Source organism: Solea senegalensis, linkage group LG11 (genome assembly GCF_019176455.1).
Source record: "Solea senegalensis isolate Sse05_10M linkage group LG11, IFAPA_SoseM_1, whole genome shotgun sequence".
Lineage (NCBI taxonomy): Eukaryota > Metazoa > Chordata > Actinopteri > Pleuronectiformes > Soleidae > Solea > Solea senegalensis.
Window position 1 is genome coordinate 8,894,516 of NC_058031.1, and position 72,089 is coordinate 8,966,604.

General features: G+C 39.2%; 4 protein-coding genes across 9 annotated transcripts in view; 2 read left to right on the top strand and 2 right to left on the bottom strand.

Annotated features, from left to right (window-relative positions):
- Positions 1-18,231: 18,231 nt before the first annotated feature.
- Positions 18,232-25,363, bottom strand: znf217 (zinc finger protein 217). Of its 3 annotated transcripts, none has more exons than XM_044038855.1 (5): positions 25,276-25,363; positions 21,973-23,358; positions 21,731-21,838; positions 20,003-21,367; positions 18,232-19,822 (listed from the first exon to the last, which is right to left on the bottom strand). In XM_044038855.1, exons 2-5 carry the CDS (start codon positions 23,333-23,335, stop codon positions 19,710-19,712), a joined length of 2,949 nt encoding a protein of 982 aa, XP_043894790.1. In that variant the 5' UTR covers positions 23,336-23,358; positions 25,276-25,363; the 3' UTR covers positions 18,232-19,709. The 3 variants fall into 3 exon arrangements, with proteins under 3 accessions (XP_043894790.1, XP_043894788.1, XP_043894789.1); XM_044038853.1 differs by having other exon boundaries at positions 25,127-25,363; XM_044038854.1 differs by having other exon boundaries at positions 25,113-25,363.
- Positions 25,364-29,293: 3,930 nt separating this feature from the next.
- On the bottom strand, positions 29,294-42,724 carry bcas1 (brain enriched myelin associated protein 1). Of its 4 annotated transcripts, XM_044038856.1 has the most exons (15): positions 42,453-42,724; positions 42,218-42,298; positions 41,548-41,632; positions 40,475-40,731; positions 36,355-36,522; positions 35,364-35,420; positions 35,127-35,153; positions 34,734-34,949; positions 33,796-33,849; positions 33,489-33,527; positions 33,320-33,355; positions 33,025-33,054; positions 32,385-32,507; positions 31,707-31,919; positions 29,294-31,276 (listed from the first exon to the last, which is right to left on the bottom strand). In XM_044038856.1, the coding sequence occupies exons 2-15, from the start codon at positions 42,254-42,256 to the stop codon at positions 31,202-31,204; spliced, it is 1,419 nt and encodes a 472-aa protein (XP_043894791.1). In that variant the 5' UTR covers positions 42,257-42,298; positions 42,453-42,724; the 3' UTR covers positions 29,294-31,201. The 4 variants fall into 4 exon arrangements, with proteins under 4 accessions (XP_043894791.1, XP_043894792.1, XP_043894793.1 ...); XM_044038857.1 differs by lacking the exon at positions 35,127-35,153; XM_044038858.1 differs by lacking the exon at positions 33,320-33,355.
- Positions 42,725-44,179: 1,455 nt separating this feature from the next.
- pfdn4 (prefoldin subunit 4) lies at positions 44,180-49,914 on the top strand. The gene is made up of 4 exons (XM_044038861.1): positions 44,180-44,258; positions 46,187-46,294; positions 46,721-46,861; positions 49,354-49,914. Exons 1-4 carry the CDS (start codon positions 44,232-44,234, stop codon positions 49,483-49,485), a joined length of 408 nt encoding a protein of 135 aa, XP_043894796.1. The 5' UTR covers positions 44,180-44,231; the 3' UTR covers positions 49,486-49,914.
- Positions 49,915-70,640: 20,726 nt separating this feature from the next.
- Positions 70,641-72,089, top strand: part of LOC122777586 (N-acetyltransferase 8) — a 1,696-nt gene continuing 247 nt past the window's right edge. Inside the window, exons 1-2 of the mRNA XM_044038913.1 lie at positions 70,641-70,852; positions 71,400-72,089. The exon at positions 71,400-72,089 is cut by the window's right edge and continues 247 nt beyond it. Coding sequence (XP_043894848.1) covers positions 70,834-70,852; positions 71,400-72,089 — 709 coding nt within the window. The 5' untranslated portion in view covers positions 70,641-70,833. The remainder of the gene's footprint in view (positions 70,853-71,399) is intronic.

Sequence of the window (72,089 nt, forward strand, 5' to 3'; positions counted from 1 at the left end):
AAGTGGGCTTGTGTAGTTGCACATGTGTAGGTACCAGTGGACTTCCTGTGGTTACCGTCTTCATGCAGTCTACTGCGGCAGCGTGTGAATGAGGATGACAGATGATGCACTGTGAAAATGATGAGCTGTATGAACGTGTGAGTGAACGGGCAGCTCTGAGTGGTCATCGCGACTAGAAAAGCGCTACATATATAAATACAGACCATTTACCATTTGCTTGTTGACCTCACAGACACACAGAAGCAGGAAGTGAGGTTGTTTTAAACACCTAATAGGGTTACAACATTCAGCCGGTCCGAGTTTACTCTTGGTGAAATGAACCAATCCTTTTGAATAACGTATTCCCCTCCTCGCCTGAGGCGGCGCTGCATCAAGAATTACTGAAGACAAGACAAGACAAACAATGAGCGTGAAAACTTGCTCATCTATTGGTTAATGCTTACTAGCAGTTACTAGCAGTTGTGATATATTTTCTATCCAAGCTTTTGCCTCGTTCTCACCCCCCGTCTGACCACGAGTCATTTGTCCCATGTGTGTAGTAAAATATTCTACACATGCATGCATACTGTAGTCTGCTTCCTGCATTTGCTTCACAAGCGAACCAAGGCCTATGTTTTTAGGCGGGTAGTCGCAAACGAACCGGACTTTCTTTCCAAGCAAACAAACTTGGGTCCGATTAAGAAGGGCTGGTTTGAATGCACCGTAAGAAAGTAAGAAGGCCTGAGATCGTTTTACCTGCTCAGATCAGTCACTTTACTGAGTGACTGCATAAGAGGCAGTTTGAAATAAATGAAGGGTTTTTGAAGTGTGAATCACGGCAAGCTTCTCTAGTGGAGCGCCAGAAAAAAAACATATAGGTCTGAAAATGAGCATAATAGTTCCCCTTTAAATGTTGTAATTCAGAGAAATGAGCCGCAGAAGAGTGAGAAGGTGAAAGAGGATTTGTTTTGTTTGCACAGATTTATATATGGTGCTGTTTTCTAAAACATCTCTTACTCACACTATTGGCTTGTCTTTAAACCTCCCTTTGGCGGTGCCAGACTAAGTTATGTGGATTGCCTGTGAAGATGTGATATCTTGGAAGCACTCAGACTGCCCCCAGAGAATTGGCCTGTAAACCATCATTAGCAAGCAGAGTAGTGTAAGTCTTTAAAACGTTAGATCCAGCTGACGTGCCATATAACCCCTTTTATTCCCAGTGACAAACCAAACCATCTAAAATCATGTATAATTATGGTGAGGTAAATCCAATTTACCCCTTCTAAATGTAAGGTTTTCTAAATACATGAATTATAGATTTAGAAATATAAAGCAACTGCAGTATTTCACAAAGCATATCTCTGGATTTGGATTCCACTTGTGCAGAGAGGAATCGTTTCTAAATGATTAATTACGTTATTTAGATGACTTCAGATGTGATGATTCAGCCGTGTACACTTCTGTTCTAGCAGAGCAGCTGGATTTGCTCCGTGTGTCTGATCGTTTGGACTTTAAAATGCCCTGCCTTTTGATGCAGTCATGGCAAGACAGAATTTCATATTTAGCTTTGACATCTTGACAATTGGGGGTGAGAGAGAGAGAGAGAGAGAGAGAGAGAGAGAGAGAGAGAGAGAGAGAGAGAGAGAGAGAGAGAGGCAACCTTCACAACTTTCAAGCGCACACATAAAACTTAGATCAGTTGTATTTTTAAAGGTGCAAAGGGAAGTCGCCATATTCAACCGAATCAACATTTCAAAGTCTTCATGACGCGTCTGACTTGTGTGGCAGATCACAGAGAGGTGGATTGGCAAGTCTAATTTTCATTGTTCAGAAATCTGCTGCCGGTCGATCTTGGAAACAATGCTGTCCTTTATAAGGTTCAAATATAACCTTTGTCTTAAATTCTGCAGTGGGGGGGAATTGTTAAAACGCACACAGCTGGGAACCCACATAAAATAAATATGTAAAGTCTTGCGTGCAGCACAGATGGCGATGTTATGTTCCTTAAATCTTTGTTCATTTTTTTATGTTGTATAAAAAGTGGCTTAGAAATAGAGAAAAAGAGGAGACGTTTGAGTGACTCCTTGAGCAAGCCAGATCTGTGAACCTGTCAGTTGATTAGTCCTCTTGATTACCATTTATAAGAGGCCCCAGCGCTCTATTATTTGCATTCCTATTTAGCCATGATTTTGTGGAGGGCACACCGTGATTAAACTTGTCAAGAGGCCTGATTGACGGGGTCAAATCTTCACATTCCTTTCTGCTGAAATGCAAAAAGAAAGTAAAGCAGACACTGGATGTGTCAGCTTCCCTTTCCTCTTCTTTTCCTCTCCTGAGCTCAGCAAAGCCCCCCCTTTCTCTCCCTCCCTCCCTCCCTCGTCCTCTCTTACAATCTTGGTCAGGAATGTTTTAATTTTAGGGATAGATTCTGCCTGTCAAGCGAGGCTGGATGGCCTGTAGTTCAGACGATGAGATGTGATGGATGTAAAACAATAAAAAAAAGAGAGAGCAGGGGATGGGAGAGAACAAAGAGGAAAAGAGCTCACTTTATTGGACAGATTTAATTACACTGAATAGAGATTAAGGCAGGCAATCCACTGAGGTGTGAAATTAACCCTTGATTACTGATGAAGCTCTGAACACAGGCTGAAAACAACAGTTAAAAAAAGATTGACTACTCAGAAATGGTAATTATTTCAGATATCAGTGTAGAAAAAAAAACAAAAAAAAAAGCCGGATAGGTATTGTCGGCGTGCATAAATGGACGAGGATAGGTAACTACATTATTAACCAGGCTGAAAACGCTAAAAGAGAAAGACTTAACATGATGTGAAATCTAGCAGCTTGCTTGCATCAGAGATTACCAACCTTTCTGTTTGACTCTTTCCCTGAAGGGGAATTGGGGGCAAAAGAAAAACAATTAAAAATGCAGAAATAAGTTGATGCTCACACTAAATGATGGGGGATTTATTGCACTTTTACATTTGTGGACACATACAGTATGTGAATGAAAGGATTTGGTATAAATCACTGTGAGCTTCATGAAATAATCAGACAACTATATAATAGATGTTTGATTCTAAGTATGTAAGTCTGACTTTTTTTTGGTGCAAATCGCTGAATGAGAAATGATATTTCTTTCATGCTGCGCCATCTTTTTACAAAAGCACAAAGTAAAAAACGGTCAGATGGAGGTAAATGAAGATAAGGTAATGAGGTAACGTCTCTTGACTTATTGACTTATGAATCAAGCCCCTGTTTTTGAGCGCCGTGATGTTTATTCATCTTATCATCACCGCACATTATCAGCCACTCATCCAGGAGGGGAAAAAAAAACAAAAAACTGGAACATCCTCTCATTCAAACCCGATGTCCCCGACTCAAAGACAGCCAAATGCACTGCCCCACCAAGGCTGTTCGTGTAATTAGCAGTAATTAATGAACAGAAAGTGAAGACTCGTTTGTATTTTAAATGATCTTAAATGATCCCATTAGCACTTGTCATAGTCCTGTACACTAAACAGCGTGAGTTCAATTCGATTTTTGTCATATTAAAGTGCTTTCAAGATGCCACATTTGAAGTCGCTCTCAAGGTGGCTGCGACAAATATTTTCCAGGCCATGAGGTTTCAGGCCCGTGCACTGAAATGTCCGGTATTTCGTGGCAGCTTTTTGTCCCCGGCACACTTTGCACCGTCTCTTATTTAAAGTGTGTTGTGTATAAGTGTATTATACTGGGTGGCAGACTCTACCACCACTGCCTACCTCTTATCCCTAACTGTGCGTGCATGACAGCATGCATACAATAAAATATGTACCCTGTCTTGTACATTTCATTCCCAGTGCCGAACGGACAAGGGAGGAGGACAGAGAGGAGAAATAAAGTGCCGTAATGAATCTAAAAGGCATAATTCATTCTGATCAAACGCACTCAGGGATGAGTCATGCTCCGGTGAACCCTTCTGACCACCGATGGGTCTGCAGCAGAGAAGAGGATGAGGCGGGATTGACGAGCACTCATAAATTCTAATTATTCCCAATGTATGCAATGCTGCAAATGGCCATCCTCACAGTGGTGGCCAATGGCGGCTTTCTCCAACAAAAACCCCCCCGTCCACCCTCCCCTTCTCAAAATGTCCCCTCAGACTTTGCTTTTTATAAAGAGCTCTGGCTGTAAACCTGGGACAGGAGCTATAGAGCAGAAGGAATAGCAGCGGCGGGTCGTGTAGTTTCTGCAGAAGAGAGACAAACACACCAGCTCCAGCTCTGCTGCTGGGAAAAGAAAGGTACAATGATCAATTAATCCAGGCAGTAATTGGATGAGTGTGTATGTAATGTGGTAATGCTGTAATGAAAGTCATCCATTGTGCACATTCTCTCCCTGGCCGGTGAACCATCCCCCTCATCATCCTCTGGATCTCAGGTGCTTAGCCATGCAAATCTGTCTGACAGCCCAGTACATCTCTGTCTGCCTAATTGGACAGTATAGAGTTGTTTATGGATATTGCAGACATTTAGGACTCAGTTGGGGGCTGCTCAAAAATCATTAGCGAACGGCCCCTGTTACTGGACTGTCAACTTCACTTCACCGACGTCAAAGCACTGCCATAAAAAAAAATGTTTATCTCTGTCAACACCGGGGGAAAGGCTCTTTTTAAATGGAGCAGTAGAGTTGCTGAACATTCAAACATGTTATGAAACGAGAGTATCTGGATTCGAGCAGCTTGTTATATGACTCCCGCCACTAGTTTTTGATGTGTAAGCGATGTGGCGTTTTTTGTTAATTAGAAAAACACTCCATCTGTAGAATACTTCATTTGAAAAATACAAGGCTATACTGCAACACTCTGCTCATATTGACTGTGACTGCTTTGCCTTCCAGCAAATGTTTTTAATGTCATGAAGACTTAAAAAGGTGCTATTATCAATACATTTATATTAACCGTGGAACAAAGTGCCAAATTGCATGTAAAAGAAACTCAACTGCAATGAACGCACTGATAATTGTCATCCGTTGCTATTTCCCGTCGTTTTATGAAGTGTTTTAACATCATTAAGCTTGTTTTAGTTTTATGGTCCACAAACAATCATATCAGCTTTGTTTCAATATACAATAAACAACTGTTTTCAGAGGAAAAACCCACCACACTCTGTTTGCTCATAAAGCATTACATTTTTTTCTTCAACTTTGGTGAATTTCACAAACGCTGAGCAGCTAAAAAGCCCGATATGAGTTGGTTGAGACAAAAACGGAGCTAAAAAAAGACATTTATGGGATGCATGAGGCCAAATGAATGCTATAATGTTGCTCTGTGCACTTGGAGCTAACTGCTTATGTCCACACGTTGACGATGTAACCAGGTTATTCCTCCTTCATTTGCTAATTCAGCTGAGGCTCATTTTGGCCTGATGATGTTGCTATGGGATCTGTCCAGTAGAGTTGCCAACCATTCCGTAAGATAAGTATTTGTTCAGTATTTGAACGATAAAAGACGTGTTCTGACACAGAACTCCTATATCCATATAGAAGCCATGAAAGAATAGTTATCTTTTGTATTTATTGTTATATTACTGGCATTGTTTGTTTTAGGTACGATCTTTTGTTTTGTGATTACTTTGTATAGTGGGTTATGTTTATATTGGCAGGAATATTAAGTTAAAATAACCACCAGTTTCCTTGGCAGGGAGAGAGAGGGGGCGAGGGCGTGAGCTGGGTCGCCATATTTTTGGTTGACCACTATTATTGTTTGATCACTGTCAGTACGTTCACATGCACGGTTTAATCTAGCTAAGGTCGTAGTCTGACTAAGACAGCACAATCGGACCACTTGAAGTGTCCGAGGATACACGCGGAGGAGGAAATCTCTCTATAAGCCAGTGTTGTATCGAATCTGTTTCCTGCTGACCTTTACGTCACAGAAAAACAAGCATACGGTGAGATGGATCGTACTGTGGTTGTGTATGTTTTGTGCCTGCTGTACATGTCAATCGTGATGCAAACACTAGATCCAGCATGGCTCTTGTGGTTCTACTTCTAGGACAAAGACCGGGGAGGAAATGTTGGTGCATGAGCAGAACGCCAAGTCTGACTCCAGTCTGACTAAGCATATACATACAGGAGTAAGTGCGTTATCCAGGTATGTTAGTCCGACTGAAACCAGTTCGATTTTAGTCGGACTAACGTGTCTATGTGACATTAAGAAAACCAAATTATTGTCTTAGTCTGACTAAAATCAGACTTTTAACACACATGTAAACTCACTGAGTGATTTTTTTGGATGATGAGTTTATTCACGTAATCATTACTTGATCATCCCTTTTTGAACATACGTGAAATCCCAGTGAATTCTTTTGTTTAGCGCGTCAGACAATCAGGCCCAACCTCAGCCCCTCAGCGACTCCTTTGTTCTTTGTACAGTCCACTAATTAAATAAAATCCTCCTCCTGCTGTCAGACCGCTCTCGATCTGTCTGTCGTTCATTACTATCCAACAGAAAATGGTCACTTTTAATTGGTCGTCTGTCGTAGCAAGGGTGAGGCGGTGTAATGTGTGTGTCTGTAAAGTGCGATATGTAATATGTAATATTTATAACCGTTCCTTATTTTCATATCAGGAAGTTGACATACCTACTTTCGACTCCAGCTTCCTGTATGTGACCCGACATGAGAGGTGGTACAAAATGAATGAATGTCGCCACAGAAAACACCAGGGATTTACCTGAGTGTCGAGATGCTTCGTCAGGTCACGTGATTATGATTTATTATCATTATGATGAACGTCGCTACAAATTTGCTGCTAATCCACGTCATTTATTGTTGACCTGTATTTGTGTCTGGACAAAGGTAGTGGACTGACTGAATAACATGGCCACATGTTCCCTTGAGTGCCTGTAAAACAAATGCATTAAAAAAAATGTCCACATTTGATTTAGTTAGTTACTCTTTTCATCCCGACATGAAAATATAATAGAAAGGTCGCCTGTTCTACAGCGGGCAGTGCTGTGCCCCCTCTGAGCTCCCAGCAGCTCCAAACACAACCTGCAGGTTTGGCTTATGAATGTTCAAATTGAAGGCACTCTGATTTGCATGGCTGAACACGGTGAGGCAGGGGAACAGGTCAGAGGGACTCCAGGCTCCAGCTTTTAGAGGGATGAGGCTGTGCCAAGCCACATGGAGGTGATGTGCTCATTGTACTGCTGTGACCTCACACACGGCCGTGAACAAAAGAGGGAGCGAGAGGTCTCTGCTGGGTTTACACACCTGACGGACAGGTGGACGTAGCTGAAAACATAACAACACGCAACAGTGACCAAGATGAATCATCAAAGTTATTTATTAGCGTGCATTAGCACAAAGTTATTTCAAAGGCAGACCATCGGCCCGACGGTAAAGTCATCGAGCAGTTTTATCATCGCAGTTATCTCGGTCAGGATGCAAATGTGCTCAGCGATTGATCGGAGTGAGTGACCACAGATGAAGACTGTATGAATGCACAAAACCTGGTGACAGGACAAGGGTAAATTCAGCTCACTGTAACTCTCTTTACCTCTCTGTGTCTGTCTCCCCCGCTTTCTCTCTCCAGCTCTTTAAACCGTTCCATCTTTATAGCTGAGCCAATCAATGGCAAACCAGTGTCTATTGTCTGTTCAGTGTTCAGGCCGCTGCCCCCCTCCAGCACCCCCCATTACAGAAATGTTTCTTCCCATCAGTGCCTTTACTTATCACTTCCCGGGTGACATTGAACTTCCTATGCCCTGGCCGCCGAGACACATCTCTGAACTCACACAATTACTCTTCATCCCCACTAACAATTTAGTAATGAAGTATTGATTTCCAGATTCCACTCTTATGGATGATATTAGATTTTGTTTGATAAACTGTGCCTGGGCCTCTAATCTGCACTGTCCCTTTTCCCACTGTCTGTAAAACAAAGTGCCACTGGAGAGATAATGACCAGAGAACATCGATGAACTCATTTCATCAATTTGTAACACTTGACAATGAAAAAGGGCAGGCATTTTTCAAGCAGCAATGTCAAAGTTTATTGCTCTGGGTACAGTCTTATTGGAAGCCAGACATCTTGAGCAGCATTCAGCACTAATTTATGGGCCCCAATGTGCCAGTTACTTTTAAAGGAAATGTTTGGATACTGGGAGGATATTAGTGTTGCACCTGGGTTGTCTGATTTCCAGGACCACCGGGGATTCACGTGTCATGCTAGAAAATACAAAAACAGCAGAGGAGAGACACAGACTCTGGCTATTTGCAATGCAGGGAAACGTTGCTAAGGACATAAATCATGCCGTGATGTCACATTTGCATGGATAAAATAAACGCCTGAATTCCAATTTTCTTTCTCAAACTGTATTTTTAGGTTAGCGAATGTGCCGTAACTAACGAAAACAAACAGGTAAAGGTTAGGTGTAATCATCTCTGTTCATTTGTGCTGTGCAGTTTTTTGGTGTCACATGAAAGGAACAGTGAAACCCTTATGTGAGTGAATAAATCTGTGTTGTGCTTGTGGTCTTTAAGAACTGGTACTAAATAACAGCACTTACGCTTCAGCTGAATGAGCAAGTTTACCAGTTAAACCAGTTATTACCTTGCATCGGTAAATCAGGTTTATATCCCTTTAAAGCTGTTCTAAATTAGTCTGGACTTAGCTACTATGGAAACACTTCCTCTCAGATTGCGTAGCTGCAACGCACCTGTGTTGCAATCTGTATTAGATATCAAGTTTTGATAAGGGCTGACCTGTATGATGGTATGTTTAGCATGTTAGCATTGTCGTTTTTAGAATGTTGTGTGTCCACCAGAGGTGGGGGACTCGAGTCACGTGACTCGAGTAAAATTACTCCAAATTACAGAATTTCTACAGTTTCTCAAATATTGGGCGTCTGCATTTGCGGCCTTGTAAACCAACCTGGCAACCAAGCGACACTAAGACCACTATGTGAAATTTAATTTGACACTTCCCATCTAGTTTTGTCTAATATTTAAAATTCATTTCATCATGGTTTAAAGAAGGCCAAATGTCAGTATACTTTGCATTCTAAGCTCTGTAGTTTTAATTATTTTTATTGATGTTAATTATATATATATATATATATATATATATATATATATATATATATATATACATATATATATATATATATATATATATATATATATATATATATATATATATATATATATATATATATATATGGACGCCCACTTCCTGTTTGTGTTTCAGGTTTTTGGTTTTTTTTCGGACTTTGATTTTTAAAGGTTTTTTTTTTGCCTGACTGAGACTTTTATTTTGAAAACTGTGGAGTTAGGTTTTAGCATAATATATATATATATATATATATATATATATATATATATATATATATATATATATATATATATATATATATTATTATTGTTATTATTATTATTATTATTATTATTATTATTATTAACAATTCAATTGTATGGGACCATGAAGCAGTCCTTTCATTTTGTGAGGAATACAGTGTTTCTGTTCCCGGTAAAACCCTCTAGTAGTTCTTTTTTAACATATTTAAATGTGGAATATCTGGTAAATCATGTTCCTATTCTATATTCACACGACTTGACTTGTAACTTGCTTGATTTAAAGCAGGGACTCGACTTGACTTGCTTGATTCTTGCAAGAATGTCTTTGGACTTGCTTGAGACTTGAAGGTTAAGACTTAAGACTTACATCAGCCTTAAAGCAGCTAGCAAAGTTGGACTGTAGGTTTTTGGGGGATTGTTTTTGTTTGTTTTTACTTACCTCCCCATGGTGGGTCGGCTTTATGAAACTGATTAATCCTGGTTTGCTTTATTAGGCTCGTTCAAGAAAGCCTTTCCCCCAATAAATCCTGCTTTTTTTCTGAGACACCTTTATGAAAGTCCCCTCTGGTCGCCCATGACACCCGATTAGTCTTTGTCATTCAATAAGGGTCTCTGTAACAGTTACACTTTCAGTTTAAGTGATGTTTGGGTGCACACCCTTCCCTAAGAAACAATTGTTTCTGGATAAAGAGTTCAGAAATACAGCAGAATTATTCGTTTTTTTGTCCCTAAATATGATCAAAAACAACTTACACTTTAGTGTGTTTTAAAACTCATATGCTCGTTTTAACTGTACATCTCTGTATGCTCAATAACCAACAGTGTTTTTTTTTCCCAACCACTGCTTTCCTCCCATGCAGACGATTTATCTGAAGCAAAGTCAGATTATTTATTTCCCCTCATTCATCCTGATAGAATGAGCGACCTGAGGAACAACAGCCAATTTAGATTGAAAATCCCAGTTCAGCTCAGGCTAATCTGATTTCTCCGCTCCCCAGAAATCTACATGTATAGTGCTTATCAACTGGATTACTGGCAGGTAGGAAGAATAACCCAATTTGAGGTTACTTGTTTCTCTGTGTGTAGTATTCAGTGTCACATTGCATTAGAAGAGGAGGGCTATTGCTTTGTGGAATTGATGCGTAACTTCCTCATTCCTCCTTTCCCAGATCTAGCAGCTCATTCATTCCCATGTTTTTTTTTTTTTTTTTCCTCCTTTGCATTCCACAACCACATAGAAAAACAAAATAATCAAATGTAAATGCACTGCAATCAGATAATGGCTTTAATGGATGCATTTAAAAGAAAATACAGTATCACCCTTTTCATTTTTCTTTTTCAAAGGCAGCAGTGTTTGTCTTCTTCCCCACGACAAGGCATGTGGTGGAAGTGACAGAAGTGAGATGGGTTTACTGGAGTGGTCACAAGGCCAGGAGGCCACCGACTGTATGTGGTATGACAATTATAGGGCTGCTCCCAGACCTCCCACCCTCCCCATTTGCAGATATTATACAGGGTCGAGTATGGGTTGCGGTAACGGATGACCACCATCCACATAACCCTAATCACCACAGAGGTCAATCCTCTTTGAACAAGACCAGCACTTCTTCCAAGGTGATTATTGATAAAGGATGACACGCCAATGTAGACACGGGAGAAATTATACTCCTGGGCCAATCATTGCACTGTGTTTTTTCGACAGAGGTAGACCTTGCTTAATGTATAAATACTGTGGTGGGACACTATTCCCTTACCGACTGAGTGACTATAAAAGAAACGGAGTGGAAACCATCAGGGATGCAGGGAGCCATGTCAGCTTCCTTTAGACACAGTCATCCTAATATCCTTTAAAGGAAACAATCATCTTTCCTGATGAACCAAAATGTCCAATAGCAACCAAGGTCAAATACACCAAGGTCAACACACACACACATTTTTGAAGCCAGTAAATGCATAATGTGTTCAACTGTGCATTGTGTCTCTCATTTTGCCCTGCAGATCTAATTCACATGGATCCGGTGGATATTAATAATACCACTAATTTAATGCAGGCAGTTGTCTGTTAATGTCTTTCGCCTACAAAATAAATTAAATCAACATATTTAGCATTTATTAGATGAATATAAACAATGCATAAATGTTTTATGACACACCATAGCACAGCTGTTGCAGATATAAATTTATATATAACAACTGTAGCTTTAACTTAGCAGGAAATAGCCAACAACGTAACATTGCAATTGTAACTTGAGCTTTGTGTTCTTGAATACTTTTTAATAAATAAATAAACATAAATAAAGCGACAGTTCTAGTTGTCAGTGAGTCAGTGTTTGGTAACACAGGGAAACACAATTATAATCAAAAAGAATATAGACTGTCAGATGTCCTAAACACATGACTCACATGATAATTTGCACATAGGATCTTAATTAAATGCATTATATTATAATGTATGTTAACATGACTACAACTAATAATAGTAACACATAGTATCCCACATTCCCTTTTTACATTAGGTTTTACTTATTTATCTTGGTCTGAAAAAGGCCTTTAAGTCTATATTTCAATTCATGAAACATAAACTATATTTATCTCACTTTATTTATTATTACTCCAAATATGTTGTATTATATACTGTAAATAGACAAATGAAATATTTATGGATGAATTATTTTTTGAACTGGTCATGTATATATATATATATATATGAAATGTTATCCTAATCATTTATATGATTTTGTGTAGTAAACAATTCATAATTGCATATACACATGTAGAATTTCCATTTACGAAATGTCATTTCATTTCATGTCCCCATATGTATCAGTAATATTTATCAGATGTGCTATATTATCTATATTATCAATTCACAGTGTACTGTATTAACACCTGCTTATGTAAACATATGTATCAGGTTTACAAGTGTACAAGTGTATTATTGTATATTATTACACGTATATTATGTCGCAGCACAGAGAGTAGATTAACTGTTAATCATCTTTGACACCATGAATACTTAAAATCACTTTAGTGTTGTAAACATTTCTGAACAGTTTATATGAAGGCGCTGGTTTAATTAGGAGAAAATTACATATTTTCCTGTTGATGAAATAGTGTGAAATGTAATTTAAAATGAAGGCATCTGCAAAACATCTCATCGTTTGTAAAGAATGTACTGTACACAGCAGCGGGAGGAAAAAAATGTGTGACATTTTACACATATTTACTGCTCCGGAGCCTGTCGGTGCAAACTGTAACATTGGGAAAGTCAGGGAAAGCAGTTGCTTAGGAAGTGCCATGTCCTACCAATCACTCTCTCTTTCTAAAGGGGCTCCAATGGCACCTGAGGGGGAATCTCATGGCTGTCATCCCAGAAAGCCTGCCGCACTGATGCCTGCTTACCATCTGCTCCCCATATGAGCAAAAACAGGCAATTGTCTCAGAGAAGGCACCTCAATCACTCTGCCATTGATCTGATAGACTTTAACTTTAGCTTTGGACAACATTTTGGGAGAATTTGTAATGTGGCGAGTCTTTATTTGGTTCACGGAGATAACAGTACATGACTTTGTGTGCGCGCAGTGAAGGTGCGAGTGCATTTGAAATGTATATCACAGCCCTGCCCTGCCTCAGCACGGACTTGGCATCTGACAATGAAAAAAGCCCAACAGTGGGACCCTGTCAGTGTTACACTTCCTGTAAATAACCCCGCCATGCCTATGGTTTTATCATTCCCCGCAAATGATTCCGGGCCCCTCCAGAGTCGACGAGAAATAGCATTATTTTATGGCATGGAAAAAAAGAGGAGATAAAAAGAGGAGCCAGGGAGAGGAAAAAAGGGAGATGGGGCTAAAAAAAAGGTCCTTCAGGGAACATGGTGTAAATGAAGTTCCAGGAATGACACAGGCAAGCAATGAGGCGTGGATGGAAAATATACGCTGCACATCATCGGATAGAGATGCCAGTGGAAATGGCTTCATTGAAGTGTCAGCCCTCATCCATCAATCAATCATCCGCAAGAAACAATAACACTGCGGCGATGGGGCAGCTTTTATGAGGCTTACTCATGGGTATCAGAAACAGCACTTAAGTGTAGTTCTGACACTGGGAGAAAAACAGAGGTGAGGTGCTCAGCTTATTCCACATGCAGGTAGAGCAGACAGAGAGAGAGGGAGGGAGGGAGGGGGGCTAAGTATACAGTGCCCCTCTGGCAGGAGAGCTCTGGACAGAGGAGTATTTTATCACACACCAACAGCAGTGGATTTCATCGTCTCCTGAATACCTGATATTTTGGATTTTATCAGTGTGATTTTACATTCGTTGAAACTGAAACAAGACGTGTCTCAATTGTGGATACTGCAGTTAGTACACTTCCATACAGTGTGTGGTTCTAGCTGAAATAGTGAGTTAATTTCAATATGGCTGTGTGAGGTCTTAAATTGAACCTGACTGGTATCACTCAGTGGAGGTGATGATCACAGCGTGATGTTTTTAACACACTTCATGTGAAAATGAACATATTACTTTGCCTCCTGTTCCATGCAACATGAATATTAGTGCATATTCTTTTTTTACGTTTCCATTAAGAATAGTACCAAAATAACCGGCCCCAACCGTTCCATTTTCGGGTACCCTTCCCTCGGGGTACCAGAGTAGTGGTATGCTACGACTGGAGCTAGACCCACAACAGTCTATTCTCATACAAACCTTGACGTGTTGTTGTTGTGCTGGATGTCCTCCATTGTTGTCCATTGTGTTGTCGTCTGTTGTGTCACATTTGATGTCGGCGTTTGTTGTCGTCGCACCGGTACATCGTCTGTACTCAGTCGAAACGCAAGCCCAGGGCTTTACCGTTCCAAACCATACTGTACCATGATGGAAACACGGCTTGTAACTAGAGCTGAAACAATTCATCGATTATTAATTGATTACTAAATTAATCAACAACTATTTTGATAATCGATTCATCGGTTCAAAGCTTTTTTTCACGATTAAAACAAGATTTCCGATTGTTTAAGCTTCTTAAATGTGAGTACTTTCTTCATTTCTTTGCCCTTGATTACAAAGAAATCATTAAAAGTTAATAATTTTGGTTTGTAGACATTTGAGAACATCATCATTTCCAGGTGTGACAAACACTGATCAACATTTGTTAAAATTTTCTGATATTTCATGGACCAAACGATTAGAAAATAATCTACAGATTGATCGATTATGAAAATACGGCCATCATTTCTTTTAAAAATCCAAAAATATGTTGCTTGTTCATCTCCTTCCCCAACTGTTCAGGACGATCATTTACGAGCAGTTAACTACTAATGGTCCCATGTGTAAGAATTAGTGACATTTAACGGCAAGACTGCAGATTGTAACAAACAAAGGACTTCTCCGCTCCGTCTTTTCCAAGGATGTCATGGAAGTACATCAGCCTTTACACACAAGAAGCGCGTTCTTCATTTCCATAGCAAGCTTCTGTGAAACACACGTTCTGGCTGCTTTGTTCGTTCACACTGCTGTGGCAAAATGACAGCTCAAAATGGCAGCCGTTGTAAAGCAAGGCCTTTGCCTTAAGTACACTTAAAAGGCTTATTCTAAGACTACGCAAATGAAACCATTTTTATTTTAAAGCAAATACACACCTCTAAATACTTATAGTTTATTCCACTTGTGCCTATAAACCCTCATAAATGTTACACACCAGGCCTTTAATGGGTATTTGAGTCGGGAGATCACCGAAGATCATCTAAAGACAGTAAAATTATACATTTTTTATGTTAAAATTATACAACAGGCCTGTTGAGATATTTCTATTTGAATCAAAGCGGTGAAGAAAACAACACTGCCTCTCCCCGCAGAAAAGGTTTGTATCATACTATTCTCGCCTGTATCTGGAAATTAAGTTATATAGTTATAGAGGCCTATATATATATATATTTATTCCCCTATCACACAATATAAAAATAAGCAAAAAAATGCTAAGTGGTACAACAGTCGCATTTGCTGTGTGTGAGCCTTTTGATTTCCCCAAACTAAGTCTCTTGATGGCTTCTCGGCAACATGAAACATGACACGTCATCCATTATTCTGTACATGTGCCTTGCTATCTCAGCCTGCTCCATATGGCCCCTGTTGTCTCCAGACACCCAAATCCCTTTCCTTAGGCCAGGGGCTGTTTTTGTGGGAACCATTACATTGCTCCTCTCCCTCAGAGGAATGGGGTGACGATGATGAGCAATCACAGCCACGGCAGAGTCTCTTTCTGCCTCAAATTCTGACAGGATATTCAACAATTGACCGTTTCCACTTTGTTGGCCCAATTGCTAATTCATGCAAAGCTCCAATCTGGAGGCAACATTTGAAAATAGAAGGAGGGAGCACTTAAGAGGAAGGAGAAAATGTTAAGTTTGCTTCACAAGAAAGGAGAGCGGTAGGAGATTCGATATTCACATTGAATGGATAGCAACTGATGCATAAAATGGCATATGTTTATTGAAATGTGTTCTAAAACGGTTCCTGTGTGAATCTTTACCAACGTGCAAAACCTAATGTGATGAAATAAACCTGATAAGGAGCTTTGAAAACCTCAGGTGTTTTGTGCCTAAGCATTTTCACTCACACACTGAACACACAGGAAACTGAACATAGTTGGCAATTGTAATAGATTGTGATAAAGATCTACCCCAGAAAATGAAGGGATCACTAAACGAAGTATATTGTGATGAATCCGTATCTTAACTTTAAATGACATTATATACTGTACAACTAATTTAATCCATATATTTAATCTAAAATGATTTGAGGCCTGAAGGCCAAAGAAAGAGTGGAAGGCCCGCAGTGCTATTCATTCTGTAAAGACTAAAAGCAAAGTTGAAGCCAAACTTCTGGAAACAGATGCACACATACTCGCACACAATTTGATATTCAAAGTGTATCCTTGTCCATTAATGGGGCTTTTGACATGAAAACCCTTGGAGCCTTCTGGGCACAGGGATCTTTTGGACGCATGTCATAAGCTGTTGTCAACTTGCGTTCTCTGCCACGCATTTGCACTAAGTTTACCATAGTGTGTGTGGTGGTGGTGGTGGTGGGTGGGTGGGGGACATGAGGGTGATGCTAAGTGAAATGCTCATTTTGCGTTTGTGATTACCAAGGCCCATGGGCGATATGCACTAATGTGAGCTAATGCAATAGATTACACAGTGCTGGCCCAGGGGAGCAGACAGCAAACAGATGTGGTCTACTCAAAATGGGAGGAGGGAAGAAAGAAAGGAAGAAAGAAAGAAAAAAAATCAAACTTTAAAGCATCCAGTGTGCTGAACATTGTCCACCGCAATTTATTTTCTTACAGAATGCGCAGCCATGATCGGCCGCGTCAGTCTTCTCCTTTTACAGGAACGGAGAAAGTCGACAACAATATCCTCGTGTCTGATGCAGACGCTGTAACTACGCTTCTCTACGGGAAGTCTTTGTCTTTTCTTTTTTTCTTTTTTGAAGTTCCACGTGCTTACTGAGAAACACTCAGGGAAAAATCTACGCCTGCATTAATCGGTTCGAAGCCTTTAATTACATACCCAGTGACGTAGCGAGCAAGTGTGTCTGGCTTTCACACCTGACAGACAACACCTGTGTGACATCACCAATTAAGGTGTGGTCACAGGTGCAGTTAATAATAACAATAATGATAATGATAACAGATAATAACCTGTGCGGTTTTAATCTCTATTCTGTTCTATTCTGTATCAAACACTACTTAGATATCAAGCTTTATAATTAGATGTTTCTAACGTGTCCACGCTGTGTAGTTTTATTTAATACTACTGTAGGTCTGCAGCTCTGACTGAACACGCAGACCAGGATCCAGCCTGGCTGCAATCTAAGACTTTGTAAATACTGCCATCTAGTGGTCAACCTCAGTCACTGATGGAGACAGTGCACACTGCCTGTTCATTCCTATGCTGTAATTTACAAGTGATTAAATCCATTGGCAAAGGGAGTAATTAAGACATTTCCTCATGCAAAGTTGTTTGTTTCATTTGTGTTGTAGTAGAAGTGTGTGGGTGTTTGGTGTTCGGCTGTGTGAAGATACTGGAAACGTTTAGCTCAGGAATTATCCAATCACTGTGGAGGCCTCACATTCCACTCATGATATACTGTAGCTGGAAAAAGAGGAGGAGATTGAGTATGTAACAAAAAACACTAGTGGGTTATTTTATCAAAAACCTATGCCTAGATTTAGGTTTACAGTATTTACTCTTGAACCTGTCATTGCAGAATGACCTCGAATAAAGATAAGGAACCAGGCTGGTATTGGTTTAAACCTTAAATATTCCTTTGGGCACAGACATTTTTAGCAGAAGTAGAAGTCTAAAAAGTTGTACATTATATATACATTTTAGACATTTGTTTCTTTTTAAACACTTTATGTGTTTAAGGTAAATATGGTGTGACCCTGGGAAAAGGGAAACTAAAGGGACTACTGTCAGGCCTACAGTATAGAGTCGATATATTAAGACTTAAAATAGCCTTTGACTTGAGTTCAGCAACAGATATATGTGACACAACGGTCAACTGTAATTTAAATGATAAGTGCAGGATTACTTGTTACAGTGTCATTTGTGAACTGTTGACGTAGTTGGCATTAAGCCTTTGAGTAAATAGTCTTGCAAGGAAAGGAATGTCGCTTTGTGAACCTTTGATGTTATTAAAACTCTTAGTTTAAAGATAAAGGGTGCCGTGGGCCCTTTGACCTTTGGGTTGGTGGACGTGTCCGTTAGAAGCTGTGTTAGGTATGTAAAAAGGTATTTTGGCCGTTATGTTATTGTTATATCTAAAGTCAAGCCCAAAGGAACCTGCCTACAGCTAACCACTTTGAGTAACAAAAAAAAAAAAAGAAAAACATGCACAGAGCTTCTCTCCTCACACTTTATTATTGAAATGTGTCATACAAATCTCAAACAATATTTTCATTTTTACATACAGTAAGTACACATGTAATGTGAATACCAAACAAAAAATAACTTAACCAAAGCCTTTCAAAGTGGCAAAAATACTACATTACACAACAGATAACACAATAACCTGAGACTTTTTTTGTTCACAGTGTACAACTGAGCCAGCATAACTGGTCGTTTTGATTTTTTTTTTTTTTCCTCCAAACCATGCAGCCATACATTTAAAAAGGCCCCTTGATGATCATCCATACTGACCGCTGCCACTAAAAACAAAACTCCACTTTCAGGACTCTGCATAGTAAAAACAAGATCCTCACTAGCAATTTAATGGGCAACCCAATTAAGTACAGCACCAATTTTTTATTTTAATACGCCAATAGAAATCCATGGAATTCAGCCCTCTTTTACAGCTCGTACATTTGAGGCAGAGACAGATGGAAGACATTTGCCATTTCAAAAAGGATAAACAATACGCATATAATTTGGTCTGTGTTCATTCGTTGTGTTGACGCGACCTCAGCAGTAGCCGCTGTTGTGTTTTACATGGTCGACGGCTACGTGTCCATCTACTTGTGCTCGAAAAATGTCTCCAGTCAACAGCAAACTAGCGCTGCAGCCGATTTGACAGTGGCAGCAGCTTAACAAGAATGACAATGTCGGGAGCACAACATGAGGTAGAACACTTCAGCAAACACAGAAGGACTTGTAACTATATGGCCTGTTTGTGAACCACTGGGTCAAAGCCATCAAGTTATTCTACAGAAAATCCCCACCCTCCAGTGCTTTGGAAAAGCAAACAAATAACAGCATAGTGCTTAATTACTGCTTGGTCATTGACATTCTGTGAACAGAGCAGCAATTCTTCACACAGGTCATTCTTCTTAGGTTATACAATTTATATGTACTGAAAGCTTACAGGTAAATTGTTGTCATCCCACATACAAATTGTACTGTTATGTCATAGACACTTACAGGCATTAGTGTGGGTCAAAGTGGATTAAGCAATAATTTCAAGTGGGAAAAAAAAAAAACTCACAGTGCACCCTGGTGGAGTAATATATTGAAAGAGAGATACTCTGCAATTTCCAATCAACAAAGAAAAAAAATGTACACTGAAAGCTGAGCCCTGGAGCGTCTATGCAACATAAGTTTTATTCTATTGAAAACGCTTTAAATTAGGGGAGCATAGACACTTCCTGAGCCCAGACCACCTCTCCTCTCCAATCAGTACACTGAACAAAGTTCTCTAAAATAAGATAGCAGCACTTTGATCTAGAGAGAAGACAAAAAAATACTTTTCACATACGACTTTGAAACATTTATATCGAGTGCCAGGGTATAAAATATTCTGGTCGGACTCTGAACGTCCAAAAAAAAGGAAGTCCTTGTTTGCATTTCCAAAAATGTCCTTATTTTCTTTTACCTTACTGGCACTTTAGCTACTTTTGTCAGTAGCCCCATAGCGTTGATTAGGAAAGGGGCCTGGGGGGTCTCTTCTCTGCAGGTTGGGCAGAGTGGGTAAGTGTTGGTACAGCACAGTTCTGCCCCCTGAGGAAAAAGAATCTGCAATGTTATCTCTACAGACTGTAAAGACATGCAGATATACAGTGCCCTAGTTTTATTTACATTAAAAAATACTAGTGTGGTACAAAAGTGTTTGTAGACATTTTGACCCCACTGTATTTTACCGTAATGTAAAACATCTGAAGTAGCTAAACTATCACATACCTGCTCTTGGGTTGGACAGTGCTCCATGACTGGGGTTCATGGGTGAACTGTGATAAAGCGATGCCAGGTCGTTGGGTGTGTAGGGGCAAAGCAGGTTCATCATGCTCCACTCGGTGTCTAAACCTCCTCCTATGGCTGTCGATGTGTTCTTCACTAACGTCTCGGGAAGTGTGGATGGGCCAGACTTTTGTGATGTGGTTTTCACACCTCTGAATCTCCCGGATCCGTCCCCTAAAGGTGCTCTAAATCCAGGCTTCTCACTGATGTCGGCCTCCCTGCCTGTGGGTACCGGGTATTTCGGTCTCTTGTTGGAGGGTTCACCAAAATCCATCTGGGGGAGGTTTGGAAATCGACTCGACAGGCACAGCCTGGCAGCATCCGAGTGCCAAATGACGCCGCTTCGTGCAGGGTAACTCCTCTCACCGATCCCCACTCTGTCTGGGAGGCCCGGTCTGTCGATTACATACTTGTTACTGCCAGTGTTGGGTTTCCTCATGACGTCTGTATACCTGGAGGAGTCCTGACTGGGGTGTGAATCAGTGTTCTGCCTATAACGCGGGGTCTCCTGGACAGCTTCATGTAGGGGTGCATGGAGCGGTGACTGTTTGGGACCAGCGGTGGGTTTAGTAGGCGTACTCTCTTGAGGCTTTGCAGGTTGAGGGGGTGGGGATTTGGTTCGACGAGGGTGGCGCCTGTCAGTCACTGGAAGTGGGCCGACATCTTTGCCATTGAGCGCAGGGGGACATCCTGTGTAACGCTTTTGTTTCAGACTCTTTTTTGCACCGTCTGATTTATCTTTATGAGACAGCTTTTTGTGCATTATCAGAACCTCTGGGTGCATTGTTTTATATGCACAAAACGAACAAGCAATTGGACTTAATGTGTTTCTGGGTTCCGCACTGGCAGGGATGGAGAGGGACACTTTTACGGACAAATTTAATGGGGCCTCAGAGATTTCCTCCTTTATATCTTCCCCTTCCATCTTCATGTTAACAGGCAGAGGGCATTTTATGTGCACATCATCAGTCGGAGAGTTAGCAGACTTGGCAACTAGTTTTTCCATCTCAGCATCACTTATCTGAAGGAGTGGTTTGCCAAGTTTGCTGCCTATACTCTCACATTTGTTCTCGGGTGTTCCATCAGTGTATGATTTGACAGCAGGAACCCAGAGTTTTGATCGATTTGGGGCAGGACTTTCATTGTCGTTTCCTTGTTTTCCGTCATTGGGAGAGGGCACTGAATGCATAGGTTTGTTGGGGATCTCCACAAAGGGTTTGTTCTTGTGGCGACGATCCAGGTGATATTTTAGTGAAGTCTTCTGAGCTGCAGCATAGTCGCAGTAAGCACACTTGTATGGTTTTTCACCTGAAACAGCGAAGAATAAGCACAATAAAATGCATTATTTGCAATTCATAATTGCACTTTCAAACAAGCAAGGTCAAATTAGCATGGTCTGCTAAGTGTCGATTGATCTACAATGTAAGAAATAATTCAAATCTAAGTTCTCATCCTTGTATTGGAATGTAAAGTTTAATATCGTTATGGTATCACATGTAATAATATTGCTTTACATTATTTTAAAATCGTACTTTAAAATATCACAACAATTATAATCATAGTCTAGGACAGAAAAATCACAATTCAATATCTTATCCAAATCATTTAGCCCAGATACAGTCAACAAGGTGTCATATTTAGACATGCAAGAATTAAAAGAGTTGAATGTACCTGTGTGAGTCCTCAGATGAACTGTGAGATAATAGCTTGATCGGAATGATTTGCCACAGTAGCTGCACTGTTTTGATCTTACTTTGGATCGATCAAAACTGTCTTCCCCTTTGAAAACAGAGACACACACCGAGTTAATAGTGACATAATAAAATGAGAAAAAGAAGATGCGTCATCATCTCTCATCAGCAGAGGGAGCACTTTTGTATAAATCAATGCAGGTAAATTGTCTTTACATCTACCTGAACCAAGGTTTTCTGTCAGTGCTGCATCCTCGAAGCCCTCCTCAGAGCCTTCCTCTCCATGCTCCAGTGAGCTAACTCTTGACAACTTCCCTTCAACAGAGGAAGTTGGACTTCCCTCACCACCTCTCTCACGCTTGTGCACCCTGGAGTGAAGAACTAGCTGGTGGTAAGTCCTGAAAGTCCTTTGACATTCCTGACAAGTGGTTGGCCTTTCTTTGTCCTTATCTTTTTGCATGAGAGACCTGCGCTGTGGCTGTGGGTTTTCTACTGCAGTGTGCTGCTGGGAGCGCAGCTCTTTCCCAAGGACCTCCTTTACAGGCTTGTCTCCCCCTAGGCCATCAGACCAAATATTATTCAGCTCCTCCTTATCAGAGTTGCAGTCTTCATTGTCTGTGCTGGCTTCCTGGCCAATATCTTTAGTATTATTAGGACCAACTGCTACCTTGCCCTTTGTGGCAAGTTGCCAGGCCTGATAAGTGTTGAAGGGGTCCAACTGGGGAATCCATTTTGATGATCTCTCATGTTGCAATGTACTTCCTACAGAGCAAGGCCGAAGGTTTAGACAGCCAAGGAATGTTTCCTGGCTGGAAAAGGGTTCAGCAGTGGCCTCCATGTTCTCCTTGTCTTTTTCTTTTCCATGCTCCACTTCTCTATTGTGTACTTTGCTGTGCTCAACCAAACTGTCATGATCTGGGAAGAAAAACCCACAAACCATGCACATTTTGTAAACAGTGACTACAGACTCGGTAGCAGGCTCTTGAACAATGCCGTTGACTGTGGCCGGGGTTTCCAGGTCCTGCTGGGCCTTGCTCTTTGCCCCTGGTTTCACATGCATCTTCATATGGTTCTTAAGGAACCATGGTTCCCTGAAACGGCGTCCACAGACATTACAACAGTAAGTAAAGTAGTCTTTGTGCTTCCTCATATGAGCCTCCAGCTCACTGGCGTCTTGCGAGATCTGGCCACAGACAATGCAGCTGTGAACCTCCTCTTTTTCATTCGAGAGGCTGTTTGCCTTAGGTCGGGGTCTCTCTCCTGGGATCCTGAATTCTGCTTCCACTCGAAGCACAGTGGGTTCATAGAAAGTGGTCGGGTGCTGTGTTAATACGTGGGGTCCGAGCTCATCCTGATGACTAAAGGTCTGATCACAGAACATGCAAGAAAGCGGCGAGTTTCCTCCAGATTGCGACAGAGCCTTTTCTGAGTTAGTGGTGTGTGGAGTCATGCTCGAGCCAGGCCCAGGGATGCTTGCACTGTTACTAATCAGAATGTCTTGGGCAAGTCCATCTGGGCTCTCCACAAACGGCAGCAAAGAGTGAGTCGGCATTGTTCTCTCAAGGTGGAGCAACAATGGCAGCATACACTGTTCAGACTATTGGGAATCTGGAAGAAAAATGAGAAAAGTGCCTTTAGTCTTTGCTCAGAGTACAAATGGAATTAGGTACTTACTACCTGAATTATAGTGAAATCTGTTTAAAATATGCCACAGAAAGAATTGCCTTCCCTCATACTGAAACAGGAAATGTATCTTTTTAGCAATCAACTACACAGACAAGTCATTTCCTCTATGTGCAGGCCACTGATAATGTGTAACATATACAGGAATCAACAACCACACAACCTTGGTGTGGGATTAAAATCAATTTATATGGTCATAATACCATTCCTGTACACCTATTTTGTTGGATTAAAGGGGTGATAGTTATTACTGAATAGAATATGGCAGCAAAACAAGAATGAAATTCAATGAAGTAGGCAACTGTTGCAAAAAAAAAGACCATAACATTCTTGTTTAGCACCTTTCTGATTCCAGATAATGAAAAGTGAACTTTGGACTTCAGGTCGGATGCCATTTAATAGCATTAAACAGCTTGAGGCACCTTTAAATTGCAGAATGTTTGAGATGCCATTACATGGCACAAACATCAGCTGCATTATCTGGTGTGCGCCAGGTGTACAATGATTTACTGATGTCATGCTGTGATCAATCAGTGTGTCGTTGAAATGATCAAGTGGACAAGGAAACGGGAAATGAAAGTCCAAAATAAGTTTTTCATGACAGTAATGACATTACAGGGGAATATACATTCACTCGAACCGTGATTGCTGAGAATTAACAGGCCACAACAATGCACTAACTCTGCAATAACTACACAAATATGGCATATGAAAAAAAGTCAAAGACACAATATTAATTTGAGTGGCTCGGGACTGGAGCAACTGGACCAGCAGGTTTCAAGACTCATGGGAAAAGTGCCAACAAGAATTGGAACAACAGAGAGCCCATTTAATGGATTAACTTGTTATTATTTACATTATTGACATAGAGTCAACCACAGTGGGCATAACATATGGACCGTGTATCTCATCAGGTGGAAATCCCAACTGTGACTTCCTAGTTATTGTAGTTTGTCTTAAACAGAAACAGATGACCTCACCATTATGTTTATCGTTTGTTGTGTTGTTTACAGTAACCTACTTATGTGTATAATTCTTATAGACACAACAATTTGGTCCTTTTTTCCCCAGCATTGAAGCCCCCCCCCTCACTCACACACACATGCAAACATAAGGCATATGCTTTGTGTGAGGCAGCGTTAACCAACGTTAGCCACCTTGTTATTCAACCATGCAAGTGTGTGTTAACATTTTACAACATTTAACTCTTAACAAGTGAGCGGCTATTACATTTCTATGTGCGCATAATTAGCAGAGGTCGGGGCGGGTGGGGGTGGGGAGGGTTTGATCAAGGTGTGTATTTTCAGAGCGAATAATGCTGATCAATATCACTTAACACCAATAATGTAGCTAGCACTCGACACGTTCCCACCTCCATAAACGTTATTTTCGTGACAACACACTGTTGCACACCAGCGTTTAACCGCACTCTATATACGTGTGTGAGTAGATCTGTATGGTATACACATATAGTTTATTTGAGTGCTCGACCATTTGTTTGACGCCACTTTTAGGATCAAATTGGCCACACATAAGTTTGAATACGCTCACTTTCAATGAACTCCGCTGGAGTCGCTTCCTAACGACTCTTCGCGTAAGCAACAAATACAACACGAGAGAAACGACCGCCGCAGACTGTGCTGTTGTTCTCGACTTCGAGCAAAAGTGTAGAAACTCACCAAACAATACCTACCAACTGTGAATTTCCGGATAAATAATGATAGTGATATTAGGACCGACTGTGGCTTTGAGCAGCTTGTGCGAGCTGCCTCCTCATGTCTTTTAAAGGCGTTGTTGTTGCTGCTGTAGCTGCCGCTGTTGCTGCTGGTGAACAGCTCTCACCTATTCAATTGTTTGAACGCGAATCATATTTGTTCGACTTTTGGCGACTCCTCACTGTGCAGCTGTTGAATCCCGGCGCGCGCTCCCCCCCTCTATCAATCTATCGAAGGGGAAGATGGAGCGCGTGCACGCCAGCCCCCAAACCCACACGGCGGTCACGTGGTCGCGAGCAACAGAAAGAGGAAAAAAAAAATGCTGTAGTGTTTCCCAAACTTTTTCATCAGGATTTTTTGGTGTGTGCGAACTTAAACGTCATTTCACGATATTGTTTTAAACAAGCCAGTGTGTTTGATTAATGAATCACAATATTCATGTGTTAGCCTGCGACTCAATAAATAAATAAATACAAATAAATAACTAGAATGCCCACATGACCTACGTGTACGGGAATGGCTGTGCACGTAACGCTGACTTTAAAACACCACTTTAAATGTCCGGTGTGTCTATGTGGCTGCGTTCAAATGTACTTTAAAAAGGTGACATTTATCATTTTAAACCAGCCACGTTATTCCTCCATGTATCTATAGTCGTGTGTCATGATTGTGTTTTTCTTTCCACGTTTACTTCACTGACCTTGGGCTAGTGTGTGTTGATAATGCCTCTGACGCTTCCTTAATGTAAGTAAACTCTCTTTCTCTTACACACACACACACACACAGTGATTGTACAGTGGTGTTCAGAGTCTCGGGCAACACAACAACACACGATGTTTGGTGTATAACAATAATAACAACAATAATAATAATAATGCTTCACCTAGCGTACCTAAAACTGTGACCACCTTTTTTTCTGTTTCTTCTTCTTCTTCTTCTTCTTCTCCTCCGTCTTCTTCTTCCACGCTCTCACGTCATGCATCAGCTACCATGTGGAGATGGGGGAGGGGTGATGCCTCAAACTTTTCACAGATACATGAGGGTTTTTTTGGTTGTTGGTTTTTTGTTGTTGCAGAAGCTGTGTTTGGTTGAGTCATAAGACATTTCACGTTATTCCAATTTCCTTTGAACCCTGCTATGAAATGCCCAGTTAGAGCATGTACTTAAAAAGCCCCAAAAAAAAAAACTTTACATACATTAACTCAACTTGCCTGTCACATTTAAACTTTCTCTTCACTGACACATTCATGCATATGGTGTTTAAAGTTGTGTGAAACCTGCTATTAAAGAGGAGGTTTACACACCAATACAGCAATAACAAATGCAGAGAGGGCGTGTAGTAAGAAAAATAATAAGTAAATCTTGACCATCACCTACAGTAGCACCTTCTGGCTAATGTGTAGTTAAACAGCAGCAGCCCCTCCTCCACTCTGTAACCCCTCCAACATCAGGCAGTGACGGCAGCTTAAAGCCACACATTACACAATCAATGAAGATATTCAGTAGACTGCAGTGCATGCTGACACACACACACACACACACATATAACCTCCCTCTGAATGGCAGCAAAAGAAGAAAAACTTTATCAGTAACCACTCCCAGCCTAAGGAACAGTGAACAAAGCCTGGAAGACTTCATTTGCCAACACCATCTCTCTCACACTCACATTAGACCCAGGCTGTGGCATGAAACTCCCTCTTTGTACTGACACTCTGGCGGTGTTGTGGTTATATTAAATGTTTTCCCGATTTCTTTTCTGTTCATCCTTGTTGTTACCAAACGGGTCGTACTAAATTTGGTGTTCACTATGAGATGAAAACACAAGCTGATTTACAGGTTTGGTGAGCAGACTGCTGCAATGCATGTGAGATTATTAAGCCCAGTGTTACATACTGAAAGAGATACTGTTCCCATCACAGAGAATATTGGATATGAGGAATCTAACAAATAATTCCTGTTTTTCTTTTCAAAGAATACATGTTCACAACAGTAGTTTGTTTTGCATCTTACACACTAAATGGAAAACATTTTTTTAAATCCTTGCATTACTCTGATTCAAAATTTTTTTTTTTTTAGCATTCTTGCGTCACTCTTAGATCCAGTTACACAAACCAGTCTAGTATGTTAATCAAAGAGACCACGTGTGACACATATAGGCCTCCTGCTCATTTCCTATTGTTCTGTGACCACAAAGGGTCCATGAAAGGCTATCAATCTGGAGCAGCAGCAGTATGACGCCTCTGGATGATGACTTTGCCAAAAGTTGTCGAGCCGATCATAAAAATCCCCCCAGCGTGGTGGTTGTTCCAGTTTGTGTTCAAATATTTGAGCATTTATTTCGCTTAATGATTATATAATAGACACTGTCGCCGTCATTTGATTAGCATGCGCCATAATAACAGCAACAAGTGGCCAAAGATTTTCCCTGTAAGTGATCAAATTAACTTTGTGCTGTGGTTTGACTCTATGCAAATGCGACTTCTCTGCCAAACTCATTGTCTCATTGTTTCTCCACAAAGCAAAACATATATGTATGCATTCAGCACCAAAGCCAAAGCACTGCATTCTAATTAAAGATAGAGAGGGGGGAAAAAAATACTTGAATGAATAATTATGTATTCAGCAGACAGACACTCGGATAGGAACTGGATCAACGGATGGAGAAAGGCTGTGGTGGCTTGTTTTTGTCTTGACGTGTCAGGAGCAGCTGACTGCATTGTTCTCCTCCAGATTCACAGCCTGGCTTCTTTCACAATCCTGGTGTCGCTCCTGAAAGATAATCTCCTCTCTCACCCAGAGCCGATAATGTTTATTCAAGGCAACCAGCTGTTGTGTTGTTGATCAGCAAATACGTTTTATGCTCATTTTGAGAAAATTGAGAAAATGGAAGATGTACTTTTGTCATTCTCTCCGTGTGACCTTTTACTTGACTTTTACGCTTTGTCTTGCCTTTTTTTATCCCAATATGAGTCCAGTGATGTGCACAGACATAGGATACACACAGAAAAGAAAAATTCAGTCTATTAGTATCAAAATATTTTAAGTAAGTGGGCAGCAGTGTATGTAAAAGGCCAATATAAAACGAATGCCTTTCCTCTCATGTTCCTGGTGTTGAATAATTCCCATTTTAATGTGTCTAGTTTAAGTCCGTACTAATGTTAACTCATATATTATTTCATTGTGAAAACCAGAACAATGAAATACAAATATGTTTTGTAATAAGTTTTCTGCCACAAAAACAAGATCCAAAGTCCTCTGAAGTCCTAGTGTCATCAGCAACATTATAATGCCAGTGTTTTCTACTAAACTAAGGACTGTGTTGCAGTCCTGAAGTCTGAAATCAACCTAAAAGCTTATGCCTAACATGGATATCTGCACCTTTCACATTTTTAACCTTATAAATATATATGATTTACTGTATTTTTAGCAGTTTCATACTATGCTCAGGGACAGAACACGTACAATTATGACTCTTTCGTGTCCCGTACAAATCTTTGTGTTACTATTTAATTGCACCAGGAACCAAACAAAGTCCAAACAACATTTGCCATAAAAATACAATGGAATTTTAGAGGTCAAGGGTTTATTATCCTTTGGATGATGACAAAAACATGATGAAATGCATTAATGCAAGTGTTTTTTCTATACTTGCAACTGTTTTATTCATGAATAGCTCTATAGATGGCGTTAATCCTTCCAGTAGAAAGTAAAAAATCCCATAACAAACCACACCTAAAGGTCATCTGCATCAGAATACCTAACATGTGTAGGACCTGATGTTTCAAACCTTGATTTGAGCTGAAAAAAACCCCTGTCCTTTCCAGGCTTTAGACGACTGCTATTAATTTGCTCTGTGGTCAGAATGGAGCAGAACAGACTTGTTCCTACTGAGCAGTGCCGTGATGCACATTAGTTCTGACAGCAGGCCTCCTGTCAGGCCTCTCTGCCCATCGTTCCGCCCCCTCCCAAGCCCAGGGCGTTCACACAGTTACATGCATTGTCCTGGGATGAACTGCAGCAGCGTGGTGCTCAAGCAGGTCTTGCAGTGTTTCCAGTCGTTGCATTCATTTCTACAAGTCGTTTAATCAGAATCCACTGAATTGCCTATAATTATACGCAGAAACATTTCACCAGTCCTTGTGAGATTTAATGTCAATGGCTTTATTTCACATAACAAGTCCTTGTTTTCATAGTCTCATAGTTACAACTGTTACCTTTGAATGGAGAATGGGTGTCTTTTCATTCCGAGTTCTATGAAAATATTAATTTCAAGATGATGTACATAAGCATTTTGTCCCATTATAACTTTGTGATCAACGGTATATGTTATGTTTAGGAATGAACACAAGCTCGTCATACCAGCAATACTTGTGGGGAAAATGTCCCACTGCAGCTTAATTTAAAACAATCCTCAGGAGGAAAAAACACTGACAATGGAGCACATGCTTTAACTGCACAGGCAACGCCTCCCCTTTTCACCTTTATTGTCACAGCAATATCTGTGATCACACTTATTAAAGAGGGTGAAACAAAAAGAGTGTGTCTCATTGATAACAAAGGAGCAGTGTGAGTTATGCCCCGGGGGGTGCTGTGCCTCGTCACTTCACGGTGGGTGAATGGTGGGTCTGAGACTTTTAGCGAGTTGAGACACATCCTTCCAAATACTGCACACAGTGCCATCGATCAAAGAAATGACACCATAAAAAATTAAAAGAAGGTTTTGATGTCTAGCTTTTCCTGAAATGCACAATTCCTTAGATCACATTACACATCTTCAACCCCTAAAGTGTCTCTTGTGGTCTCTAAAAATATAAATTAGGATTTCATTTTGGATGTCTGACAGAGTTACAAATGATGCCCAACACTATAAGGTCACTTTTCTTTGAACACGTAGATGAGTAAGGTTTACAGTATTTGCTTGCGCATGACCACACCCAACACAGTGAAGTGACATGTGTTAACACCTTCCCAGCTCACAAGTATAGCGCACGAAAACAAATTGGATGTCATTGTAAAAGAATGTCATATTCAGCTAACTCGACGGGCGACATACTTTTACAGTTGTTGCAGATGTGAAGCTCACTTGGGTCTTTATTTATTTTTTCACGAGTCGACTGATGAGGGGCAGACAAACATATTTATTGTCTTCAAGATAACTGAGGTTACACAGACAGGCACACATGTGGGCAAACAAAAGCATGATATCAATTGCACACATGCCAAACACGGATGACAAACGCCACAAAACTTCATTTAAGTCACTTGACACAAAGTGCTGCTATCAAATTAAAAGCTATTGGGCTGCAAGTTATGAAGACAGTGACGTACGACCTGGACATATTTCCATAACAACGCCTCAGCTGCATTTGTTTGCGTGCTTACAACAAGTCATTCAGAGCACTATAAAGATTGTGATTTTCTGTATGGGCCCAAATGTGACGGATATGATACCAGAGGTGTGTTAGCGCTTTAATCCACACATGGGTTATGTAGATTTAATCTCTTTCTAGTACAATTTGTTAAATTAACCCACTCCTGTCATTTGAAATGTATCCCTTTGGTCACTTTTTTTCCAGTATGATTTGATATCAACACAATCCTAATCATAGCACAATCAAAGAACCTATATGAGAATATGGTTTTAAATGTTTCAGACAAGTTAATAACTAAAAGCAAAGCGTGGGTCTGTGTATTGCATAAGCCCATTGTGTTAGATTGCGAGATCAGAAAAAAAAGGCACATTAAATGTCTATAGAAAAGGTTTCACACTCATATTGCAATACTTTCCAAGACATTTATATGACCAAAAAAATAAAATATATATACATGTATCTGAACAACCTCATTCCAAACTAGTTCTCCCACCTGCTCTGACAACAGTGTTCACCTGCTTTCATCCACTAAGGTTTCCATTCACATTTAAACATCTATGCTGTAACAAAAAAAAAAACAATAACACAGTTAAAGTAATTCAAGGGAATGAAGGGGGTGATGAGAGAACGAGTGAGATAAAGTAAGAGTATCTCTCTGTACAGGGAAACTTCAGTGTTGTTTTATTTGGCCTTCTCTGCTGTAACAGTGATAGACTCTGTCTGGACTCCGGCATCTGTAGAATGGCGTTTTTGACCCTGAAATTGAAATGGAGCAAGTAGAATAAATGTCACGTGGGAAGCAGCTTCTAACTTGGAGTTTCCCATTTTCTCATTTATCATATCACTAAACTTCATTGCTTGCAATCCTGCATGAAATGTGTGTGTTTAGTGTGTTCCTATTATCTTTACCCTCAGGGCAAATCAACTTTATTAACTGTAAAGCATTCAAATCAAACTGTGCTTGTTTTCAGGAAGTGTAACATGATAAACACTGCACTGTGAGATGGGGACCTACGCCTTTAATCGCTTGGTGAGTTGCTGCTGCCATCTTGTGGGGGATGATGCAACAACATCTAATTTCATTATTCAGTATTGTTAAAAAAAATAAACCCCCAATAATGACTGTATTAATATACATAGAGCTGTGACCATTGATATCTGTGAAGAAAGTGATGCTAATGCTTACCAGGAATTTAAACAACTGATGGACTGAGTTCCTCTTCTCCTTTTTGGGAATGTTGGCTACATCCTCTCCATCCTGGGATCCCACTGAGGCCTGTTTGTTTTCTACCTCTGATGACTTGGCCACTGGTTTGGGTTCCTCCTTGATTTTAACCGCCTGTGCAGCCTCTGTTGCCACAGGCGGGGCAGCTGCGGCCTCCTTCTTAGGCTCAGCGGCCTAGAATATTGCGGTACAAAAGAGAGCATGCTGTATTACAATTCAGGAACAACAGAGAATCCTAAAAAAATGTCCTGCACGAGTCACTTCTGTCATCTCAGAGTCACATGACGTGAGTCTGAGGTGATATTTGATGAGACATTAAGGTGTTCATGGATCCTGAATCCGAAGGGTCCAGGGACTACAACATTATTAGCGATGATCACAGAGGAACTGATGTGTTTAAAGGTAAAAAAACGAGCAGGTATTAATAATTAAGGGTTAGTAACATGTCTCTTCTTAAGTTTATTTATTACTCCAGTAGTTTTCCTGAGGCGCTTCACCGCCAGGAATTTTTGTGGTCATGAGGCATAACAGTACTTCAAATTCACCCCGCGTTACTTTTTGTTTAGTAATCCGTCCTCATTCCATCCATGCTCGGAGATTTTCAAAGTCTTATAAAAAATTAATTGAGCAGGTTCTTACTTTTGGCTTGAAGAGAGAAAAGAAGGATACTGTTGGAGCTGTATTCTTTTCTTCCTGAACAGGTGGTGGTGGTTCAGGCTTTGCAGCAGCCTCCAGAGTGCCAGTTTTTGAGGGATCTACTTTCTTTTATCCAAAAAAAAGTGAAAATAAAGATCATAAGTTATTGATAGATTAAAGGCGTGACCCTTCCTGAAGCTGACAGAGTGAGAGCAGGATCTGCCACCTGCAAGTGAAAGAAGAGGTAGAACTGGAAGAAATGTCTGAGATCAGAGCAGAGAGGAGACAGCTAAATCAGATAGCATCAGATCCAGTCCCTGTAAGAATAAAGAACCCCACAACATCATGCACACAAAAAAGAAAATATAACAAATGGTGGTTTCTATCTCTAGGTTTCAGAGATTGTCTTACTTCAAAGGAATAGTTTGACATTTGGGAAATACTTGCACAGTAAGAGAAGAGCTATGGTGCCACTCTCATTATCTATCTGAGGCTATATCCAGCTGCAGGATAAATTAGCTTAGCATAAAGACAGAAAGAAGGAAGGAATTGGATCTGAGCTCTGTCCATAGAGAGAAAACCCTAAAAGCAAAAAATGGAAGAAAAACCAATAAGTACAATCCCCAAAAAGTTGTTAATTTACCTCAGCAGACTGTGGTTCTCCATCTACCATCTGCAGGGAAGGAAAAGTTATTTGTTTCCCCGATCGATTCAAATGCTGTATGAAATTAATGTGATCTTACAAATGGAAAAATAATCATACTAATAATCAAGTCATCAAAAATAGTGCAAATGTCACATTTCTACTAAAATGAAAGGGAAGATCATTCTTGGTACAATTTATTCTGTGTCACATCTGTAACAACATCATGTCAGAGGTGCCTGCTGAGTGAAGAAAATGAAATGTTAATATTCGCGGGCACTTCTCACTGATTTACCTGTGCCTCATTCTCTGCTGTCTCTGGAGGTACAACCTTGTTTTCACCCCGAGCAAATGAAAATGAATTAAAATATGCAAAGAAAAAAATAATAATAATAAACATGGTGAGGTGATATATTCAGACGAACAGAAGATTATGCCTCCTAAAGAACTCTTCTCTGATTTACCTGGACGTCTACTGCCCCTGGTTCCACCACAGGCTCCTCCTGCAGAGTAAAACTGCCTGATTAATCTGAACCAGTGCAAATTTAAATAAATTCAAATGCTGTAATTTACCAGGCAGTACGTCTGTTGTGTAACACGCACATTATGTGTTGTTAATACCTATAATAATTCAGTTCATAGCACAGACCTGCAGGTGAGAGATTAATAATCCTACAGGTACAATCACACACACACACACACACACACAAACCAGAATTCATTATGTTCCCTGAATACAGATGAGAAGAGCAAGCAGACTCTCCAGTTTACCTCTCCTGGCTCTACCTCTGCTTCTTCTGCAGCCTGTGGTGTCTCCTTGGCTGACTGCAGGACAGCAGAGGAGTTGGTTTTGTTAGTAAAAGTCAACAAGACAGAAAGATATTAATGCCCAAGAAAATTCCACTGTCAAATGAATATTGATAAAAATAAATGGTATAGACTGTTGTGTTAATTATAGAGGTGATGGTTGGGGAAGGGGGCAAAGTGGTTGGTGTAGCGGTTAGCACTCTTGCCTTTGGAACAAGGGCATTGCATGTTCTCCTCGTGTGTGCATGGGCTTTCTCCCACAGTCAATATGGGGATTAGGTAAATTGGAAGTTCTAAATTGACCGTGAGAGTGGATGATTGTTTGTCTCTATATGTGGCCCTGTAATGGACTGGCGATCTGTCCAGGTTGTACCCCGTCTATCGCCCTATGCCAGCTGAGTACAGCACCCCTGTGACCCCATGTGGAGGATAAAGCAGTAGAAAATGGATGGATGGATGGGGAAGTAGCTGTTTAAAATAAACGAGTCACCATGTGCCCCTTTGGTGATGGGAATATGAATCTTCCCATGCAGAAAAGTGGACTGTGATAGAAACAGCAGTGTTAATTTGGGACAATTTCCTGGGGGAAACATTTTGAGAGTATATGAAACCTCATTCTCAAAGATTACATTCAAAACAAGCCACGTGCGCTTTACACAATTGCTGTTCCAATTTATAAAGCACACATTGTTCAGTTTCTGCCACCTCCAGGGAAAAAAAACATGTTTAGTACCAGTATGAGCCACTGCTGCAGATTTGTCCAAGGCTTTGGCATCACTTACTGAAGCACCCAAATCACATACAGCATGGTTCACACTGTGTTATAATATGTGGACACCACACTCGCTCAAAGCCTAAAACCCTAATTCATAATAACGATTTTATCTCCATGGTTTATTTACCTTCGAGCGAAAGAATCTGCTCAGAGAATCTTTGGTTGATTTTCCTTTTGAGGGTGCGGGTTGCTTTGCAGCGGCTTTTGGTTCTTCTTTCGGAGAGGGTTTTACGGGTTTTACAGCTGGGTCTCCTTTGATTTCCATTTTTGGTGGCTCTGGAGGAGGTGGTGGTGGGATAGACATTCCTTTGGGCGCTGCAGGAGGTTCAGATATTTGTGCAACCTATTCAAGAGGGAGAGGATGGTGAAGTATGGGTTCGCTGAAGAAACTGCTCACACCATAATTTAAGTGCAAATGCATTTCATGCAGTTTAGTGGTGGATTAAAATGTATGACTTTGGTGTGAATCAAATCAGGATCTGTTATATGAATGAAAACAAATACTAGGCTTTATGCTCACAGTAGTGTCTGCTGCTGGTTGGGGCTCCTGGGATTATGTGGCAACAGAAAAAGCAAGCAGTTAGAGAGATGAAGTCAAACTGAAGAAAACAAAAACCTGCTCTGCCTCTTGTCGATAATAAACCCTAACATTATTGAAAAAGGATTGGATTTAGAAAGAGAGATAAATCCCATGAAGCATGATATTAATAAGCAACCAAATGTAATGTGTGGCATTGCTTCAGGAACATCTGTTTACCTGATCCTTTTTGGCATCTGGAGTTGCTGTTTCCTTTTTGGATGTTTTAGGAGTCACCTGTGCAGAAAAGGGAAGAACATGTCACTGCCCGGGGTCATTGAATTTATGCTACACAAAAAAGAGGAAACATTTTATGTAAGTTAATGCTACTGGCAGTAAAATGTTGACGTTGATATACTTGATGCGACTGAAACAAAACAAATATTATTTAGATAAAACACAAGTCTTTTATGAATGCAGACACAGGCCTTAATGATCAGTTTTACTGCAGCACAGTGAATGCACTCTGAGGTTTCTGACAGAGCACGTACAGTACATGCACTGTCATCGTGACTGCCATTGTGCTGCGGAGATGGCGTAGGCCTGCCCTCGCTCTTTCTTCACAAGTCTCAACTTCCATCCGCACAAGCTTCCCTTGTGAGCTCACAGTATGGGCTGAACAATAGGCCACATTCCCGCATGTTCAAAGACTTGATTAGCATGGGGCTAGGGCAATGGTAAACTCTTTAAAACGGCATGAATCCCAAAGCATGATGAAGACGATTACAATAGTTGCTTGTTGTAGGGTTTCCATAAGGCAGTGTCATCATGGCCGAGCGAGTAATGGATGCCTTCAAACTGCCCTTTTCCATGCATCTCAACTCCCAATCGAGGGAATCACAAATAAACAAATAAACATGAAACACATCTTCACTGTTTAATTTATTTTCCAATTCATCAGGCTAATTACCAAATGTCTTGTCTTCAGTGGCTTTAAACCTTTAGAAGATAATTAGAGCAAGAGATTAATTTCATTTTTGTTGTATGAGCAGCTGTTTGCCTTCAGTGATAGCGGAGGATAACAAGTTTGGATTTTTTTTTCTTCCCTTTTTCTTTGAATACAGCTATTTAACTGTTTATTTTCCCAAGCTGTCTAAATTCACAAGATAATTCATTTAAAACATCAACAGCACAAAAACACACTCTCAATTTCTAGAACAGGGTCACTTACTAGTGTTTTGAAGAAGTTCATAACTGAATTATTTTCCTCCTCTGGGTTCTCCTCAGGTTGACTGTTCCCGTTGTCAGTTTCAACGTTTTCCTCCGCTTGACCTGGTTCTGGAGTCACACTTTCTGGTTCCGTTAATGATTCTGAGTCTTGCTTTAGGTTAGCTGTTTCCTATACACCATCACAAAGAATCAGCCTTTGAGAAGTATGTTAGTGCAGCAGAGCTGATATGCAAGCAGTGAGTGTCTTAATCGCAGCATTGAGATGGGAGCACAATTCCAACCATGCCTCTGCCTACTCGGTGCATTGTCAACAATCACCCTTTTATTAATGTGTGTATCCAACCCCTCACTCATTGATATTCAACAATGTGTGAGAGTTATGCCCTGAGAAATATCAGCCATGTCCTTACGGTGAATATATTTGAACTATAGAATAGGCTTGGTTGTCTTTTATTTATTTTTTATTTTTTTTAATTAATAATTATTCCTTCACATGTTATATTCAAAATCCATTTATTCAAAAACATTTTAGAATGTTTCAATAAAAGAAAGGATTATATACGACAATACAAATAACATAGAAAGTAAATTATTTTATTGAAAAAAATTGTCACTTTTTTTACAGTATGAACTGTGTGTTAATGACATACATACAGACAAAGGTACTTTGTATATTACAGGACACTTATTGTAAGTTTTTCTACAATCCAGTTTGTGATTGCTACCACAAACCAAAACAGCTCATGCGCTCACTAATGATGAAGACCAATATTTTTCAAAACAAAACAACATTTGGAAATTGACCTTCAACATTTATTCACTGCTCTGTCTTTGGAGTCACATGGACAGTAACGGTAACACTGTATCCCAGTGGAAACATATCTAAATTAACAAGACTAAATAACGAGTTCTCAACAACTGATGTACAGGCTGACTGCAGCCTATCACATAAAGCTTCCATGGGCAGGTTTGTAACAGTAACACTATCTATGGTCTCATTCTCTACAGTCTCTTCTTCTTCACCGATCTGTGGTCCGACCTTCTCTGAAGTCACAAGGTGACATTCAGCTTCTTCTGCAATGGGGTCTTCTACAATGGTCTCAAGAATAGCCTCAACAGACTCTGCCTCAGGCTCATCTAAAGTTACAGAGTTCTCTTCAAGCGAAGCATCATCAGAATTGCCCGACTGACACATGTTCTGTTCTGTAACTGCATCATTATTTGTCTCATGGATTATCACTAGATTACAACTGTCCATTGTTGAGTCGCCCTCTACAGTCTGTTCATTTGCAGCGATCTCTGGTCCAACTTTGTCTGAGGTTGCAAGGTCACATTCAGCCTCTTCTTCAGTGAGTTCTTCAACAACAGCCTCGAGGATGACCTCAAGAGAATCTGACACCGGTCCATCGAAAGTTGAAGCAGGCTCATCTAAGGTTACAGAGTTCTCTTCAAGTGAAGCATCATCAGAATTGCCCGATTGACACATGTTCTGTTCTGTAACTGCATCATCATTTGTCTCAAGGATTATCACTAGATTACAACTGTCCATTGTTGATTCGTCCTCTACAGTCTGTTCATTTGCAGCGATCTCTGGTCCAACTTTATCTGAGGTTGCAAGGTCACATTCAGCCTCTTCTTCAGTGAGTTCTTCAACAACAGCCTCGAGGATGACCTCAAGAGAATCTGACACCGGTCCATTGAAAGTTGAAGCATCACTATCTTCTGATTCTTCATCAATTTCTGCTGTCAGTTCTTCAGCAGATTCTTCAGAAATAGCAACTCCTGTGACTTCTTCTGTGGATGTCTCTTTGGCATCAGTATCTTCTTCAAGATTTTCTGGCACTGCTTCAAATTCATTTGATAAAACCTCGACCGCTTCTTCGATCATCTCTTCAGCGACTTCATCTACAGGATCCTCTGGAAGTGTAAGGGTTACTATTTGTCCCACACAGAGTGGCACAAAAAACGTTGAAGTGAAAACCTCTTCTTCCAGAGAGCTGTCATCATCTCCCACAGGCTCCTGTGAAGTGGCACCACAGCATTCAAGTTCTTGAGAAAGGACATCAATTGTTGCCTCGAATATCACCTCATCACTTTCACTGACAGCAGGACTTGGATCTGATTCTTCGACTGTTTCTTGTCCTACATCAGAAATGGCTTCATCTTCAATCTCATTCTCGTTTGATGTGATAATATGATGAGTGGACCCAAGAGAATCATTTAAGCTTGTTGGAAGTTCATTAGAAGATACTTCTACAATCAAAATGTTCTCTTCTTCAGAGCAGACACCACACTTCTCTGAAGTCTCATCGTCATTCACAGTGCTGAGCGAGTCCTGTTCATCTATTTCTGGTGCATCATCAATTGGAACTGTGTCATCAGTGTTGAGCTCTTCATTGGCTGAATCCTCCCTAATTAAAATCTCTGTCTCAGTAAGGGTGGGATGTTCTTCTGCAGGAGTGTCCTGGTTTGTGGGTGTAGGACTTGGCTCCTTGGCTGCAACCTCAGAGATTGTTTCTATCACCAAAGTCATCAACTCTTCGTCGAGGGAAGAAACACCATTTTCTTCCTCAGACTCGGGGGAGATGACATCAGGCTCAGGTTCAGTGCTTTCAATCAATGCCACATCAGCTGACATGTCTCCACCTTCCACACAGTTGTCCTCCATAATTACTTCATCTATCCTTGGCTCTGACGTGTCTATAACAATGTAGTCACTGGATTCAGAAAAAGCAGCAAAAACAAGCTCAACACAATCTGTGACCACTTTAGGAAGGCTTGACACAATGTCCTTGGTGTTATTTTCTTCGGCGTCCATTTCCTCTGTAATGGATTTGATTTGGTTGGATTCTGGTCCCGTTGCTATTCCTGGCTCAGCCTCCACTGGACCCTCTTCCGCGGGATTGCAGTGGCTGATTTCAAAATGATCAGAAACCTCCGCCCACTTCTCTGGGATGACCACTTTGTACATAATCCCAGCTGTTTGGTTCTCTGAGGGTTCCACCTTTGCAATCTCTTCTACAGCCTCCTCTGCAATTATGACAGCAGGTGTTTCCAGTGAATCCTCCTTTCCCACTGGGTCTTCAGAATTAATATTTGCATCCTCACAGTCACTGGTTTGCGTTGAAATATCAAACTCATTTTGTCTGTCTGTCTGAGTGGATGTTTCGGCTCTTTGATGTGGACATTCTATCTCCTCTTGGTGCTCAATGATGATCCCTGTGGCAGCTTCCTCTCCACTTGCGGTCAACTCCTTTATCATGAAAATCAACATTCACATTTATGTTTAGATAAATTTGGTTTGTTGTTTCCGGGATACATAGCACAACCATGCTCTTAATCACAATGAGTGCAATGCTGAAAAGTGACCCGAAAAAATACAAACATGTCTACACTGCAATACAACATGACCCCTTCTTTAAAAAAAACTATGTCAGTGAGTTGTTGATTGAAATATATGGATTTTGATGGTTGTTGTGGGATGTGCTAAACAATATATTATTATAAGTATTGGTCATTTTGTACTACTGCATTATAATCTATTGTGTTGAATATATTTTAATTGGACATGCTTTGTTGGATAAAATAAAAATAATCCCCACTAGTATCTGTTTCCGTCAAAATGTCTTGCATTGCATAGATGTTTGTATTTTGTGGTCTCTCAGTCATGAAAGTGTTTTGTGATCTCATGTTAGATTGGTTAATGAAGCAGTTAAAAGAAAAATTCAATTAAAAGAGAAATTAAAAGGAGATTATTGAGAAAATATAAATCTGAGTGAGTTCAAGATATTTGGGGAGATGATAACATAATGAGTGTTTTTTATGTTTTTGTCAACAAATCCCATGAAAAGTCTCTGCCACCATTTGAGTACATTGATAATAGCAATGTGTTCTTATCAAAAAGGGAATGTTTAAATGTGTAAACCTTTAATTTTTAAATAATTTGCTAAAACCGCTGGGCTCTTTGACTCAGAGCAAAAGTATTTCACACAGAAAGAACTGTGGTTGGGGATTGACTACGAGTAAACGACAATGTCACCAAGTGTCTTTGATCTTTTCATGGGATTAATGAAGAAATTGAGAATACCATCTTTGAACATTGACACAGAAAGTCTACTCACCGGCTGTGCTTCAACGGCAGGACTTACATCCGTTTCATCCTCATTTGTCGTCTCTTTTTGTTGTGGTGGAGGCACGTCTTTCTTTTTGAACATTTTGCCAAAAAGGGATTTACTTTTCTTAACCTCTTCCTTCGGGATGGTGAGTTCTGGTATTTCAGAAATAAGTTGGGCCTCAGTGGGTTCACTGTCTGATTCCACTACCACAAAATCAGGCTCAGGTGTCTCAACCTCTGCGTGGACTGTCTTCTCACCATTCACTGTAAAAAAGAAGAATTGGTGATTGAAAAAATGTGTATGCCATATTTTAAAATACTGTATAGGAAACCAAACAATTCTCTTAATACACAAACTAAAACTCTAGGAACCATTTCTAGTATTCTAATTTTTTCAAATGATTTTATCTTGTCAAAATGTGACTGCTCTGTAATTTAAAAGTGATGAAATAATTAATTGTTCACCAGTTCATTTGTAAGAAACCTCAAATAAGTTCAGCACAACATTAAGGTCAAGTATTATCTATTCGTGCAATGCTCTGTCTCCGTGGAGTAAACATGGGCTTGTCAAATTTGGGTAGTAACATCTTTAACTCCGGCACCAACATGAGCCCTTAGACAAACTCAAACACCAGTGGGAATGTTACAGTATTATTGTCACTAACACTAGCCACACTATGAGCGTTCAAATAGTTGCTCCTTGTTAATGTCTTGAGACTACGCCTAGATTGGAAAACTGCAGACACAAATCCAGAAGGGAGTTACTGTGTTTGCAGAGTATTAGGAGTCCAAAGGACTAACTCAACATGAACATGCACGAATCGTCTGATTTCATCTGTCACAAACTGATTAAAGATATATATATATTTATTTATTTATTTTCCATTAAGCAAGACACTTAAACAGGATATTCTGTCCTGAAATACTGTACAATTTTTAGAAAATATTTTCATTAAGACTCTACATTTATGTTTTTATTTTGTTGGTACATTTTTTTAAGAGATGTGAAACTCTAATTTATAGATTTTGTTTGTTTGTTGTTTTTTAACTATAAAGAAAAAGAGAGAGAATATCCCTTACCATCAACCTCCAGTCCATTAAATGTCATGTTTGCTGAGACACCATTCACTGATCCATTTTCATGCTTCTCGGGAAGTTTTCCATTCTAAGAAGAAGAAGAAGAAGAAGATGATGATGATGATGATACAGAAACTTAAGAAAGCAATAGTTGGGAATCACTGACTCAGCATTTCCCACAAACAGATGAAAAATAAATGAACTCTAAACAACAAATGGTCTGCAGTTCGCCAATGTATACAAACAAAGCACAGACTGACAGCTGAACAATACACATGTCCGCAATTATTTAACCAGACAAGCCACAAATCTTAATCCTCATTACGTAAAACACCTAAAAGTCAGTTTTCAATAAAAAATCATGGCGTGAGCTCGTAGAATCAAAACTAGTAGATTCTTTGCTGCGTATAAAGGAAACTAAGAAAATGCTCTGGTCTAAAAAATTAAAAATTAAAATATCTGTACAATATTGATCACTAGCTCAGGAAACAATGGTGTATCTTTTGATCATAGTTTGTATTCCTGTTTTTTTGTATTGCACAATCCCATAGTTGTGAATAAAAACAAAATCCTGCATTTTGAATTTAAAACTCAGTGGTTAAACATTTCCATTTTCCCCATGTTTTCTTACCACAGCAAAGGTATAGATATTACAGATGTAGCGCCACTTTACCTGGATTGGCTCTTTGTTATTTGAATGCTCGTTTCCCATTTCTTTTCCAGTTCAGACCAAAAGCGTTCAGCTCAAATTCAGCTGAAACATATTATATATAACAAAGAGGAAAAATCAGAAACATAGCTTTGTTACAGCGACAAGCAAATAAATACAACATATCTTGACTGTCTTCTTTTCTGTAACTGAGTCAGATTGTTAAGGTCTTAAACTCAGTATTATGAAAATGTCTTACCGTCTCTGCAAGTCAAGCAAGTGATATCCTCCTGAAGAAAAACTGGTGTGTCTCTTTTAGAGAGTTGCTCCTTCCCAACTGTGTATGTAGGCTTTTGTTAACAGGCTATTTTATGTGTGCTTTAAAATGGGTGGGACGTTTTTAAGTAATCAATTGGATTTGGTTCAGTGGAAAGCCCATCATTTCACACCTGGTGTGCTTTGATAAAATAACCTGATTAGTTCATAATATCCTTTTCTAGAATCACCTGACATTCCCCTGACAAGATCAGAGTGATGTATACTCAATAAAGCACAGCATATAATAAGTTGTTACTTCTATGCTTTGTTGACACATGTGGCTGGAAGTAGCAGGATGTGTAATAAGGATATTAGTCTGGCATGCTTTCACACTGCCGAAACAAAAACAAATGTGTGAAATTACAACCCTACTTCCATAACCTAATTATTATAGGTACGTCTTTTTGAATATTCTTATTTAACTTTACTAATACTTCGGTTTGTTTTGAAATTCACATGTAGATGTATTTTTACTAAACCAAAAGGAAAAAAGTTACCTAAACTATTGTATTACTTTAGTAATATTGGATAAAAAACATAAAAGGGGCCTTCTGAGTGGCAAAGACCAAGAATGTGCTCTATAATCATTAATCATGGCAGACAAAGATCTCTGTGATTAAATCATTCATTCTTAAAATGCCTCTATAGTCACATTTACATGTCTTTGAGGGCCTCTCAGTGCATCAGTCCACACTATTATCAAAGATTAAGTGATCATTTGACTTGTTCCTCCTTTCATCTTCATGATTTATTACGTTTGTGAGTAAATATGCAGATTTCCAGGCTCACTGGAGCTCCACACTATTTTGCTGTAATAACCTCATGGTATAACTCCAAAAGAGTAAAAGCCTACTTATTTGCTTTACTGAATTGAACATGGCAAGGCTTGGAATCCTTGAGCACAATGTCCCAATTGTGCAGCCTATAGCTTGCATACTGAGGTGGGAGTTGGATTCCCCCTGTCTGGGTTGTGCCTGCAGCTGAGGGACCTCAAGCAACCTCTTCATGGTGCACCAACGCACAACAGCCCACTAGTTTTATTTGCAGCACGACAGTTTACAAAAAGGCCATTCTTTTTAAGACGAGTTGGAAGAAACAACATGTTAACCATATTAACCTTAATCCTCTACATGGGATTATTTTTTTCATGACAGTCCATTCTACAGATTAGGTGTAATAGCACTTACTTTAACATTGATGTGGTACACTTCACTATATTTATTGACATCTCCTGTAGTGAGTCTGAATTGGTCCAGCTTTGCAGATGTATTCTGTAAATATTTGAATTTGGGTGCAGTACAGTTTGCTGAAGAAATATTTACAGAGCAGCAGCTCCGGTTGATATAATAACATGTTTGTTCTATTCTAAGCAAGTATGCATATTTCTTTACATGGTAAATGGAAATGATTCATCAATGTGAAACCAATATGTCTGAATTGTCCCTGATGGTGGGATTGATAAATGTCTTTGAACTGTGAATTACTGGCCATGTTTTCATGTCATGGCAAAGCTAAATTATATGAACAGTAGCTGTTCATATAATTCACCTACACCGTGTTACAAAATGCAAATGCACAAAACTAACACAAATAATTTGTTGATGTTTGTTGGATTTGTTTTTTTAAATGTAACCCTCCCGATTGTCTGTCCCGCTAGATGGCGGTGTATACATATGGTCGCGTTAAGTCCTGCTCCCTTGTTGCAGTCGAAGAAACGAAGATGGCAGCCACCGTGAAGGGACCTGTTGTAAGTCAAAATACATATATTTATCTATATTAAACCATCCTTTCATTACACACATTATGAACGTTATGTCAAAAATAAATACGCGTATAACTGCATGTTGAAAAACAGCCGCAGATGCTTGTGTCAGTGATGATTAACGCACCAGTCACGCCCTCGTGTAGCTTAGCACAATGATAGCAAGTAGCTAAATGTTAGCATGCGCGGTAGCTAAGTATCCCAATGTTCATGGTCAGTGCTGTCTGCCATTTCACCATGCTTTAGTAATAATAGCATCAAAATATGAAATATTATGGAGGTGTGGGGTCTGTGGTGCAAAACAACGGTCGGTGTCAGGATAGCACTTACTTTATCGACAACTACTAGACTCAGTCATGTTCATCAATGTCTGTCTACAGCGTTATTATAACTAGTCATTATTAAGTTTAAGATATCTTTAACTATCTACATTATGCTTATTAGATAGCTTGACGTCAGTTTCAGACAGTCAGAACGAAGTTGTAGATATTTTTAACTTGAATTGTGTCTATAATAACAAACCCCATCCACAAACTGAATTACGGATAACAGTGACATCACCTATATCTGTATTGGTAATTCCAGGAAGTCAAATTTGGCGATTTAATGAGTATAAATTACACAAGCACATTTCAGGACGATTTTTCAAGTCGATCGAGATTTCCATGATTATTTCCAAGCATGACTCCTTTTCCCTCCGTTCCACTTCATTTCAGAATGTGATGTGTACATTTATCACTGCACTACATTGTTTAATAAATCACTATTTAGTTAACAACTCAGTTTTCTATGAATGGGTTTTGTTAAAAATCTGAACAACCCAACAGGACAGAGTGGTACTAAGTGATATTGTGTAATTTCACTTCCATTATAAATGTTTTGTCAGTTAGATTGTCAGTGTTGTGCATATTGGATATACATACAATACAATTAGTTGTAGCAAGGGTTCATGCTGGTGTTATATCCATTAATGAAACAGAACCAGACATGTTTCCTGCACTTTGTATTTGTAGTTTAGTATCTTTGAGGGAAGACCAAATAAAATGAACAATGTTTTATTATCCTTTCTATATTTTTCATTTACCTGCTGCTTGAAATTCCTCTGTTTAACAGACAATAACAGACTGCAGTGCAGGTAACCTTTACTCAAAAACACAAAGCTCTCTTGTGCAGCTTTATCCAGAGGAAGTAATTTAAAAAGCATATAAGATTATTAATAATCCCACTCAAGTTCTCTATTTTAGCTGCTACATCAGCAATGTGCTTTATACTGTTCATATATTTAAAAGCAACTGGAAGATGTTGGGTTTATTGCAGAAGCCATCAGACTGGTGAACAGTAACAAGTCATGTTGTTCAATGTACTTTAACCTTATATATCATCATAGATATCTTCCAAACTTTTAACCCAACATTTAGGTAATCGTAGGACCATTTATCATCTTAGATTTTGGATATCATCATGTTGTGATTAGGTGTCTGTGGTGACTTTTCCTGGTTCTAAGTGTTATGGTTAGCATTGATCATTTCTGTTGATAATTATGATATTTTATCAAATGATATATAAGATGAGATATATCCCATATCGCCCAGCCCTAGATGATTGTTTGAAATGTGTGTTTTCTATTGTTTTGCTACTTGTCCCTTTTACTTAATTGTATCTGTTTACAGCAACATGTAATTAACAACCAAACTTGATGAAAAACTATGATGCATGTAAATGATTAGGTTAATAAGCTTAAAATGTGATGCTTTGTTGAGGCCTGCATCCAATGACAAATGTTATGTTCATTCTTTACTCCAAATACATTTTTATAGTTTTACTGAAGATATTTGAAACTGGACTTTTAGTTTTATTTTGTACTTTTATCTGAGCACATATTTTATTGCTGCTAATTTCCTGTTTTTTTGCAGGCAGTTGAAGATGTGAATGTCACATTTGAAGACCAGCAGAAGATCAATAAATTTGCCAGGAACACGAATCGAATGACAGAATTCAAAACTGAAATAGAGGCAAAGAAAGTAAGTCCTGTTTGTTTTTTGTTTGTTTGTTTGTTTGTTTTTCACCTTGTATGGCATACAGTAAGTGTTTTACATCGCAGTCCTTTTTTTCTTGAGGGTTATAATGCTCATTGTTTGTTGAAGCTGTTAAATAACGGCATTGATTCACCTTAATGTGGATTCAGGGTTCTCCTAAACTTGACTGCATTAATGTCTTTTTAATATTTAATCAGCTCTCACTGATTTAAAATTAAAATACTGGAAACACCTTTCAGTGTAAAACAACATTTAATCAGTGCTGAAAATTACACCTTACCATAGAGGTGAGTTAACACTTACTGATTCTGTGAAACAATGTGTTCAGAGAAGTCATGTTTAACTTTGGTAGGAATTACTAAAATTAATTTGTTAATAGCCTTTAAATTGTCCCCTTTTGTCTCTTTTCAGAAATCGCTGCAGAACTTACAGGATGCCTCTGATGACTTAATGATGTTAGAAGACGACTCTCTGTTGATCCCATATCAAATTGGTGACGTCTTTATCAGTCACACCCAGGAAGAAACGCAGGAGATGCTGGAGACCGCAAAGGTGAGTTTCAGTGTCTTTCGTCCATTCTAAGTATTCATCATCTGTAAAAGACCTTAGACACCTTAGGCCAAAGTCATCAATATGAAAGCCGGTGGGAGAGGATTTATTTAACATATAATATTTGCTACGTTTACTAATTTAGGCAGACGTAAATGACTTTACTTTATGTTGCAGTGAATTAATTAAAAAAGACAGAAGAGAAGTTTTTAGCAAAATTAAAATAAATATTAGTTTTTTACTATTAATATAAATATGTTTTCTCTCGTCATATGTAATAGAAGAAAACTTAATTTCCTGCCAACTTAAGTTGGTTCCCCGGGTTCTGTATTTGCTAGCAATTTTTTTGATCTTGATCCTTTTAATCTGATGACTTTGAAGCATCATCACATCATCCATCCATCTGGTCATGATGCATTTAAACTGTATACAGTGGCAAAAAAAAATCCCTCTTACTCTGAGATTATTATCAGTGAAGTACAAACATTACAATAAGACTGATGTGTTTTGTATGAATATTCATGCAGTGTCTTTTCAACCAAATCGTTTTGAAATCAGTCCACTGAAGCTGAAGGACTGGATTCTACTTAAAAATCACCTTGTTCACACAAGTCTCGGCAGCCACAGAAGTTTTAGGGAAAAACAGATGGGGTTTTCTTGCTTAACTTTTTCTCCACACAATATATTATTAATAAATATTTCCTCTATTCCCCCTCTTGTGCACTTGTGTAGAGAGCTGTCATATTTGCCTAAAAGAAATTGTGATATATTTTTAAATAGGAAAAAAACCTAACTCATTCTACTCAATGTCTTATGTTTAACAAATAATAATTATGTAAATCAGCAGAACACTCGGTGCCAATTTATTTATACTGCTTTTATCACATGACTTCCTCACAGACTATTTCCCTTGGGGAAATCGTGTCATCTGTGGAATTGAAAATAGGTAATACAAAACTAGACATTTCCCTGAGCTCACATCATCTATCAATATACAGAACCATGTTATTATCCACATCTGCACCAAATTGACCTCTTCAAATATACAGACATATGCCTCATTTTAGTTTCATCCCGATATTTCATTACTTTGTGGTGACAGAAACCATATAATATAAAATATAATGCCACCACATTAAAATCACTGCAAAAGTCCTAAACCCCACATTCACTCAATGTTTATAGAATGTTTTTTTTTAAATATATATGTACATGCTTTTATGAAGCAATTTTCCATTGTTGAACTATGTCAATATAACTCTTTCTTCTCTTAGTATACAGGTATACTAAGGTTTACATGTTTTCATTATATGACATTGGAAGAAGCTCAGTCTTGAGAAATTCATTTATTTATAAGTTCTATTGCTTATTTGTATCAAGGAGACAGGAGACGTGTTGAAATAACTGTATTTTCATCTAAAACTCCATGAGAAAGCAAATAACCGTGTTTTCCAAAATTCCGTCATGCAGTTCAGATTGAAAATAAAAGAACAACATGACTCCCTCAGGCTGACTCAGGTGTCATCTGTTAGAAGATGATGTTTAGCCAGATGGCAGTTCACACAAAGGAGCACTTAAGAACATCCTCAGTGCACCTGTGGTAGTAGGTTTGGCCATTGTCAGTCGCCAGAGCTCTATAGCTGCTGAAGCACAGAGAAGGCAGGCTTTATACCAGAGGGGTTTGTAGATTTGGCCTTGTCCTCCCTTCTGCCACTTCAACGTCCTCGCGTGTACACCTTCATCATTCCGTAACAAAAGCACACTGCACAGGCCTGTGCTGCATGATGTGGGGCAGTGTTTGACACACTGTGAATAAAATATTTGATGACAACAGTGTCACTCATTATGCCTGCACCTTTTGTGTGTGTGTACATATATATATATAATGTTGAGTTAGGTTGTAGCTCGACTATGCTGTTTAAATTGCCTCCTGTCGGTGTCCCAGTATATAAACACTTGAGGGAATTACTTTATTGAATTAAGTGTGTCCACCTCTGCTTTAGTAGGTGGTGATATACATCCTTTCAGCTTGTTAGTATTAGGCATTTGTCTTTGTCATGGTCTTTTTAACCATCCATTAACGCAAAAATATTTCATTCTTTCAGTCTCCTTATCAGTCCAGAAATTCCCCCCCCTCTGATTTTTGCCATGTTTTTTCTTGTTGTATTCTTTTGTGAAATGGCTTCTTCTATTATTTTTGGGTCAAAGCCTGTGGAGCTTTGACCCAAACTGTGGAGCATTTGCAGAGTGGCCCTGCCAGATCAATTGATCATATACAGTGCATGCAATTTGACTCCCAGTCAGACTTTGATGTAGTACAATCGGATTAACATGTTGTATTATGACTAAAACAATTGGTTTTTTTCCCCAAGGTCATGTAAACATACTGAGCTGTCAAATGTCTGTGACCCTGTTGTTGCTCACCTTCTTGGACGGGGGGGGGATAAAGTTGCAGTGGCCTTCATATAATTGGAGTTTCCATGTTCTGTAACCAGGAGGCACTGGAGCAGGAGGTCAGGGGCCTTGAGGACCAAGTGTCAGCGATACAACAAGTGTTGGGTGATCTGAAGGTCCAGCTCTATGCCAAGTTTGGTAACAATATTAACCTGGAGGCAGATGAAAGCTGAGCAGTGAAACAGACATTGACAGCTGTGACAACATGGACTTTTTCATGCAGCTCTCGTATCACATCTGTAGCAGGACATTTGTCAAACAAAGCATGAGCATGAACTGCTTAGTTGTTGTTTTTTAGCTTCTTAGCTTTTGTCTGCACAGGTGAGGCATGTGTTTAGATTTGTGGCAAATTTAAATAATTTAAATAAATGTGCACCATTTGGAACATATTTTCTTTGTACCCTCATTCAATGTTCATTTTTCTTTTACTCAATTGATCAAGCTGAAGTAAAAAAAAAGAAAAGAAAAATGGCTGTGTCGCAATTCAACTTGTAGTAAATTTAACATTCTGCACATGAGCCCATTTCATTTGTGACCCAGCTGCATATTTGATTACCCCGAAGGTTTGGATTAAATTAACAGAAGTTCTCTGTTTGACACAACACTGCTCTGCATGGTGAATGGGTTATTTTAAAATGAAAGCGCTTAAGTTTCCAACCTGCTCAACCTTATTAAGGATTTTGTGGCGTTAAGACTTGAAATCAAGTCAGTGCTTATTAAATTAGCATACCCTCACACTGAAGGCTAGAGTGGGGTCCAAAAGTCTGAGACCTGAGACTTGCTCTGTGTTTTTTTATGCTTGTAAAGACATGGAAATGTTAAAGCTAATCAATATTGAGTTGAAAACTGAGAGATATCTGTGATATAGCCACATGTCTTTGATAAGTTATTCCATCGTAATCTGTGACCACAGTCTTTAATAAGACATGACAATCATGCTAATGAGGGAGCAGAATCTAAGCCGCCCTGAAAATCCTCTGAACCTTTTCATCAATGGGAAAGGTTAAATAAATCTCATACCGACAGTAGCTTTGTAAAGTCGGATCTTGTCTCTTAATAAGTAGCTACACATCGTTTGAAGTCTGTGCAGCTATGTGGTCACGAGTATATATCATGAAACAAAAAGTTAATTGAAGAGTTGGACAGTGACGTGCAAAAACAAGACATCAACATTGCTTTTGGTTGCACAGAGACCAGACACTTTGAGTCATGTAAAACTATTACTAATTGTAATTACAAAATTTCATAACCAAAATGCTAAGATTACTGGTGTTACTTTTAACATCATTTGTATTCAACTCAATTGATCAACAGGTTTTCCACCACATTTTCTGCTATCACTCAATCACAGGGGATCACATGACTCAGATAAACAGATGAGCATAGGACAAGGGAGATCAAAATCATGATAAATGTGTAATACAAAGGAAACAGTGGCCTCCTCATGACATAAGATTGATCAAGGCTTTTGATTCCTAATAAAAATAGCACTGATTATTACTTAATTGATAATTTGATGAAGAGAATATCTAATAATATTTTGATAAATAGCTAATATTTCTTGAGTCATTTATTAAGGAAAATAATGCCAGGTTTTGAATGACTGGATCAATAAATAAAAAATTGTGGTACTAAATAGCGCAAGACCTTTTGTTTTTGTATTTCAAAGTTAAACTAATACATCCTGCATTACACATATCTCAAGTCATACAATAGTCCATGAATAAATCCATGAATCAAAACACAATTCTTTGTTTTCCTCTCTCAGATACAACCATAATTAATTTTCTTTCCTGAATATCTGTCCTCCATTTTGCCACACAATTCTCCTGTATATTCTGTATGACTGTCTGTATGACTGGTGGCTCTCACAAATATCAACAGTGTGCAATCCTCATTAAATTGTGCCCTCAAGGGTGGCCTGCATGAGCTAATAAAACATCTGAAAGAAAAGAAATGGAGACCTTGAAGTTGTGGAAAACACCTCTGGAGGATCAAGATCTCAATTAACAAGTTTCTCCTCCTGGTGAGTTTCCTGCTGAACATTCATAGCTAGGATTAAGAGGAACTCCACCCACACAGACTTGTCTTTATGCGTAGCTTGTTAAACCCCAGCTCAGAGGAACACACATGGAAATGACTGGACTTATTTCCCTGATGGCCTTGTTTTCCCGCTCTCTCTCTCTTTCTCTCTCTCTCTCTCTCTTTCCCTCTCTCTCTCACACTCTGTGATCATTACTATCTGTCCTCTCACTCCCTCTGCTGCCGCGTGACACAGATGTTGATATTCACCTGCTGTGCTGTTGGGTTGAATATCCAGAGCACTGCAACAGTGTTAAAATTGGTTTCATCTCCACTGAAGCAGCCAGTGTCACCCAATCATCAGAGGAGATGCCGTCTGCAATCGATTAGTATTTCTTTTTTTTACAGGTGACAATAATGTTTTCACTTGTTTAGAAGGAACCCTAATCACAATTTAAGTGAAAACAAAGTATATTTGATGTTTATGTCTACTGCCCCCCCACCACACACACACACACACACACACACACACACTCACACTCACACACACTCACACACACTCAAGCTGACTGCAGTAACCACAAGAAACCAGAGGGTGTCTCTGTCTCCAAAAATTTTAGGCAAGCTCGTCCGGTTATTTAGATATGTAGTAGCTGCACATTGTAAATATCGAACAGGTCTGTCAAACATGGTCACATCATGGACCAAAGACAAAATAATATAAAAGTTCAGAGTAATGATTGAAATGTGCTTGGTTTGATTGGTAGCATTCCACATTTTGATCATGCCCCCCTCTCTCCGTAAGTTGCAATCTGGTATTCAGTCATCAGGTGTAAGTCTGCACCTTCCTTGGTGTGTGTGTGTATAAACTCTGTCATTTTCTTTACTGCTGACTCAGAAACATTGTGTTTGTTTGCTGTCTATGTCAGTTAACCTAAATGTCAGGAGAGTCAAACCAGATGCTTTAAGAAAAAAAAGTATCACAGCTACAGCCATTCTCAGACTGGGCTCGCTTTTATTCATTATAGTACAGGAGCAACCATAGCGCTCCATGGATGCACAGTGAAACACATGCATTCATTCGTACTGCAGCCTTTAATACTTACTACTTGTTCTACTTGTTCTGCATACTTGTATGTAGAGCACAGCATGACGTACAGGTTTGGCAAGGCAAGTTGATTTGTATAGCATGTGCTTTACAGAGGCACAAAAATACATTATAAGAAAAATCACAGAATAAAAGCAAGTCATTAACATTAAAACAGACGTTGGCATGCAGGTTTAGTTTGTCCTTATGTTTTGTCATTGTTTTGTTTATTAAATTACAGTATGCTGTGTCATATAGGACCTAGAACTGTAGTGATCTATTAATAAGGCTTGGCAATAATTAAATTACTATTTAAATTACTGAATATATATATATGTTTATCATGATATAATGATCTTCAGCAGCAAAATAACAAAAAAACATTTTTTATACAGTATATCAGTATTTTGGAATGTTTGTACCATATGCAAATATTGAGCTTCAACACATCCAATCATTTTGAATGTTTTACCTCAGACTTGCTGGACACCTCCACAACCTGCAGCGGAATGATTGCATATAGTTAAACTGATCCCTGCATGTACACACCAGCCCCAGCAATACGCTTTGACTACGGTCCCTGGTGTCACTGAGAATACAGCATCATGCTATAATTTGATTAACTCGAAGAAACTGTTCAATAACTGTCTTTTTCTGTTCTTAAAGATTTTGAGACCACAAACTCGCTTCTTCAATTTTCATTCGGGAGAAAAATCTGACTTTAATTATCTGGCATTCGTCAAGATCAGTCATTCCCAAGATTAAGAACACCGCAGCCCAATTTAAATTCTGCAAATCCTCCGTGGTCCTCCGAAACATTAAATCACAACTTTAATCACCGCACACGTTTTCCTTTTCTCACCTGAAAGCCGGCACGCCCAACCCAGCCGTTCTTATCGCACATCCATCTTCCCAGCACGTTGCCTCACCAGTTATGAAAGACGTGCCAGTGGGAATTTGAGGCGTCAACAAATCCAGTTGTTCTACTAGGTCCACAGACTGTTTATAACAACATGCAGATACAAGAAGAAATATTAAAACCTTATGGTAATTTGTGTGATGATCAATTACAAACCAACTGAAATTTCGACTGAGACAACCTCTTTGGATACAATGTCCAGCCCTTTGGAGAACCTTTACATTGGTTTATGTAACTGTCAACTGTTTAAAGATGTAACTTTCGGCTTTAGGAAACTGTGATGGACACTTTTTACTCGCGTTCAAAGTCACTTGTCAACAAAAATCATTGGTTTGCAGCCACAGTGTCACCTGAATGCCCCAGTCAACTACTGCAGATTTGAAAACCCAGTAGAGTCCTTTACTGCAGCACGGCACGTTATAACAAAATGTCAAGTAAGCTACAGTACATCACAGGGATTAAGAAAAGGAAATGAATGAGCACAAGTCAAGATTGAGTGCACTGAGAAGAACATGTGTCAGGGACTGTGAAAGGCGCAATGCATGCAGCAAAAGCACCTGTGTGAACAAGGAGGCGCCAAAAGGGAACAGAGCTTGAACTGAGGCTGGTCCAGAGGAGGATTAGTGGAAGTTTAGAGTAAGACTTTTAAGACTAATTAATTTGTTGGTAATAAACCCCCTTTCCTTTACTTCCTGTGGACATGCACACTGCGTTGCTTTATGAGCAGAGGCTGAAAGTGAACACTATAATCCTCTGTCATTCATTTCATTACTGTCTGTCAAGTTGATCAGCCAAGACGATAAAAGCTCAATTCCACTGCGGCAGCACATGAATCATTTGAGTGATGAGGACAAGTCTTTGTGTGGATGGATTCCTCTTTGCAAGCATGTGTGTGTGTGTATGTGTCTGTGGCATCAATGTAGCAATCAAGACTTTTAAGTCTTTTGGAAACAAACTTGTGTCCCAGAACATCCAGTGTTTATTTAAAGATTTGTTTATCTTCCATTTGTGAATCACTGAATTGAGAGTGAAAAACTTTCATCAAATCAGGCTAGAACACCTGAAATGTGTGGGAGTTTACCCTTGAAAATTTCCATCAGTTGCCTACTTCAGGCCTCTAACATGCTGAGAATATTACCTCAGACACACATTTCCATATCCTCCACGGAACAGAGGAACATATAAATTAAATGTATTAAAAACAACAGAACACCCCTTAGTGTTTCAATGAATATCATTACCAAAGAAGACATAATTTATGTTGGTTACATACAAAGGCCGTGAAAGAATGGACACATCCAAGCTGTAGGGAGACAGTTTGGGTTGCTCTAAAACCTTTTTGTGACACGTGCCTTAAATCGGGGATGTCAAATTTAAATGACCTGGGGGCCAATGAGTGTCTAGTCTGGTCAAGAGGGAGCCGGTCTAGAGGAAAAAAAAAGTGGGGAACTGTTCAGTAGTGGGTGGGAAATATGAACTTAAAATTATAACACAATATTTCATCATGATATTTCACAGAATGTCAAAGTAAAAGTGTTTGTTTTGATGTGGAATGTTGTATACTTTAAAAACACATGTATGATGCAAATATACATCCGTTATCAAAACAGAGAAAGAAATAAAAAAAAGAAGTAAATAATAACATGAACTACTATAATTAAAACACCAAAGAAGCTTTTATTTAAAGATGCTTTTCCACTTGGTTTGTAATACTTGATGATCTCAAGACAGCTCCCTAAAAGTGAAGTCAGACCATCTAAATTAACCCCCCTGGTGACGGGCTGCAAGAACTCCACCTATGTTGGCAGATGAGGCATTTGGACCAAACTACGTTTAAATATAAACAAATGTCCGTTATATTCAAACCGCTGTCAAATGGGTTAGGTCTATGCAATTGAGCCTATCCGCTCCACACTACTCTCTCTGTGTTCCTCAGAATGGCAGTGTTTTTGTTTTCATACTTTGTGACTGAGCAGGCAAGGCAGAAGTAACACGCAGGGTCAGGATCATTGGATGGATTTCCATGACATTTAGTTGAAAGTGTTTCCCCCCTCATGATGACTTTTAAATATGCTCATGCTCTCCCTCTGTTTCTTTGGCAGTTTTCATTTTACTTGAATTTTATTTAGCCTATGGTCTAATACCTGTAAATAACTGGAGTCAGTTGCTCGTATTTAACTTAAGTAACTGTAAACATTTTAGCTGCTTAAAACCAGCGTGTGAGCATTGCCAGTGTGAGTGTAGCCAATGTCATAGCTCAAAGTACTGCTGTGCCTGCATACAGCCTCACACTACTGCTAGCGTTATTACTAATAAGGTGGCTGGTTCATAGTTAAGTTCCATAACAAACACACATATCACAGAGCACCACAGTCATGGTGGTCCAAGTCCCCTCTTTTAATGCAGAGCAGATGACCCAGCAGCTTCAGCACGCAAATTAAAGGTTTCTATGTATCGAAACAACCTCATTCTAATTGCATTTGCAGAAGGATGAATGCTTTTCAATCACTTCAGCAGGATTTTTCCCCAAGTAGAAATTCAAGCCAATGATCCTTCGGTCACATTAGTGTTGCACAGACTCAGCTCTGCTGTCCCCCAATTAGCTTCAATTTATGATGCAACTACAGCAAAGAACAGCGTGGACATTTTCATTTAGTTGTCCTGTAGGGTGACATTTTTCTGCTGTTTGTGTATCCAGTCTAGTAGCCATACCCCTACACTTTGAAGCATGAACATAGTTTGACTAATGGTGTAAAAAAAAAAGAAAATAAAATAAAATAAGGGAAAACCATGGGTAAATTACAGCCTTTTCTGGTTTCCACCCAATTAAATTGGTGAACATGCAGCGCAAATGTAAGCGCAGACACAACCAGCATCTGTGTTGTGGCTGAACTGTAAAAGAGTTAATCAAATTATAGCATGACGCTGTATTCTCAGTGACACTAGGGACCGTAGTCAAAGCCAAAGTAGAACAGCACAAAGCCTAACAAAAATGAAGACAAGCATGGACATGGACAATTATCTCATTACTGTTAGTGTGATCATATTATTGATTTACTTTGTACAACTTGCACCCAAAAAAAGAATATGTCATTCTGAATGAATCGACATCCCCTATTGATATTAACTTTCTTATTCCTCGTACTGCAGGCAATGATTTTCATCTCCTGCTTATTCATCAAACCTTGTCCCAAAGAATGCATAAATAAATAAATAAATAACTAAAGAGTCAAGTTGTTTATAACGAGGTCATTGATCTCTAGCACTTAATAAATAATTAATATCTATTCTCATTCATTTTCTCCTGACATATAAATGAACTCGCTCACTGTTTTAATCACTTCCACAATCTTCCACGTGGCAGAAAAGACAATAACAATTAAATATATACTCCCCCCGCCCCCCGCAACCCTTTCACTCTCTCACCATTTCAAAGGAGTTCAAATTGGATCGCACAGAATTTTTACAACCTGACCATGATGACACCAAAGGAATGAAATGGCATATATTAATACAGTGGACAGCTGTTTTACAGCTATCCTTACTCTCATGCATTGTAAGGTCTCGGCCTTAACTCTATGAAGTAATTTCATTTCATGTTTATGTATATCATGTGTGGTGGCATACAAATAAAACCGAGCTGAATCTGTGCTTGTGAATTCCATTATAATCACTCATCTGTGAGGTTTATGAATTCCATTATAACAGCTGACACTGTGGTGTCTGTGGGTGTTGTTCACCTTCATCCTGCTCTTTTCTATTAACACCTCTGTAGGAGCTGCGCTCTGTTTTCACTGCAGAATTGGTTTCAATGCTTCATCTCCAACTTGCACACTTTGGTGTGTGCCAGTAAGCTAATGTCATCCTGCCAATAAATCGTCTGATCAACTCTTTCAATTAGGCCACTCACTCAGTTCAGAGGAGACAACCATTAAAAATTAAGATTGCAATGGGATACATAATATTGCAGCATTATTGCTGGTTTAATTGGACGGCGCTCAGAGGCTTAAAAACAAAAATCTGGATTGTATTGAGTCACCGCTCACGTGTCCTGCATGTGTGATATTCCATGTAGTTAATATTATCAGCAAAACAAGATCAGGCACCAAATAAACTCCTTACTTAAAGGACCAATGTGTAAAATTGAAGTTAATTTATTGTCATTTGGCAGAATAATAAGATACAACTAGTACAAATGGTAACGTTTTTTATGTTGCTACCATAAATACAGATGAGTTCATTCATTTACGAAGCATGCAAATCACCAAGATGGGCGCCAAATTTCGAAATGGCCGACTTCCTGTTGCGTTAACTTTTTTGTTCGTTTCGGGCCGTTACAAGTTCCCACCAAGTTTCGTGAAATCTGGTGCAACTTAATCTCGGCTTGCTCGATCCACTTTTCGCACAGCTTCTGGAAAATGAATGGCACCCGTGCAGCTATTCAAACTTTAAGATTTCCAACCTGACTGTGCACTAAATCCATGGAAATCAAGCAATATATCACAGAACCTGACAGACTGAATATACTGTATCTGATCCTTACGATACCCCCGCATGCTTTTCATGAGAAACAGCCCAAGTGAACGTTATTCCAGACGTGCAGGATTATGACATCGTCGACTTTTTGATCATTTCCCCCACAATCCACTCCAGAGAAAGCTTACGCACCACATTAAAAGCATATAAAATAAACACTGCATTTAAGTTATTTAGCGTTGGAGTCTGTAACGATGCTGAAGTTAGCAACCAGATTCACAGCTTCCTGATCGACAGTTAACTTACATCAATCTTGAGAGAATAAAGGATTTATAGTCATAGTGCGTCTTTACATTTTATTCCAACACACATTCACACCAGAAGCACACACTTTCGTTATGAGTTACATTTCCCATAAGTCTCCTCTTAACTCCTTCTCCACTTTCTCATTTTTGTTTTGAATTGTTGTGATCATATGTGGCAGTTTGGTGGTGCAAGGATTAATACTGTTGTTTCACATAAGAAATCAAACCCTGTTTTGGTCGAATCCTTTTTGCTTTTCTGTGGGTTCTCCGTCTTCCTCCTACAATCCAGAAACAAGCAGCCTGGGTCGAGGTTAATCATAGACTTGAATGTGAGTGGAAATGATTGTATCTGCATCCCACTCGTTGGCTCCATTCCTTTCTGGGTTAGAGATCTGTTACGATATCGCAATGGCAAGTCGCTTTGATTGTAAATGTTGAGGCCTTACTTGCATTATTTAAATAAAGTAACAGCTTCAAGGGAAAAACTGTGCTACTTTTGAAAAAAGCAAAAAAAAAAAAAAGAAGCACAGACTTTCTTGCAGATGCAAACCACAGTAGAGATATAAAAACACATAACAATCACTGACACTTTTGTGAATTAATTAGTTGGCGAAGTTGCTTACCGAGGAAAATTAAAGCATGTGTAACTGATGCTGCCTTACAATGAACAACATGAGAGGCCTTATTGCGTGGGCTGAAGGGCTCTCAGGTGGGGTCATAAAGTAAGGAAGTACATTATTAAATATGATCTTGAATTCATTAAATGAAATGAGAGCACTGTGATGACTGACTTGCTTTGTAGGAACTCATCACAAAGACAGACCTCCAAAGAATTTTGAGAAGAGGTCAGTACTGATGAGAACAGGCGTTGTAGTTTATGATCCAACTGACTCGTTTTTCCTGTATCAGTTTTTGTCATTAATAAAGATGATTGCATCTTCCTTCTAGTTTGAGTAAACTACAAAGCAAATGCAGTTGGATTCTTCTATGGCAGTTTGTGCTTTCGGCAATCTCAGAATCAACGGATGAGTTTATGTACAATTGTAGTTTTTAGGCAAGAGGTCTTACAGAATAATTTACAGTAACAAGAAAGAAAGTGTCAAATATTACAAAAAAAATTCTCAATATGATAAATAACAACATGGGTAGCAGTTAATGTGCTGATAGGAGAGTGTGAGAGTGTTGAAGCAAACAGAAGCATATGAGTTTTTTTCTCATGGATATTTTGTGCCATACTATTTAAGTCATCAATAATGAGCCCTATGTGTTATACTATGTGTGTATATGTAGATTGAATAAGCATAATTAATGCACCGGCTTAATTAACATCTTCTAAAATATGACACTCCTGGTGCAGGAGTGTTTAGGGATTTAGTGATAGGTTTTAATTGTTGTTTAACCACAAGTTCGGTTTTTGATGTGAGGTTCATATTGTGCTTTGTATTATATGTATTTAGACATTCCTAAAATTGATTCAGACCGCTGTAATCAGGTTAACGTTACGTATCTATTGTGCCTGGTGCTTTACAACATTCATACAACAGCTGGGTCTCATTCAGAGATCTGGGTTAGAGCACTTGCTCTCTACAGAAGCGCTAAAAAGGGTTAGAAATGATGCAGGGAATCCCACTCTCCTTTTATGTTACATATATATTCATCTTGCTGTTGTGTGTTTTGAAACTGGAACGTATATGATGCTTTTTTTTTAGACGCCTATGAAGCAAAGTGCGTTGGTGTAAACCTGTTTGAAGGGCAGTTTGGACCGTGCGTGAAAAGCATGGTGATACATGTTTAAGTCATATTTGAAGATGCGCTTAGATGTTGGGTGAAAAATGTAATTGAAATTAAAAAAATAATAATAATTTGCAAATGGAGACCAAACAAGTCTCCACCATCTAAACCTGCTCCATCACAGCAGAGGAGTGACACATATTTGTATCTGATATACCAAAATATCTCAAAAAAAATGTTCTTAATCAGTTCTCATTGCTGGAGTGAGGCTAAACTGCCGTTTTATCAGTCTGAGTATTTTTAAGTGTGATGGTTTCTCTTTGAAGTCTGTGAAGGATTTATTTTTTTTACCCTCTAAAATTTGAGGAAAAGAAGATGGGTGATTATGATGATTGGTGTGAGGTACTACTTCATGTTTTAGAGGCCTTTTTTTTTTTAATCCACCCCGTGTTTACCCTGCAAATATGCAAAGAAGGAATACTTGACATATTAACTTACATTATTGCTCGTCCAGCTGCTGATCACCATGTGGCCTTTTGTTTGTATTGTGCCCAATTGGTAGAAGTTCCGAAATAAATGGAATGAAACGATTTTGTATTAACACTTTAATACCTCAAATGCCTCAAAATGTCTGTCTGTATTTTTTCTTGCTTATTTTAACCATAAAAGGGCCAGAATGTGTCGTCTATGATACGCTCGGTGCTAAACGTTTAATAAGAGTCTTAATCAAATTTCACTGAAGAGTAATTTACTTACAACTCCTTGTATTGGGTAACGGTGGAGAAGTAGTAGTGAGTGTTTTTTTAAACTGGGTGGTCAAGGGATTGATTCCCGGCTCTGTGAGTCTACATGCTGATGTGTCCATGGGCAAGTGCTGGCAGTGTTTGAATGCGTATGAAAGATGAATGAATGGATGTAAATGGCAAAAACTGTAGTGTAAAGCAGCTTTGAGTGGTCATCAATACTAGAAAACACTGTATAAATACAGACCATTTACACACATGGAAGTTTTCTGCCATTCATCAATGACATTGAGTTAGCATCGATGTCCCTCGGTGGAGTTTCACCATTGTACTAGCTCCACCTTTGTGTCGAATATGTGTACATGAATGCATTCTTTATGCATAAACTGTCAAGAGTTTGCAACTCATGGGACGTTTGCTCAAATATGGACTTTGGCTGAATACAAAATGGTCTGGACTACAAATGCAGATGTACTGTACAGTAAAAGACGAAGTTGTGTCAGGAGAGTCAGCTCAGGACTGGACTGCCTTCTGGACTACAATGAAGAAGTGGGTGACAGGAGGATTTTGGCAAAGCTAAAGCTGTGTTTTCACTACATGGTCCCAGCTCGGCTCGACGACACGGTTTAGTTTGTTTTCCATTACAATATAGTACCTCCTCAACATGGGCGGAGTCATCACAGCACGGCTGCATGAAACTGCTGAGACTTCGACACAGTTTTCAGTGTCATTAGAATTAGTTATTTTTAAAAGATCTGTTTGTAGGCTTTCAGCAGTGCTGTCACTGAATATTGAGATTTTAGATATTTACTTTCGTAAATGTGGGCCACGCGGTGGTGTAGTGGTTAGCACTCTCGCCTTGCAGCGAGAAGACCCGGGTTCGAGCCCCGGTTGGAACAAGGGCCTTTCTGCATGGAGTTTGCATGCGGTTAGATGATGACTGACTGACTTTAGTAAATGTTGGAGATTAAGTCACGTTTTCAGCATTCTTAAGTCTTTTTAACTGATCTACAGGTCGGCATTGCTCGGTTTGATTCTAGTGTCGGACGTCTTGGTCATGATTCTTCCAGTGACGGCACTCTGACCAATCAGTGGCCGGCAGTCTGACAATGTCAGGCATAGTGTCAGCTCAGCTCGCTTGCACCTCGCCAGAGCAGGAACTAAAAGTAAGTACCACTTGGTGGGAGCTTTAAGCAGCTCCTTGAGCAGCAGACTGCTGCACCCACAGTGCAGGTCAGAGTGCTTGCACAGATCCTTCAACCAGAATCTCACCAGGAAATCAGTCTCATTTGTGAAACAAGTTTCCATGGTTACTGTTGTCTTTTGTTGTCTCTTTGGACCAAAGCAAGTGTGTGTCCCCGACTGAATGGATAATAGTGTTGTGGTATAAGGAGCACGAGCAGTTTACGGCGTTTATGGGAATGAAGCAGGTGGTGCAGTGTGCAGACCGACCTCTGCGTGGAAAATATGACTGATGACTTGAGTGGATTCTTGCGGAGCCTTTTTCTGTCTATTGAGCTTATTATACACGGTAGTGTAACCAGTAATTACTGCCCGCTGAAAGCACTTTAGACACAAATGTTGACTCTCCATGCTCCCTCTCACTAACACTAAATATGAAAGCTACGATTTAGAGCAAGCAAACGTCATCGTGTTAAAAATACATAGCTCGTTATCAGAATCAATTAGCACATCTTTATTAACAGGTTCAGTGCTAATTTAATCTCGACATGCAAATGACCCCTTCCAATGATCCAAACCACGTAAAAACTAAAGCCAGCGGTGAGGTGGGTTTGTTTCTCTGCCAATGGCTCGAGCAGAGCCATTGGCAGACATGCCAAAAACGGCTTTGTAATTGCCATATTTACAGTTGAATTTCCATCTTCAAATAGTCCTTTCAACTTTTTTCAAAGGAGAAAAGAGCCATGCTTTTATCTATAGTGCATTAATAAATCTATATTTAAAATGTGTTTTATCATATCTCACTTGATATAGATATTCAAGTGAGTAATATGATTTGTATTTCTCACTTGAATTCTTTACACATCTAATGCAGATTCCATGTAAATAAAATCCTCTCAGTCGAACAGCAGGCTGCTAATATTTAAATGAACATCACCAGGTAATGGGAAAATAAATAACAAGAAAAGCCAATAATAGACTCCACTCCTCTGTTGGAATGGCATTTAAAAGTAATACCAACATTAGACAGCGCCTTCATTTTGCTGTGCATTAACATAATAATGTGGGATAAATGAAAACAACCATTGTGTATTTATATATATATGTACATATATATATATATATATATGTACATATATATATACATATATATATATTCCTTAATAATAATATATATATAGATATATACATGTATATATCTATATACATATATATATGGAAAAAAGGTGTATTTTAACTTAGATGAAAAAAATGTGTGTGGAAAATCTCAGGATCAGTCAAAAGTGGAGAGTAGAGCTTCGAAGGAAGGTTGTGTTAAAGTGGTGACTCAACTGCACTGCATTCAAAATATGTAAAAATTATCAATCTTTCTTACTTTACCTTGACACTTTTTTTCCCCACACACTCCAATAGGATTCGAGTTATTCCTGTATTTATTATTTTAGTGTTAACAAGGACCTCATTCGACCACACAGTGACTGAATTGAGTGAGTACAATATCAGGGCCGTTTTTTTTTTAAAAAATGGCATCAGTACTGCACGCATTGTTCTTTACTGTTGTTGTTTTCTTGTTTTTTGTTTTTTTAAATAGATGCTGCTGTTCAGATGTGCCTTGTCTGAGACTAATCAGTTGTTTAATTTTGCCAACATCTTTGGAGCCATGTCCCCAAGTCAGTAATTAACCTTAAACAGTAGCAGCTTCCCCTGATAGAAAAAGCCTGTGGTTATTCACAGCATTATCTTGCTTGGAAATCCCTATATAATCCCCACAACACCTCCTGGCATATTGGTGGGTGGGTTTTTAAGTGTGATAGATGGAGTTTTCTTCCTGGCTGTTGCTGTTTGCTGCTGTTGCTGCTGCTGCTGTTGCAGCTGCAGCCTCCTTCTCTGACCCATCCTTCTCCAGAGAGCAAGGGATGAGCCTGAGCCGCCACGTAGTTCTGCTGAAAAGCCTTTTGTTGTTTCTCAATCTGTATTCAGGGGATGTGCAAACATACACTCTATACCCATTGCTTGATTGATTGTTATTATATTTAGTATTTGGCAGGTTTATTATGTGTTTAGATTCCGTTAGAAGTAGGAACTCCGTCATAGACACCGAATCACTTCTGCAGTCGTCTGTCACATTGTTAGATCATTAAAGCAATCAATTCTGTGATTTGTGGCAGTTGTGAAAGACTGATAAACAATCGGTCCATTAATCTATCTGTGCATCACATACATACTTATCTTTTGAGGGTCACAGCATGATATCTTTACACCAAAGAAAATGACCCTGATAAGATAAGATAATCCTTTATTTGTCCCGCAGTGGGGAAATTTGCATTGTTACAGCAGCAAGACAGTAAAGATAAAGATAATAGGTAATAAACATGCATTACTAAAAAATTACAATATACTAAGATATTAACACTTAGGCTATGAAAAATGTGTTAAAAATACAATGTTGAATGTACATTATAGACAGCAGAATATACACAGTATGTACTTGAAATTTACAGTATAAATATGTATAGGTATATTGTACTTGATGGGCGTCGACTTCCAGAGGTGGAAAGTAATGAATTACATTAACACGCGTTACTGTAATTGAGTAGGTGTTTTGTGTACTAGTAAGTCATTTTTAAAATTTAATAAATAAAAAAACGAATGACGAGGACAGGTGAACTGTCGCTAATTAAGGAGAAAGTTGAAGCATTTGTGACCTTTGACCCATTTTGACTGATGCATTACGTGTTTACATGATTTATTTTGTCAGCACTTTAATTTGTAGAGGTTTTGCCTTTAATTAGAAACATTTCCTGTGACATGTGTATCTCCACCCTTGTTAAAAAAGTAACTAAGTAACTTTTAATCTGAGTAAAATTTAAACATGCTACTTTTTCACTTACTTTGTTACTTTACTTAAAATTTGATCAAAATAGTGGTCCTTTTACTTGAGTAGAATATTTCAGTACTCTTTCCACCTCTGTCTAGTTAGTGACTACAACTACTGAAAGAGTGACCAACCTGACTGAGCAGTCGTTTTGGTCAGCCACGTGGCAATGGCTGACCAAAAGAAGCTGAGAGAATCACAGTTCAAATCCATTCACTAGGTCTTATGCCATATTTTACCTGAAAGGTGCTGGCCAAAATCCTCTTTAGAAAAAGAAGAACACCCCCTAAAATGTTCCATAAAACCCCTGCTTAACACTTTCATGTCACCCCAGAGGGTAAAAACCATATGATTTACTCTAGGTAACAATGTGGCCTTTTCAATGCCACAACCCTGAGGCCAAACATTAATCTACCTGTCTGCTATCTATACAGAAAATGACCTTACAGGACTAACGTGGTAATTACAATCACATTGAATACCTTATAGCAGAGCCTCAGTAATCTCGTCTATTTAAATACGACAGTTGCATCTTAAGGGTGTTTCCGCTCTGAAAGAAATGTTGTTCTTTTTCAGAGAGAAAATTACATTGGCTTCTCGCTTTGAAGTGAGACAATCACTTCCGTCTGGATACACAGGCTGATATGTCTCAGCAGTATCAATGAACGAGACGTGACTTGGGTGGTTAAAAAAGTTAGTCATAAAAGAAGACTCTGCTGTTGGATCTGTCCGTGAGTTAGATTGTGAGTATGATTATGGCGTAATACCAACCTATTTCCTTGCAAACTCTTTTACTAAATAATTACCTCTGAACCTAATTAAAAAGATATGTCAGATTTGGTATATAAAAGCTAGAAGATAGGGTTGGTTTATTTGGACATTATGTGCAGAAACCTCCAGGTTTTTGCACATAATGAGAAGAAAGGAGTTCACTGTTAAATTTTTTTTACAGATCACAAAATAATGGTACAGAGAATTCAGATAGTCAGGATAACAACAGGGAATCATTTAGACAAATAATATAATGCAAAAATTATATACATTTTCTGTATGACATTTAATTAATTTCTCTTAATAGACCTACATTTTTAATTCAGACTATTTATTCATTCTTCGTTAATTTATTTTCAAATTTCCACCGTTTTCCCCAATTAATAATGACCACATTGTTGTTTACATATATACAAAAACAGAAGTGGGAAACAATTTCTCATTTTACAGGATGGTTTATGTGTGTGTGCCAAAACAATTTCTTGGCAAGAACCCTACGATCAGGCAAACCAACGGAGGTGCCAGGAAGATAGTGTTCCTTATTGAAAGAGGAGTCCTCTATAAAATGGCACACTGTCATTTTTACACTTATGTTTTTGAACAGTTTGTCCTGTTCATCTGTGTGCTTCAGATTAAGGCTTTTGTTACCTTTTCAGGCAGGTGGTCTCACACCCTAATATTACTTTGTGCACAGACATGAGAATTAATCCTCCTGTCACATTATTGGCAAGAAAGTGAATAAGCATATAGATGCCAAAAATGTTGACCTTTTCCTTCATCAAAGAGTATTTTAAGTCTAAATCAAAGCACTAAAATGTCTAAAATACTTTGGAGTGGAGGCATATTCAAAAATAATGTGTCCCCTATTTTGAAGTTAGAGTACAGTGTACAGTGGGGGGTGAGACATAAAAGCATACTATGTTCTCCCAAGATAAATGAAGCCAAAATAGCACAGATACTGGTGCATCATTGGTGATGGCACTGGAAACTTGCATAGCATTTAATATCCCCAATCTAAGATGCCCAGAAGAATTGTAAATCTTAACTTCTTTTTTTTGTTTTTATTTGGTTATTAGTTATTTGGTTTAACCCACATGGCATCCACAAACATGAAGGTTAATGACTATTCTGCAACCAACCACCAGATGGCTATGCAGATCTTAAGGATTCATGTTTGGGGCCTTATTTTTTTATTTTTATTTTTTACAGTACAGCCTATTTGTTCACCCATCAACTCCTGCAGACTTTTATTGTGAACCATAAATAAAAGAACATCAACAGACTTTAAAGAAGCATATGTTTACAGAACCTCAGAGGAGAGTGTGTGTACTTGCCGGGGATGCTCTCGACCTTATTTTCAGCCTTCCACATGGGGAACTGATCGGCTGTTTCCATTTGTTACTGATCATTTCGAGTGTTTGTTCGCCGTTTTCAAGAAAGCAGACTCCCTCCATTCACAGATTGAAAGATGACGTGAACTAGTTTTCTTGTATGTGAGGTCTTGAGGCTCTGGAAGCCACAATGTACGATAGATTCAGTTCAGAGTTTCCTGAGGGTTGGAAATAAATGTGTCTGTTGTTTCTTTAAATGATCATTACCCACTAGATATGAGGAGGGGAGCTTAATATTGCAATGGTTTAATCCCTTAATGTCTTAATTCTGTGATGAGCACACTGAACACAACAACATCTTTCCCTCAAAGTCAGTGTGCAAATGCATGTCTATGTATAAAAATGCTGTTCAAAGGGGCTTCATGGGCTTCGTGGTGCATGTTTGTGTGTAGTTAGCAACAATGGTTAGTTTCCAGGGCAACCTTAAGATGTTTCTTTCCGGCTTTTTATTTCAGGACAATATGTAATCAACCATGAAGCAGACATAGCACATTTTATCAAGTGAAGTGAAATTAATATTGCCTGTGGTGATGAAGTGTTGTGTACTATGACTCAATCATGGTGTTCAGATGTGACTTGATTAACGCGTTGGCCTTGAGAGTTTTGAGTTTTAGTTTAGTTGTTAGAAAACGGCGGGTTTCTATAACAGGTGCGTTTCAACACATAAATTGTTCTTTTGATTTTATTCAAGTGTGATTGTGCATTTAGGAGTCGATTAACTTCAAATCTAATACATTTCCTCCTGAGTCTCATTAGTTATTGAATACAAAGTGTGGAAATGCAGGCAGAGGATTTAAAGGATTTTCTTAATTGTTTTGTTCCCCTTTTGTTATTCTCTATCGCTGGTGAAATCATCTAATTGTTTCTTGAACCAATTTAACTTCCTTTTACATGTTTGTGTATACAACATTCATCATTCGATTCACGGGCCTTTCTGCATGGAGTTTGCATGTTCTCCCCGTGTGTGTGCGGGTTTTCTCTGGGTTTTCCGGCTTCCTCCCACTGTCCAAAAACATGCAAAAATGGATGATTAGGTAAATTGGACACTCTAAATTGACCATAGGTGTGAACGTGAGAGTGGATGGCAGAGATAGTCACCCTCATGTGGAGGATAGAGCTGTAGAAGATGGATGGATTTTCTACCACTTTATCCTCCACATGTCGCTGGTGCCAATCCCAGTTTACATAGGGCAAAAGGCTGGGTAAGCCCTGGACAGGTCGCCAGTCCATCACAGGGCCACATAGAGACAAACAACCATCTAACTCTGATACCTACGGTCAATTTAGAGTGTCCAATTTTCCTTATCCCCAAATGTGCATGTTTTTGGACTGTGGGAGAATACCCACACACACACACACACACACACACCTCGGGAGAACATGCATGCAGAAAGGCCCTTGATCCGACTGGGTCGAGAACCTGGGTCTTCTTGCTGCAAAGGCAAGGGTGCTTCATTCGATTCAGATGTCTGAAGTTATGAAAGCGCCTAACCTAAAAGATTGTGCTGGTGACATTTTCACACAGCCTGTGTCATTTAGAATCCTCTTGATGCATTAAAGGTCTAATATTCAGCACTTGATCATGCACCTCAGGGCATAACAAAAGCGAACATAACAGCTATTGCCAGCTTTTCCACCAGGCAGTGCAGTGCAGTGCAGTGTAGTTCAGCCCAGCTTCAGGTTTGGTTTGGAACAGTAAACCATCCAAATCCACCAAAGAGTGAGTAGATGTGCGACAGTATGGAATACATACAAATCCATAACAACAACCTTTGAACAAAACTCCAACCTTAAAGTGCAGAACTTCTATCTGAGGAATTCTGGGTACTTACCAAAACACCTACCACTTCTCTTACTATTACTCTCTTTGTATTTCATTTAAATAATGAAATGTGTCACTGAATTGTGAGAAGCTAAAACAGATGGTGCAACCCTACTGGGCTTCTAGATTTTTTCCACACCAAAACTTTCCGTGGGCACTTCTTGGTGTTTTCAGCCATAGTCCAACTGTTAAATGAGTCACTCTGTGTGCAGTGTGGGAATAGAAGATCTTAACACCGTTATATTGAGAAGCACAGAGAGAAGTGTGTGTGACAGTGTTTGACAATGTTGTTTATATTTAAAAGTTATCCCCTACAGTTTGAACCAAAACCAAGTCCTTTTCTATTTTTGTCCAAAGTGCCTCTGCTGTACAAATCTAACCACAGTGACTCTGAATACATTATACCCTAAAACAATTGTATTTGTGGTGCTTTGTTCATTCAAAAAAGTTTTAAACAAAACTGACAATGAAATATACTCCAGTCAATCAAAATCAACTTAATAGTGTTAAGAGTGTTGCATGCAGCCTTCAAAATCTCACCAATCTCACTACATGGCTGCAGAATTCTAAATTCACATGGTGTTTGTGAAATGGTTTGAGAAAGTTCCAGAGTTGCTTGACCCTCCTGCACTCACAGATTCATGAGGCAGCGCTATTGATTTAAACAGGTGTAAAGGCTTCTTCACCTGCAGAGGAGATTTAATCATGTCAGAGGGCTTCCAGGTTATTGCACAGGACACCTTCAGTGACACCACAGGACCACAGGTTTTTTTTTTTGTCAGGGGGATGAGACAATATTCATTTTCACTTTCACCTCATATTGTGGAGAAGGAGTGGCATACAGCATGTTTCTGGGAGAATGCTGAAAACTGAAGCTCCCAGAAAGAGGTTAATAACATTGTATTCTTGAATGGGCGCTGAATTAGTATTCTGCTCAGTTTTTGGACTTAATGTATTCAGAATCTGTGCTCATCCTCTTTGAGAAATCCAATGATATAGTTCTTTACTCTGGTGAGTAAGCAAATTAAGTTTTATTTTATCATTATTTAAATAATTGCCAACAGAAACAAAAGTTGAACCCTTTACAGGGCACTTTTTTCCTAACTTGTTCATAGAGCTGAAACAATTACACGATGAATCGATTATTAATCGATTTCTAAATTAATCGACAACTATTTTGATTATCGATAATTAAGTTTTTTTCATGATTAAAACAAGATTTCTGATTGTTTAAGCTTCTTAAATGTGAATATTGTCTTAATTTTTTTGATCTGGATAAGAAATCATTAAAATGTAATCATTTTGGCTGGTGGACAAAACAAGACATTTGAGAGCATCATCATTTCCAGGTTTGACGAAGGCCCATCAACATTTTTTAAGGTTTTTTTTAAGATATTTTATGGACCAAACGATTTAATCGAGAAAATAATCGTCAGATTAATTGATTATGAAAATAATCGTTAGTTGCAGCTCTACTTGCTCGTCTGTGGTCAGAGTGCATATAAGAATATACAATAAAAACACAAACTAAGTGAAAGGAACCTTTTTTTCACATTTAAGAACCCCTGTCCTGCATGCTTTAGATGTTTCCCTGCTCCAACACACCTGAATGAACTTTCCATCATTATTTTTTGAGATATTACCATAGATGCAGGAGAAGACCGAGTCGTATGACAGTACTTTTTGCCTTCCGGAATGGCACTGAGGTTTCCAGTGTTGCAGGCCTCCTCTAGTTGCTGATATTTCACACCGATGCTTTCTTGTGACATGGCTGCATCTCCGCTGATTTGCTGGGTGAAATCCAAGTGTTTCTAAAATCTTGCGGTAACACAGATTCAGAACTTCTGCAGAAGTTACCAAGTATAGCGCTTTGCCCGGTAAAGGGTTAACAATCACAGCGGCACTGTCCCTAATTTCAATCAGACTTGAAGCAACTGTATCTTAATCTAAATGTAGAATTTCAAATATAAACCATTAGTCTTTTGAGTTGCAGTTGCTTCAATGGGGTTCCAGGTCTATAAGTTCTTGCACCGTGTGTGTGTGTGTGTGTCAGTGGGTGGGTGTATTAATGGGTGAGCGTGTTCCAACTTATTTCAATCCCTATGTGAATGGCTGATTATCTCACTCGGTAGCTTAAGTTTGAGGGGAGCAGCACCATAAAGCCCTGCAGAGAGAGTGAAAGACGAGTGGAGTCAGCATGGCCCAGAAAAGTAACTGTAAGTTTCTGTTCTAATTATGTTAATCTTTTCTGTAATTTTTCTTTTTTTTTGTTAGGTACACTTGATTACAAACAATAGCACTAATAAAACAGCTTGGGTGTAAAGGACTTGCAGTACTAACGTGCTTTGGTGACACATAACTCAAAAAACACAAAAGAGCTTGTGATTTCTGCATTACAATTCTCAACTCCCTTTGAGTTTTCTTCTTATCACCTTTGTTTCATAATTATTGCACTTGTCACATTGAGACTCAGACTCTGGATATTGTTTGGAGAAACAATGCTTTCATAATTTTAAGTGCAATTTTCACCATAGGTTGTCATATGTAAATACTAGGTTTCATATTCTCGATGAATAGAGTTAAATTTAAAAAAGAAAAGGGGTGGCACTCTGTAAGACGTGTATTGATTAACCAGGTTTTTGTTCCCCACAAGTTACATGAGCCACACTGAGCCTAAATCCTGCAGGAATTTTTCAGTGCAACAAGCAGATTAGTCTCACTGAGCTCCCATTTTCTCCCTCTGTCTATTCCCCAATCTTGCAGTTCATTTCTCCATCCGGGAATACACACCATCCGATCGACTTGTGCTCATGTCATTCTTTCGTGATGGGATCATGGAGCATGTATACCCGGCCTTCTTCAAGACCATGAGCCACCCCGACCACATAGGCATTGCTCTGAGTATTTCCATGGCTGGCTATGTGTTGGGTGGCAGCTCCTACTTCCAGGCTTTGCTCTTTGGCAGCGCATGGGCTGGCCTCCTTTACTACTGCTGCCACGAGATCTATGAAGGCTACATGATGCGGTGGCTGTGCACAGATATGGCTGACATTCAAACCAGCTACCTGGAAAACCCAGATAATGGTTTCTGGGTAGCAGAGGCAGATGTTAAAGGCCGGACCAAGGTAGTGGGGATGTTGGCAGTGATGGGGAAGAGGGGCATGGAAGAAGCTGAGAGGTTTGATGACTTGAACGGAGGAGTGGCTGCAGGTGGCTCAGAATTTTTCCAAGATGCTGGAGATGGGAGTCATGGCGAGATGTTCCACATGGTTGTGGCTTTCCCATGGCGCCGCAAAAACGTGGGCTCGCTGCTGATGCAGAAAGCCCTGGACTTCTGCAAAGAGCAAGGCTACACCCGGCTTGTCTTGGATGTCAGCTCACCACAGACGGCAGCCATTTCTCTGTGCCAGAAATTTGGCTTTGTCAAAACTGCGACCCACAGTAACACACATG

Excerpts from the sequence above, each read along its gene's own strand:
- znf217 (XM_044038855.1), bottom strand. The coding sequence starts at position 23,335 with ATGCTGCCATTGTTGCTCCACCTTGAGAGAACAATGCCGACTCACTCT. Across the intron at positions 21,839-21,972 it reads GACAGAAAACCTTGGTTCAG|GGGAAGACAGTTTTGATCGA; the intron begins GTAGATGTAAAG and ends CTGTTTTCAAAG. Across the intron at positions 19,823-20,002 it reads ACTGTCCAACCCAAGAGCAG|GGGGCAGAACTGTGCTGTAC; the intron begins GTATGTGATAGT and ends CTTTTTCCTCAG.
- bcas1 (XM_044038856.1), bottom strand. The coding sequence starts at position 42,256 with ATGGGAAACGAGCATTCAAATAACAAAGAGCCAATCCAG. Across the intron at positions 32,508-33,024 it reads GAGAACCACAGTCTGCTGAG|AAAGTAGATCCCTCAAAAAC; the intron begins GTAAATTAACAA and ends TTTGGATAAAAG. Across the intron at positions 31,920-32,384 it reads TTTCTCTCTTCAAGCCAAAA|GCCGCTGAGCCTAAGAAGGA; the intron begins GTAAGAACCTGC and ends GCAATATTCTAG.
- pfdn4 (XM_044038861.1), top strand. The coding sequence starts at position 44,232 with ATGGCAGCCACCGTGAAGGGACCTGTT. Across the intron at positions 44,259-46,186 it reads CCACCGTGAAGGGACCTGTT|GCAGTTGAAGATGTGAATGT; the intron begins GTAAGTCAAAAT and ends GTTTTTTTGCAG. Across the intron at positions 46,295-46,720 it reads CTGAAATAGAGGCAAAGAAA|AAATCGCTGCAGAACTTACA; the intron begins GTAAGTCCTGTT and ends GTCTCTTTTCAG.